We start from the raw sequence: 70,226 nt of genomic DNA on the forward strand, positions 1-70,226 counted from the left end.
ACTGTTTTCACGACCCAATCACATGTAAATTAACATATTGATCACTTTCATCCGAGTAAATATATAAATCAATCCTTCAAATCATCAATTAACATTAACGGCTTGCAATTATGGCTTCACAAAATTAATCGAGTCAAGGAACAGACAAAGCGTCACGCGCGCCCTATTCAAAAGAGACTCTGCCTGCGCTTTGTTCTGGCCGAGTTCGTCTCGAACTCCGTTTCTGCCTTGACATAGTTTAATTAGTTTACATATTAACCAACTATTATCCGTATTATCACCTTCTGTTTTATTCGTTAATTCCTTCTTTTATTCTTTTTCTCAAATTATCCGTTTTAAAGGTATTTTCGACATAAATCGCCTAATCCAATGTAATTATTGTAATTTTCATTATTGTAATTTATGATTATTGTATTTCTTTTATCACTTGTATGTTTTCACATGTAAATCAATATTAACTCCAACTTTGACATTAATTGTATGCTAAATTAGTTGTCAACCGACTTAGTCTAATTCTCACATGCTAGGATTAAAACTTGGATGTTGCATTGCATGCATATAGCCGACGATATATCGAGTACGAATAACTTCCCTAATCATTAGTAGAGGCCGCTATCGAGGCGGGCGGGATTAGGTGTTCGATCAAAAGAGCTTCCTAATACGTACCCTCACCCCTTACTCCAGATCTCCGTGAGCAACCGTGTTCATTGGCATCCACGAGAGTCATTCTAGACATAGAATGCTAAGGGTAACGATTGCTTAGTGTTCATGTCACTACTTTGTGTCTTGACATGACACGAGGTATTCGAACGGTTCCAATTTCCCATAAAAATTGGTGGCGACTCCTTACAAAATGCAAACGCTTGTCTCGTTTCCCACCAAGCGCCCCCGTGGGCGGCCCGCTATCCACACTCTAAATTAGATTTTAGTTAAACTAAATTATTCTAATAATCCTACATTTAATTAAACTAAACATCCTAAAATATTCTAAGCATCCTAAACTAACCAGAATTAATCAAAATAATAACCATAAAACAACACTAATTAATCAAAATAAGAAAATTAAGCAAACAAACCTTGAATTAATTGAGACAAGGAAGTGGGGTGGTGGTCGGCAGCGGCAGCGACACCGACAGAAAAAAAGGAAAGGAGAAAGGGGAAGGGGAAGGGGAAGGGGAAAAGGAAAGGGGAAGAAGAAAAGAGAGGGGAGAGAGGAAAGGGTGGTCGGAGTGGGTTGTGGTCGGAGTGGGGTGGTGGTCAGAGTGTGGTGTCTCAGATTTTTGGGGATTTTGAAAGTTTTTGGGTAAAAATAATTGAAGAGAGATAGGGGGAGATGGGTGAAAACCCGTCTATAAAAAAAGGCTGCGACGGAAATTCCGTCGCAAGGTTCAAAAATATTTTTTTTTGATGAGCTGTAAAGTCTGGCATTAAAAAAAGGCTGCGACGGAATTTCCGTCGCAAGGAAAATAATATTTTAATGTAGCGACGGAAATTCCGTCGCAAAATTTATTATTATTTTAATATTGCGACGGAAATTCCGTCGCAGGCCTTCCCGCCATGTCAGAAAATTTGGCGGTCTGGGAAATTTGGCTGCGACGAAATTTACGTCGCAAGACCGTCGCAGGCTTAGTGTTCCGTCGCGAGGTCCGTCGCAGGTTTAAATTTGCTACGGGTTAAGTGTCCGTCGCAATGTCTCCGTCGCATCGAAACCTTTTATTTGTAGTGGGTAATTGTATGTATGTTTGTTATAGGAGGAGGTTTCGTAGAGGAAAGATTCTGATTAGCTGCTAAGACCGTCTGTGGTGTTTGCATTTCAGGTAGGGTTTCCCTACTCAGTATTAATTACATGGCATTGTTGGTATTGATGTTGTTGTCGTTGTTTTTTTTTTTTTTTTTTTGAAGGAAACCTCAAAAGGGGAATCAAATCATTGCATTAGAATCGCGTTCCGCCATACAAATAATGTCCGGCGGGAACAAAGACGACCAACTACGTCTACCCTCAGTCCAAGGACCGAAATGAGCTAGTTTGCGAGCTACCTTGTTATTGTTTCTACGCGTAAACTTAAAACAAAAACTACGAAACGAATTACAAAGAACAAAAATATCCGCATAAACTAAGTGCAAGTCACTTTGTCCCTTCAAATTCTTCTTCAGGTCTTCAACCACCGTCGCGCAATCGCTTTCCACTTCGACATCAAGCTGTCCGTGGTTCAGAGCTTCCCTCAACCCATGACAAACTCCCAGAGCTCTCGCCATTGCCACACTCATATCGTCACGTTGCTGCGTCACTGCACACCAGAGGACCGTACCATTGTCATCTCTTCCAACACTTCCTCATCCCACTCCAACTCCCTCCAATACCGCAGCATCCACATTTATTTTCACTCTCCCCTAACTCGGTTTCACCCACCCACTCTCCTCCTCTGCCTCCCTCATCTTTCCTTCTCCCTGAACGATCCTTGTTTGCATCTCCCACACTATCTCCCTCACTTTTCTTGCCACGGCGCCTGCTCGTCCGCCCTCACCTTCAAAGACAAGTTTGTTTCTATCCTCTCAAATTGCCCAACAAATTGTCATGAACTCCGTACACTCCCTCTCCCCCATGCCCTTCAACATCTCCTCAATCCAATCCCTAGCCTTGGTATAACTCCCTCCCTCCATACATTCCACTCCCATCTCATCCCAAATTTCCCCCACCCCACCACAATCTCGCATCGCATGAAGACAAGTCTCCATACAAATGTGACATCGTGGGCAAGTTGCATCCGTCAATTCCATCCGGGCAGCTATGTTGCTTTGAGTGGCAAGGGCATCGTTACATAATTGCCAAAAGAAGACTTTTATGCGCGGAAGTATAGGGACACTCCATAGCTTGTTCCATAACCAACGCGCTTTACTTGTCTCCGACTGACCCACATCATCAGCTCCTTCTCCCATGAGTCGCCTGTAAGCCGACCTTACGACATAATCCCCGTCCTTTTCAAGTTCCCAGCACCAATCATCATTAGGTTTCGATTCGCTAATTCGAATTTTCCTTATACGATCGCATTCAAAAGCCAGGAACAAAGAATTAAGTTTCGCATTACACCAGTCCGTACCTTCATCGTTTAGCAGCTCGCTCACCATCATATCACTGGGTCGATCTCCTCTTGGCGATATTACTCGTCTTGTTTGGCTCCCTGGGATCCATGGGTCCTGCCAAACCCGTGTAGAAGAGCCATCTCCAATTCGTTTCCTCGCCCCCATGAGCACCACCCTTCTAGCATTCTATAACCCCCTCCATGTATAGCTGGGTGTAGCACCCAAATCCGATTCCATAAAACTCGTCGTGGGAAAATACTTGCCCTTTAGAACTCTCGACAAAAGGCACTTGGGCTGGGTCATTATCCTCCATGCTTGTTTCCCCAGTAGAGCGTCGTTAAACTTCTCAAAATCTCGAAACCCGAGTCCCCCTTATCCTTTAGGACGGCACATCTTCTTCCATGCTATCCACGGTATTTTCCGCTTTCCCCTCTCCGAACCCCACCAGAAACCCGAGACAAGAGACCTCAAATCACTACAAAAATTAGTCGGAAGCTTGAACACACTCATGGTATAAGAAGGAATTGCTTGGTCTATTGCCTTTATCAATGTCTCCTTCCCCGCCTTACTAAGCATGAGACCCCTCCATCCTTGTAGTTTCTTGCTCAACCTGTCGCGAATAACACTGGTTAGATTCTTTTTCGACCGACCCACCGTGGTTGGGAGACCCAAATAGCGGTCCTGCTCTTCCACCATCCGCACTCTCAAAACCCCATTAACTCGCTGCTTTCTATCCCACTTCGTGCCCTTGCTAAATGAGATGGTTGTTTTGTTGAGATTAATCAATTACCCCGACCCCTGCTCGTACCTGTTAAGAATTTCCCGAACCTAGGCTGCTTCCCTCTCATTCGCTCTAGCAAAGATGAGACTATCATTGGCAAAAAATAAGTGTGAAATAGCCGGAGCTTGAGGAGCTATTCGAACCCCTTGTATCGCACCACGCTCAGGTGCTCTTCGAAAAAGACTTGAGAGGACTTCCGCACATAGTATGAATAAATAAGGTGATAGCGGGTCACCTTGACGCAGGCCTCTCTTGGGATAGATGACCCTCGAATTTTCTGCATTTACACCAATGGTATACGAAACCGTTTGGACACAAGCCATCACCCGGTTCACCCATCTCCTATCAAACCCCATCCGCAAGAGCACCTCCTCCAGGAAAGCCCACTCTATTCTATCATAAGCTTTAGACATATCCAATTTAAGCGCCATGTGCCCTCTGCCACTCCTGCTATTCTTCATATGGTGAAAATTTTCAAAAGCGACAAGAACATTATCCGTTATTAATCTTCCAGGCGTAAAGGCACTTTGGTTCTCTGACACCACTCTATCAAGGATTACTTTCAACCTATTACCTAACACTTTGGAGACGATTTTGTATAAAACATTGCATAAGCTAATAGGACGAAAATCCGACAACTTGTCTGGGCTTTCTTCTTTGGTATTAGAACGATCTTGGTATGATTTAATCCCTCCGGAAAAGCGCCTCCATTTAGGATATTAAGAGCCAGTTTCACCACCGATCGACCCACAATGTGCCAATATGTTTGGTAGAATAGAGCATTCATCCCATCCAAACCGGGTGCCTTTAGAGGATGCATCTGTTTGAGAGCCTCAAGAACCTCCTCCTCTCTGTACTCCTCGGCTAAAATTAGGTTCATATCATCTGTGACCCTCCCTTCCACGCCTTCCATCAAGCCCGTGAAGTCCCTTGGATTCGAGGATTTAAACAGGCTCGAAAAATAGTTCGCCGCGCACTCAGCTATATCCTCAGTCTTCTCATATATACGGCCTTGCTCATCCACAATTTTAGAGATATGATTTTTCGTTTTACGTTGGGATGCTTTTTTGTGGAAGAAAGCCGTATTTTTATCTCCGTCCCTTAACCAGAGAGCCCTAGACCGTTGGCGCCAGAAAGTTTCCTCCTGTCGAATAAGCATGGCAATATCTTTTACAATTTTTTTCCTCTCCTGTACATCTCTCGCTCTCCTGCCGCCTTCATTCAACACCTTCAGCCTGTCACGTTTTTTCTTTAGGTCCCGGACAATCTTACCAATGCTCACCCCTTTCCAAGCTTGGAGTTCAGCATCACACCTACTAATCATCGTCATAACATCCTCCTCTCCCCCCCACCATGCTCTCTGTATTGCTTCCTCGCACCCCTCCTCCCCCACCCACACTTGTTCAAACCGGAATTGCTTCTTTCATTTTGAATTTTCTGCTCTCTGCCTTGCTATATGAACACATATCGGGGAATGGTCCGACCATTCTCGCTCAAGATGAATCAATTTAGAATACGGAAATAAGTCCATCCAAAGCCCCGTCACCATCGCTCTATCCAACCGGCACTGTCTATTATCCTCTCCGACTTGCCCATTATCAAACGTATAAGCATATCCCTCATAAGTTATGTCTCTCAACCCACACTCGTCGACCGCATCTCTAAAATTATTCATTTGCCATTGTTGTCCGCGCCCCCCCCCAATATCTCCGTAGCATACAAAATTTCGTTAAAATCTCCTACGCATAACCACTGGTCCGGTCCTTCCTCAGTTAAGAGTCGAAGTTGTTGCCATGACAACCATCTATCTTGAATTGCAGGCCACCCATAGAAACCCATTAGCCTCCAGCTAAGGCTATCTTGTCTTACCATGCCATCAATGTAATGATTTGTTGCTGACCTCAGCTCCCAAGTGACCTTCTCCTTCCATAGTAAAGCTAGTCCATCTGATCTTCCTACGCTATCAACCTCTATACCCTCGTAACCATCCAGACGACTTCTTACCTTCCTCATCTCCTCTCCACTAATCTTTGTCTCACAAAGGAAATAATAGTCGGGGCCTCCCTCCGGACAAGGTTTCTTAGACCACCGACTGCATCGGGGTTGCCCAGCCCCCTGCAGTTAAGGCTCAAGAGTTTCATTGGGCCGGGCGGGGTTGAGTCATCTCAACCTCCGCTTCAGGTGAACTTACACCCATGATACAAAGCCGTTTTTTCAAAACACTCCCATCATTCCCATCCAATCCAGTCCCCTTCTCCTCCCTGCCCCGTTTTATGTGCACCTCCATATTGCTGCTACTGTGAGTAGTACCTATCTCTCTCGCTAGTCTCTGCCAGTGCTTCCCTCCCTTCGTCTTGCCCAAATTTTCCTTTTCAACAACCCCTTCAGTCAGAGCATTCACTTCCTCCCCAGACACAGCCATCGCGACACCTTCCTCCATCGAAACTGCTTCCCCCCCATGCCCTCCATTTCCATCCTCTCCCCCCTTCTCCAGTATTGGTAAGCCACTTCTTTCAGAGCTGGCATTTGGGATACCTGCAATATCCACCCCTGCCTTCGGTTTCGAATGAATCACCACCCGCTGTAGTCTCGCAATCATTTTCTCGATGTCTTCATCCGCCTGCTTTCTACTCTCCTTATCAAATAAATTATTCAATGATCTAGCCGCAGTTGTCGGGTGAGCAGCTGCAGTTTTTGTGACTTTCCACGGCGAAGCTCGCATCCATTCTCCGTACAGCAAGTCTGCTTCTTCATAAGGTCCCTCATCGCAGTCTTTTTCACCGTGCCCTAGCACCCCACACCCATAACAAAACGTCGGAATACGTTCATATTTGACCTTGAACTGGGTAGCCACTCCATTAGGCAGACGGATAGTAATATCTCTTTTCAATGGGATTCTCACATCATGAAGGAACCGAATTCTCACTGCCCTTTCGATCTCGGGCATCACAACCTCATCCACACTTATGAAACTGCCCAGCTGATCACCCATCCTCCGTAAATTCTGCATATTTGTTCTCCCCTTAATAGGTAGGTCATAAATCCTTGCCCATATTGGTACCAGGTGCAATGGAGTATCAGTAAGTTTGCTATTCTCCCTTGGTTCGTTGAAACCCCACATAAACTTATCGAAGTGCCATGGCTGACCCGATAACACCCGCTCTTTATCCTTGACATTAGTAAATTTAAATATGAAATTTTTCTCCTTCGCATCGATGACGTTTCCTATAATCGAACCTTTAGGGTTCCAAAGTTTCGTCATCGATTCAATGTCCGCCTTTGTATAGATTGCTTTTGATTCCCAAAGTTTTCCAATTAACATGTATTCAATTATCTCACCCCCAGATGACTCACCCCCCACATCCCACACAAAACCATCGCCCCCGTCATCATCTTCTTCAGCCCTACTAACAACTTTTCCTTTATCTTTATTCATATCGATGAGGCACAAACAGAATAGAAAGTGCAAAGGAAGAAAGATCTAAAACCACGAAGAAAAACCAAACAGGAAAAAACACTTACGTGGAAAAGGTAAGAGATTAGAGATTAGAAAAAGAAAGAGAGGAAGAAAAACGGGTCCTTGACTCGAAAAGGACGAGTTGACAGGGAAACCCTAGAGAATCTCCACTAGAAACCCTAGGGAGCACCTTTTTCGTGTCATTTTGTTTTTAGTTGAGGGATATTTTAATCATTGTTGTTGTCGTTGTTGTTGATTGAGTACTATCGTATTGGATTCTGATTTGGTGATTTTTGGTAGAAGTAGATGTAACATCCCGTTTGATGTCTATGAGTGTCTTGATTTTGGATTTGATAGTGGATGATATTATGGAGCTAGCAGCGTTAGAGGATGGTAGTTGGTTATGTATGGAGTTGGTGTCATGAGAGATATATATATGTGGAGTTGATACGATATCGTGAGCCATGTTGTGGAGGTAGGAATAGTTAGTGGAGTTGGTGTTACGAGTTCATGTTTGGGTTGGAGTTTTGTTTCGAGTTCTTAGTTACGTTGTTGTGTCTTGATCGAGTTAGCATGTTTGTTTTTATGTATGGGTTGAACTTCGGGGACGAAGTTCTTTTTAAGGAGGGAAGACTGTAATACTCCGTATTTATATGTCTTGGGGGTACTCTATCGAGTAGCCCTTACTCTGTCGAGTAAGGGCAAGTTGCGAAGATAAATAGTTTCGACTGTTGGGCACTCGATCGATCGAGTAGTGGGGCACTCGATCGAGTAGGGTACTCGATCGAGTACCTTGGGTACTCGATCGAGTGTCCGGTTTTAGGGGAGTTTTCTCGGGTTTTGTTAATTATGCGATTAAGGTATTTAAACCAATTCGTCTTTGTTCTAAATCACTTTTTACAAAACCTAAAACCTGTTTAAGAGAGAAAGCAACTTGTCTTCTTCCTAATCGCGTTCTTGACAATTCCCGGAGTTCGGACGGTCGGTTTGCATCGTAGTTTGTGTCGTTGGATTCCTTGCGTCGAGGGTAAGCTTTTAATGTAATTTATATAATGTTTTGTTAAGATTAGTGAAACCCTAATTTAGGAATTGGGGGTTTTTATGAATAGTAATTGAATAGTAGTATCTATGTGTTGTATGGTAGGAGGAGAGTTCATAGAAGAGGCGTTTTGAGACAAGTTTGTAGATACCGTCTGCGTGTTGTGCTTTCCGGTAGGATTTCCTACTCGTATTAGTCCCATAATGGGATATTGGTGATGTCTTTGTAGTTAGTTGATTGATATGATGATTGTAATTGTGTTTGTGATTGTGGTTGTGTTTGTTGATGGTTCTCGAGATGCGTTTCTACCGAGTGGGGTCACTTGCGGGAGTGATCTCACGCCCTAGTTTCGCCCTTCGTGGAACCCGCCACGAAAGGGGATGTGCACATTAATGGACAGGGTTATCGCTCGTACGATGAGCGGGGCTTAGGTGGGAACGGCCAGTTGCGGTCCCCATCGCGGTGGCTGGTCCAGTGGGATCGGTGATTGAGACGGTTGGTTGGATGTGCGTGTGTGTGTGTGGCGATTCAAATTGTCTGTTTGTCTTATTGTTGTTAACTATTTTGATTGTGTGGTTAGTAATCGACCCGGTGTTGTTTTGTAAAACTGCGGTGATCCATTCGGGGATGGTGAGCAGATATTGAACAGGTATAGAGATGAGTACTTTGGGATACGGGATGGCCACGACATGACGATAGAGTCTTCGTAGTTTAGTATTTATTTATATTTCAGTTGAGAATGCATTTGGAATAATGTATTGTACCTTCAGTTTGGTTTCGAGGATTGTACTTATTCATTAAATTACTTATAATAAATGTTGTTTCTGTTTTGTCTATTTGATTATCATACCTCGGGCAACCGAGATGGTGATGTCTTCATACCTGAGTGGTCCTGGTAAGGCACTCGGAGTATGGGGGTGTTACAGTAGAAGTATTGTGATTATCGTATAGCTGTCTGTGATCTTCGGGGTGCGTCCCTAGCTGAGTTGAGTCACTTGCGGGAGTGGCTTCACGCCCTTGATTCGCCTTCTGTGGAACCCGCCATAGAAGAGATGTGCACATTAATGGACTTGGGTTTATCGCTTGGATAAGGTAAGCGGGGCTTAGGTGGGAACGGCTGCGTTCCCCCACTGGCGGTGAGGAGTACTTGTTGCGGCGGTACTCTGGCAGGACTTCACACTTCAGTGTGTAGTCAGATATGTGGAGATAGGGTGGAGTTGTGGTGATTGAGATGTTGGAATTGAGTTGTATGTATTATCGTTTTATTGCAGCTGTTGATTTTGTGTAATTAGTACTAACCCTGTTTAAATGTTTTAAAAATTGTGGTGATCCATTCGGGGGCAGTGAGCAGTTATTGAGCAGGTATGAGACGATGCGTGTGGGATAGCTGGGATGAGTCACCACGTTGCAGTTTAAAAGTCATCCGCTGTGTCAGACATTTTATAGTTTTGGTAGTTTTGATAGTAGACAGTTTTGAGAACCTTGTATTTCAGTTTAACAGTTGTGGAGTTGGCATGTAATCATTTTAAACATTATTATACTTTTAAGTATGTTTCGCTATTGTCTTATGATTATCATTGCCTCGGGAAACCGAGATGGTAGCACTTCCATGCCTTGAATGGACCTGGTAAGGCATTTGGAGTATGGGGGTGTTACAATATGAAAGCAGGTACTGAGTAAGGATTTTAAACAGTCGATCTTAGCTGTGTTATTCCCGCAAATAAAAAGGTCAACAACGTAGACGAGTACGTGTACCTCAGTGTCGGAATCGGTAATAGAAAAGAGACTATGGTCATATGGACATTGTTTAAAACCATATGATTTAAAAGCGGAAGCAAGTTTTGCATACAAACATCGTGGTGCTTTTCGGAGGCTGTATAGGGATTTTCGTAGACGGCAAACTTTACCATTTGTGGCTTCTTGAAAACCGGGCGGAGGTTTTAACTTTCATGTATACTTCTTCGTTGAGATCCCCATGAAGGAACGCATTGTGTACGTCCATTTGACGAAGGTCCCAGTTTTTGGCTGCTGCAATGGCGAAGAGTGTGCGTACTGTGACTGTAACACCCCACGGTAATTGAGGTCCATTGATAGGCTTAAATGACTGGTGCTTAAAGGGATTGAAAGTACTACTCATATCAACAAAGTGCACTTTCTTTTCTGGTTATCCATGCAAGAGAACTCTAAAGTTAAGCGTGCTTGACTGGGAGTAGTCTTAGGATGGGTGACCTCCTGGAAGATTCTCGGGATACGCATGAGTGAAGACAAAATGCACTGGAAAAGACCCGTGTTGATCTGTGGGCCATGTACACAGCTTGGCGAACTATCATGAGTGACCGCTCTCGACTCTAGGTTTGGGTCGGGGTGTTACACGTGGTATTAGAGCAACTCTACGACCGTGTGGTGATGGGAGGCAGTTGTTATACGCTCCTGGAGGAGTTGTTATATGTTCCATTGTGATATTATGATCACCCACCTAGCGGGGGGAGTATTCTGGGTTAGCGGTTATGCTCCCAGGCGCAACGAGGACGTTGCGTTTTTCAAGTGTGGGTGATTTTAACACCCCACGGTAATTGAAGAGGTCCATTGATAGGCTTAAATGACTATTGCTTAAAGGGATTGAAAGTACTACTCATATCAACAAATTGCACTTTGTTTTCTGGTTATCAATGCAAAAGAACTACAAAGTTAAGTGTGCTTGACCGGGAGTAGTCTTAGGATGGGTGACCTCATGGGAAGATTGCCGGGATACGCATGAGTGAGGACAAAATGCGCTGGAAATGACCCGTGTTGATATGTGGGTCATGTACACAACCTGGCGAGCTATCATGAGTGACCGCTCCCGACCCTAGGTTTGGGTCGGGGTGTTACAGTGACCATTTTGATTGTCGGAGCAAAAGTTTTGTTGTAGTCAACTCCTTCAATTTGTCGATTTCCCATTACCACGAGGCGGGCCTTGTAGCGTTCGATCGTGCCATCGGCATTATACTGACAGAAATTGGGTAAACAAAACACCAAATAAACTGACAGAAATGTTAATGATGTTTTCAAATTGGGTAAACAAAACACCAAATAAACTGACAGAAATTTTGCTAATAGCCCATGGCCCATGGGCTATTATAGGACAAAGCAGAGAGGCATTCACACAATGTGGGACACTCAAAAACAAACAAGCCCATGAATCCGTGATTCTTAAATTTTAATATTACAAATTTTTTTTTGAATGCAACTGACCGAAGGCATTATTTAATTAATAAACGATCAAAACGTACCGCAGCGTTTGCGGACAATGGTAAACCATCATTCCATACAACTTTACCCGAAACACGTGGAATACAATGTGCTAAAGCATGAGTTACACAATTATTAGTACGAGAAACATGTAGCCAAATGACCGACTGAAGCTTAGAACTAGTTTTGTGTTTGTGTGATCAGAAATAGTTTTGTAAAACGGTTTTGCGCAAATTTATTACGTAAGTTTATTGTAAAATGTGATCTTTTAGTAAGCACTTTTAAGGTTTAACCACTAATATGATTGTGTTTAAATCCGTTTTATAACTATATTAGTGTAAAATAACCTTACACAAGATTAACTCTGGTGTAATATGGATAATTTGTAGCCGCTTTTATTTCTGTTTTTGCTTTTCTACAAACCAAAGTAGTTATGGTTTTCTGGTTTTGGATCCGCTCTACACATTGTTTGTGTAAAACGGTTTTACAATAGACTAATTCATACAATGTTAGCTCTACACATTGTTTGTGTAAAACGGTTTTACAATAGACTAATTCATACAATGTTAGCATACATATTTTAATACATAATAGTAGTAGAAGTTTAAGGAATTGCATGATTTACACATGAGAGGAGATCCTACGTAGTCCGTATAAGATTAAACGAGAAACATAACCTTATCTTAGCATATAAAGAAAAGGAAAAAAAATCCTAAAAGATACTACTCTGTTTTACCCAAATTAAGGTGCTGTTTGGCCTTGCTTATGGAAAATGATTTTTCCTTTTTAAAAGGAGTTTATTCACAAGTTAATTTTCGGAAAAATTTTAGTTGTTTGGCCATACTTTTATAAAAGTGGTTTTTCACAAAATTTATATGTTTGGCCTAACTATTTTAATACAACTTTTGTTTACTTATTTGGTTTTTTATGTAAAAAGTAGAAGTAGAAGTAGTAAATATCTACTTCTCAAAAGCACTTTTAAAACTCTCTAATTTACCATGTTTGGCCAAACAACTACTTTTTCAATTACAAAAGCACTTTTTAAGCTTGGCCAAACACCACCTAAATCTAAAAAATTACATGATACTATATTATGGTAAGATAATATATTTAGGAAAATATAATATTTTGATGATATTAAAAGCTACGAGTAATATATCACAGTGATTGCAGTCTATATCAACATGTATTCATGTAGACATGTTAAGAGAGAACCCGACACTAAAAACTAACCGAAACCTATTATTTCAAACTCGAACCCTCGTAACCCGTACCAAACCGAACAGATTGACATGTGTTTTTGTCCACACAATATATCCCAAATTCCTCAGTCAACCAACTTTCTCCTCGTAAATCCGTGACCCTTGCAAATGCGACACCCTCATACATTACCCACGCCCTGTTCACAGTTAACCCTTGATTCACAAAACCTATTAATCGCCATTAATCCTTCAAGATTTACAGTAATAAACCTTAATATCACCATAATCACCCCTTTCCTAATTTAATTATCTTACTTAATTGCCACCCTTATTTTATTTCTTTCCTAACTGTAACATTCCTATATATACACACACACCACTTTACCACCCCATTTACCCCATCAATTACAATTTAACCACCATGGCAATTTCCACCAATTTCCTTTTCCTTTTTACCCTTTTCGTATTTTCGCTCTCTGTATCCGCTCTCCGTCCCCAATTAACCTCCCCTGTAATCCAGCAGGCGTGCCGGGCAACTCGTTACCCAGACGCCTGCCAGTCCATGGTTTCCGCCACCGGCCTAGTTAGGCCGGGGGCGGAACCATCGGATGTGATCAAAGCAGCGTTCTTGGCCTCGGCCAAGAACCTGAAGGCTGCCCGGGGGATGGTTGAGGATATTTTACACTCGTCCGCCCAGAACTTTAACCGGTCCCGGGCGGCGAAGACGTGTCTTGAGGGGCTGTCGTATTCCAATTCCCGGACAATTGCGGTGCAGCAGGCTATAGACGATAAGAGACTCCGTGACGCGCGCGCGTGGGGTTCTGCCGCGCTGTCGTACCAGTACGGATGCTGGTCCGGGCTAAAGTACGTAAACGACTCCGCTTCAGTGAATTCCACCATGTCGTTTTTCGACACCACATTACTCGTGTCCACCAGCAACGCGCTTAGCATGTTGCAGGCCTTGGACGCACTTGGGCCTGACCCGGCTTCCTGGACCCCACCCCGCACTGAGCGGGATGGGTTCTGGGAACCCGTCATTGGGTCAGGCCCAGTCGTCCCAGGGTTTAACTTCGCAGGGCTTGCAGTGGACGCAACCGTGTGTAAGGACGGTTCAGGTGGGTGTTATAAAACCGTGCACGAAGCCGTGGACGCTGCACCGGAGAATTTGAATGGAGGGAAGCGGTTTGTGATTAAGATTAAGGAAGGAGTTTATAAGGAGACGGTTAGGGTGGCGTATAAGAAGACGAATTTGGTGTTTATTGGGGACGGTATGGGTAAAACTGTAATTACAGGGTCCCTTAATGCTGGCATACCCGGTGTCGGCACCTATGAATCTGCTACTGTTGGTATGTGAACACTTTTATTTCAGTTTCAATTTGATTTCCGTTTAGTTTTCCATCCATACATTCGTAACGGATTGTCACGGTTACTGTCTAGCTTTGATTGTTTTATTGATGTAGAAAGGTTCGGTTTCGTATACTCTTTCCATTAGTTTATTCACAAAAAAAGGTTTGTTTCAAGTACTCTTTCGTGTATTTTGAACAGACGTATAAAATTAAAATGGATAAAGATAATAGTACGGAGTATATACTAGTTAAATGGATGTCGGAGAAGGTGTAATTAATCAATGTTCAAAAAGTTTATGATTTGCAAAGTTTATTGATCATTTGTTGCATAATAACGCGTAGTCGCGTACGACATACCAATAAATGGTAATGTAGTTATTTTTTAGAGTTTTTTTGGGTAAAAAACTACCTAATATTTACCTCATTTTCATAAATATTATCGAATGTTACCAAATTGAAATTAATGAGCAAATTCGACAATTTCGACAAATAAGTCAAAATGCCAATCGAATTAATCATAATTTTGTGCTAATTAGCCACAATCACGGCTAAACTAGTCAAAATTGTAGTAAAAAAAATTGAAATAAATGTGCTAGTAGCTAATCAAAACAGTTGGGAGTGGTTAACTATAGTAAATAATGTAGGTTCAATGTCAAAAATAATGTTTTCGAGTTAGAGGTTTTTCTAATTTAATCGGATTATTCAATTTGGTAGTGTCCGACAAAAGTCAAGAAAATTTAGGTAGTTTCCCGCAAAATTTAAAACTTTAGTAATATTTATGAAAATGAGGTAAATATTAGGTAGTTTTTGACAAAAAAAAAAAACTATATTTTTTATATGAAAAAAAATTATGTCCATGAACTAATGTACCTTGTCATTATGCAACTTTTGCACCTAGAACGGGTTTAATTAACGTTTTTCTCTTTATTTTTACAGTCGGTATTTATAATTTCTCGAACATTTTGAGGTTAAAATGGACGGTTTTTCTTTTATCGAAGTTCCAAAGTGAAATGTAAAAATTTATACTTGTATGTTACATTTATGTGTACAAAAATAATAAGAATGTAAATAAATTGGCACAGGTGTTATCGGCGATGGATTCATGGCGAGCGGGATAACATTCGAGAACGCATCCCCCGGACCAGAAACGCACCAAGCAGTAGCCTTCCGATCATCCAGCGACTTCTCCTACATCGAAAATTGCGAGTTCCTAGGTAACCAAGACACTCTCTACGTACACTCACTTCGCCAACTCTACAAATCATGCCACATCGAAGGCAACGTCGACTTCATCTTTGGAAACGCAGCTGCCATTTTCCAAGACTGCACAATCTTAGTCCGCCCACGTCAAGCCAATCCAGACAAGGGCGAAAAGAACGCCATTGCCGCCCACGGGAGAACCGACCCGGCACAAACCACAGGGTTGGTCTTTATAGGCTGTCTCGTAAACGGAACCCGTGATTATATGGAATTGTTCCGTGCTAAGGCTAGTGTCCATCTGAACTACTTAGGCCGGCCGTGGAAGATGTATTCTAGGACTGTTTATATCAATTGTACAATGGAACCGCTAATTAGCGAAGAAGGGTGGATGCCCTGGGACGGGGATTTTGCGCTAAGTACGCTATATTATGGCGAATTTGGTAACAAAGGGGATGGTGCCGGTTTGTCGAAAAGGGTACCGTGGAGTAAACAGATACCGGAAGAACATATCTCGACATATTATGTACGCAACTTTTTACAAGGAGATGAGTGGATTACTATTGCTTAAGGTGTTTGAAACATTCTTTGTTATTGAAATGTAATACAGTAGTAGAGATATAAAGGTAGACACAAAACAATAATTCTCTTGTACGACGGTTTTTTCCGTGTTTTTTTGGCAAAAAGTGACCATTTTTTGGTATATAATGGCGATTATATAATGAATGGTTTAGTCATAAAAAATTGTCAATATTTATCAAAAAATTGGCTATATTTTTTTCGTCATAGTACGATGGTCGTATAATAAAATTTGCGGACACAAAATTCCTAGAATGACAGTCATATTTATGAGCATGGTCCTTTGGCCTTGGCATTCTAAAAGGAAATAGACAAATACTGTACCAATTTTGACAAATTAACTATGACTTCGACCGGTCATATAGACGTACTTGACTTTTGATGACTGATGATTAACCCGTTGGCTTATGAGTACTTAGATCAGCTGATAAAGATATAGTAATGTTAATACTCATTATGAGCAAGAGTTTTAATGTTCTAGTTGGTCCACTTATCCTAGCCGAGACGAATTGTTCTAAAACAGGTGGTCAACACAAGCTTGTATGTTATCTGGGGGGTCATCAGTGTGGGTCGCCGGGTATGGGTCGGGTCAGGGCGGGAGACCCGGAACCGGCCCGGGTCATGGGCCGGGCCGGGCCGAGTCAAAAGTGACCGGGTTTGAGCGGGCCGGGTTTGACATTTGAGGACCCGGAACCGGCCCAGATATAGGGCGGGTCGGGCCAGGCGCGTCAGGCGGGCCGATTTCAACCACGGGTCACATACGGGTCGTCCAGGTTAGCAAGGCCAACCCACACTAATGACCAACACTAATGTTATCCACTCAATTTGTAGTGTCATTGTGCCAATCAATATGCAAGCACTCTGTCAATGTACACCGACATCGTTGTATGCATCACCTTGTCACACATGGCAAGCAAATAATCCCACCCTACCGTTGGTGGCGGAGTTAGAAATTCATCCCAATAAAGAAAAAAAAATTGTCAGCGAAAGCTAAAGTGTTTTAAGGAAAACTCGAAAAAAAATTCAAAAATTCTAACTAAATTTTTTTGAAATTTTCGACCGCTAGTAAAGGCGAGCGCTCCTACTAGCCCTAGCTCCACCGCTATCCACCACGCCATTAATAAGACGAGTTTCAAGCTTTTGATTCGATAATCTCCTTATCTACTGCTATTTGACGTTTTTACTAAAAAAAACTTTTAAGTAAAATGAAGGAACTCGTTGATTTTATTATACTCCGTCGATAGATTAATTAGATTTTACAAATTATTATAAGAATAAGCTAAACGAACGAAAATAAAGAGGTAATACATGGAGAAGTTTCTCTTTAATTATCTTAAAATGCAATGTTTTTGTGTACATTAATTACCAATAAAACCATTATTAGAAGTAATTGATTCTCCTAAATTAGTAAACAATACATGATTTTTGACATATGGAAACACTTCCTTAGTTAAGGAAATAAATAAAATTGATTTTATTCCATTTAAACCATTATTCTTTTACGCTAAAATTTGGGAGAGACAGTCTTTCAACTTAATGTTGTAATGTACTAATATAATATTAGTAAGAGGTAGAAAAGAAAATAACTACCGTCAAAAGACATGTAAGTTAAGTTATGTTTGCAATACTAATATTATTGTACTTTACTATTAAGAATTTTTTTGACATTAATAATACACTAGTTTTAAACCCGTGCAAAATTACACGGGTATGTATTTGGCTGGTATTAATGTTTTTTAATGTATTTTTTTTTTTTTTGCATTTCTATTGTACTTATCTAATTGGTCTAAATCAGCGATCTACATAATTAATGTTTAAACTTGTTACAAATACTTGTTCACGTGCAATGGTTTAAGAGGAACTAACAAAGGATATTTTTTTTAAAAAAATATATCGTATTATCTAGTTTTTAAAAATTATACATGTAATTTATTCGCATTATATGTAATTCAATCCCGTAATTAAATGTAATTCCTTCTCCTAATTATGTAATTTTATTATTATTATTTTTTCAAATTATGCAATTCATTCATTTGTAATTAGTTACATTTATTCCGATTTGTAATTCATTCCGCTTATATGTCATTAATTTCATTTATTCGGAATGTATAAAATTATTTCATAGTATTTTTTCTAAGACGGAATTTGTCGCATGTTTGTATAGCCGAAATTATGAAGAAATAAATACATTGCACACTAACGGGTCCCACCATAACATGTATTTCCAAAAAAAAAAAGAAAAAAAAGCTGAATTAATGACGTGGCACCCCCTGGATTGAGTATTGTCTTCTGAATTAATAAAGATAAGATTTAAGTTAGATGTAAAATCTAATTAAACGCGTATTAGCCTCGTAAAGAAAACCGGTAAAAACAACAATGTCTATATATATATATATATATATGTATTTATGGTAGAGATTGAGAAAATGAGTTTGGAAATATTATATTATATTATATTATATTATTAAGAAGGTAGAGATTGATGAATATTGTGTAAATCATTTCAGTATATATTTATTTATAGTATATTTTTGCAAATTAGTGTAGCTAATTAGTGGAGTCAATTAAGAGTGAGTATATTTAGAAAAGATTTGGCTAGAGTATATTTAGAAAATCAGAATTAGTCAGAATATAACATTGAGCGCAATTTTTCAGTACTCTTTTTAACATACATGGGCGGGAATTTTGAGCGGGAATTTTCAAGATGTGTTAATCTTTTAGTATATAAGGGATTGAGAGACCCGTCTTACGTACCCTTTTATTTTTATTTCGTGATCCTTTTGTTGTTAATGGCGAGATTGGTGACATAGCAATTTCGTACCTATTTACATAATAGATACTCGTACAAAATTACTATAAAAGAAAAGATTACATAACACAGAAACAAGAGCGAATTCTCTAACATAATTCGTGTTCCATCTTGTATCTCATAAAATCTCAACTCCGAAACCTACATTAAGAAAATAATTTGTTATATATAATTGAGTAAATGAAAAAACACAAAAACTCCTTTTTAAAATCCAGTTTTTTAAAATCTCTCTTTTAAAATGCACCTTTTTTAAAAATTGTTTCAAAACACCAATTAAGTTACTTATTCCGTCATTTTATAAACTTCTTTCGTTTGTATCTTAGACAATTTATACTTTGAAACGTATAACAATGGAGAATAAATTCAAAAACAGAAATAAGTCGCTTAAATTTGAGTTTTAAAGCAATTTTTTATAAAAGTAAATATTAAGGAAGTAATTTTAGGAAAAAAATTATATAAGAAAATAATTTTAGAAAACAAGAATTTCAAAAGAGTAATTTTTAATGTACTCTAATTAATTATATGATCAACCTCATTCATTAATATGATTTATTTCCTAATTAGGGCGTACATAACTTAATCTAAAAGTAACTACAAATTTGACACGAACATTTTCCTATCTTCAAAGTTCCTTATTTCCCCCTTAACCATGGGAACCTCCTTCCTCCTTTGTTCCTTACTACTCATCCTTTACTTCTCATCCTCGTCCTCGGCCCGCCTCCCCCATTTATCATCAAAGGCGATAACGGTCGAGGAAATCTCTAAAACCGATTTCCTAATCCAGCAGGCGTGTAGCGCTACGAGATACCAGGAAGCCTGCCAATCCATGGTTTCGGCCAACTTTCACATCGGAGACGAAGCAAATGTAACGCACGTGATTTACGCTGCGATCATTGCTATGTCAAAAAACAGTAAAACAGGCCTTGAAAACATCCAACATATTTTAAACTCCCCCAACAATACCGTGACAACTTCCGCAACAGCGCTAATGTGTAGGGACTATATAACCATGTCCGCGGGCCGGGCCATTTCAATGGGCAACGCTATCCACAAAAGAGCGTGGCGACACGCGCGCGCGTACGGATCCTCATTACTTTCTTATCAGAACGACTGCGTATCGAAGCTCCAGTACGTTAATAATGAGAACACAACCGACGTACAATCGACAATTTCGTTCTTTTACACAACTCTCATTATCTCCACCAGCAATATTCTCAGCATGTTATGGGCCTTGGACGCATTTGGGCCTGATCCCGTCGGATGGGTTCAGCCCCAAACCGAGCGCGTTCATATGTGGGACCCCGTTGTGAAGCCGTTACATCTCCAACCTGTGTTTGACTTCGCTGACCATACCCCTGACGTCACGGTGTGTCAGGACGCTGCTGGGTGTTTTAAGACCGTACAGGAGGCGGTGGATGCGGCGGTGGCGAAATTAAAGGGACAAAATAGGTTTGTTATCAAAATTAAGGCTGGAGTGTATGAGGAGACTGTGAAAGTTCCGTTCGATAAGACCAATTTGATGTTTATTGGGGATGGTATTGGTAAAACTATTATTACGAGCAACTTTAATCTTGAGGGATTTACCGTATTTGAATCCGCTACTGTTTGTAAGTCCAATTCCAATTCCAATTCCAATTCCAATTTCAATTCCAATTTCAATTTCATTTTTATCCATTTTAATTTGGGAAAATGCACGCGGTATCCTTGAAGTTTCAAATTTTGCCTGAAATATCCAATTTTTTGTTCCGGAAAACTTTGAGGCTATAATTTGTGTCTACGGATTCAGAAAGTGATTTTTTTTTTTTCAAATTGATTATCTTTCCGAGAACTACGATTTGAAAAAAAAAATTGTCGTATTTGGATCCCGTGGCTAGAGTTTTTGTACGTCAATGTTTTTTACCGAACAAACTTTGAGTGACCATATCTCTTGGTCACGAATTGCAAACTCGACAATTTTCTTTTCAAGTCGTAGTTCTCGCAAAAATAATCTATTTGAAAAAAAAATCGTCACTTTCTGAGCTCATAAACACGCGTTATAGCCTCTTAAAGTTTTCCGGATAAAAAAATTGGGTATTTCAGGCAAAACATCACACTAACGTACATTTCCGGTAAGACGGTTTCATATATGTTAATTTTCGATAAATTTTTCGTTATTGTGGTGCAGCTGTGATCGGGGATGGATTCTTTGCGACGAACATAACATTCCAAAACACGGCAGGGCCGGATGATCGTCAAGCAGTGGCGTTCCATTCAAGCAGTGAATTCTCCTACATTGAAAATTGCGAGTTTTTAGGTAATCACGGCACGCTTTATGTTCACTCAAATCGGCAATTGTATAAATCATGTCACATTGAAGGGAACGTGGACTTTATTTTCGGAAATGGTGCAGCCATCTTCCAGGACTGCACCATCTTAGTCCGCCCACGCCCACTTCAACCAGAAGGGGGCGAGACAAATGTCATCGCTGCTCAAGGTAGAACTGACCCTGTACAATCTACAGGGTTCGTGTTTTTGGGTTGTGTCATCAGTGGGACCGATGAGTACATCAAGTTGTACAATGCTAACCCGAACTTGCATAACAATTACTTAGGAAGGCCGTTGGAGGTTTATTCTAGGACTGTTTACATTAACTGTACTATGGAAGTGATAATAAAACCGGATGGGTGGGCCCCAAAAGACGGAGATGTCGGACTGGATACTCTTTTCTTTGGGGAGTTCGGCAATTCGGGTCCTGGTGCGGATACATCTAAGAGGGTCAAATGGAGTAGCCAGATTCCGGAAGAACATATCGTTGTTTATTCAGTTGAGAACTTTTTACAAGGCGATGACTGGATTCTTACAGATTATTGAGTTTAAGGGCGTCCAAAACATATATACACGGTTATTTGAACAATCGGTTAATCTTGTGTAAGACTGTTGTATCATTGATACCACTAATGTCCACTATAAATTATCAACGTAATACTCCGTACCACTTCAAATGTCTCGCTGAGTCACGATTTGGGGTGTCTATTTGTTTTGTTTTTTTTTTAACGGATTTTTTCCATGTGGTAATGGGTTATACTCGTATATATACCATCTGGCAATCGGGTAGGACGTGGGTCGGTTTGAGTTCAGTCGGGTTAGGTTATATATTGGGCTAGGATTACACCCGGATCAGGTCGGGTTCAGTCGATTATGAATCGGGTCAGTCCATCTCTTCTTAGATTGGGTTCAAGTCTAGTAGGGTTCATGCTGATATAGTGTTATGGGATCTACTCAAGTCAGTTTTGGTCGGGTCATGTCATTATGGAGTTCATTATTGGTTGGGCAATTATTGGGCCAGGTCATTCTGATAATTTGTTGGGTTCTCTTCACTTGACTGTTCAATGTTTGGGTTACATTTCTAATTAATTTGCAGTTATTTTTTTGATCGGGTTAATTTCGAATTATTTTTCTAGTCGTAATAAAATTGCTTTATATTCTTAATTCAATACAATATAAGAGGATAAGCAACATAACAAATTTTCCGGTCAAAATGCACCCGCTCAAATATGAAAATAAATGTTTTTTTCATTAAACTAATGCTTTCATTAAAAAAATAATATTCTTATCATCAAATTATAATCTTTCAATAAACTCGAAATTATAATCTTTTAATTAAAAGGTTATTAAAAGAGAGATAAAATTATAAACTACAGATTGCTAAATCTTTCATTTGTGCTATTAACAAAGAATGAGTTGACGAATACTGGTTATGTATAAAACAAAATTATAAACTGTTATTACCGACTTTGTGACAAAATAAGAATTCATTATAGTAATTTTATAAAATTTATAAAATGAAATAATGAGCTTCGAACAAAATAAATGTCTCGCTTGAATATACTAGGTGTTGTGACCGCCACAAACACGCCTACACCAAGTCAACGAAACTCATTACGAAACCAAAACAACATTTTATGCGAGTACAAATCACCTCCATCAAAGAAGCAAATGGTTAGACTAAAAAAAGTTTAACCCAATGCTCCAATGAACAAACGCCTGCTAAAGTTCAGATGACCCCCAACGAGATCTCAACGGCTCTTTTTTAAGAATCCAAATAGCTCCTCGAGGCCAAATCGCCTCACTGAAACGCAAAAACCGATATAAGCTTGTCTGGAGGATCAATTAGCTTGACCTGCCGGGTACCAAACCATCCTAAAGCAAACTCACCAAACCCAAAAGCATGTCAACTTTCAAAATCTTTGCTCCCAAAATCTTTTCACCGATAATTGAACAAAGCCAAATTACGCCTAAAATACAACTAACGCTTTAACAGATCCTAAATCATAATTCTAGCCCTGTTTTCACCATTATACTGCCGAGATGAGACATGAATTTGTATCCAAACAATCATTAATAGAAGTAAATGATTTTCCCAATTTAGTAAAAAATACACTTGAGCATATGATTTTGGACATTTAAAGAAACATATAGCATATCAAAAACAGATTTGGCATAATCATATGGAAGTTCAGATTATCTGTCCCATATTTATGTCTCCGTGTCTCATCTTATGTCTCATTAATTCTCTATTTGACACATAAGCATTAACCATTAAAAATAATTGTGTAAATACAATAAGACGATTATGTGTCAGATGATAAAAATATTGGAACACAAGATCAACAGGACACGAAAATGGGACAGATGATCCATATTCAATTTAATGATCCTTCCTCGAAATCAATTCAATTTATTTCCTAATTAGATCACTTAAATAACTACAAATTTGGCACAAACATTTTCAATTTCAATCTTCAATTCCCTTGTGCTCCCCCTTGCCATGGAAACCTCATTGCTCCTTTGTACCTTACTGCTCTTCTTTTCTTTCTCATCCTCCTCCTCGGCCCGCCTCCCCGATTTATCATCAAAGGCAGTATCGGTCGAGATAATCTCTAAAACCGATTACCTAATCCAGCAGGCGTGTAAGGCTGGGAGATACCAGGAAGCCTGCCAGTCCATGGTTTCGGCCACTGGTACCATTAAAGACGAATCAAATGTAACAGACGTGATCAATGCCGCTTTCACTGTCATGACGAAGACCATGAAGACGGGACTTGAGAAACTCACACATATTCCCGACTCTCCAAACAACACCGCGAGGACTGAGACAGTAGCACTGTGTAAAGACTATATTTCCATGGCCATGAACCGGTCCATATTAATGAACAAACCTATATCCAAAGGAGCGTGGCGAGATGCACGCGCGCGTGCATCCTCAATACTTTCCAATGAGTATGACTGCGCGTCAAAGCTGACGCGCGTCAATGACGAGAACTCCACCGAGGTGCAATCCACACTGGCCTTCTTTTATACCACTCTCATTCCGTCTACCAGCAACGTTATGGGCCTGTTATGGGCCCGCGACACATATGGGACTGATCCCATGATGTGGGAAGAGGCCAAAACCGAACGCAACCAAAAGTGGGACCCCCTTGTGAAGCCGTTACATCTCCAACCTCTGTTCGACTTCGCAGACCATACACCAGACGTAACTGTGTGTAAGGAAGCTGGGACTGCTTGTTTTACGAGCGTGCAGGAAGCCGTGAATGTCGCGTTGTCGAATTTAAAGAAGGAAAATAGGTTTGTTATCAGAATTAAGGAAGGAGTGTATGAGGAGACTGTGAGAGTTCCGTTCGATAAGACTAATTTGATGTTGATAGGGGATGGTATTGGTAAAACTATTATTACCAACGCCGTTAATTTTCCGGGATCTACCGTCTATGAGTGCGCTACTTTTTGTAAGTCCAATTCCAATTTCGATTTCAGTTTCATTTTATCCAATTTCAGTTTTATTGAACTATAGTGTTGATTAAAGTTATCCTTCAATCTAACATTTCATGTAAGACGGTTTTATAATCGCAAAAGTGGTAATTAAACACCTTAACTTTGTTCAATTGTGAAATTAAGCAATCAAACCCCTTAAGTTTCACCAAAAGTGAAATTCAACCCCATTTTTTATTTTTCACAAGTAAATTAATTAAAAATATTTTAAATTAGTATTAAACAATTTATTAAATACTTGAAATAACAATTTGTAACTTTACAAATTTCTACACAATTTATTAATCATTAAAGAATCCTTTTACATATCACAAAAACTTCGGAGATACGGTTTCTCTCTCAATAACGTTATTGAGAGACCTCTCACATGATGGGGTGAGAAACCCACTGATTTTTTTCCTTATTATGTCTCCCATTAAATTAGTGGGAGACGGTCTCTCATGAGACCTATTGCATGCATATATATTTAGTAAATTATTAAAGAATGAAAAAGTAATAAAAGAGTTGTAAGTGGGTGAAAAGAATGATTAAAGAATGAAAAAGGTAGTCTAAATAAGCAAAGAAGAGAAATGAAGTCAAAATAGATAATTTGCCAAAAAGGGGAAATGAGATGAAAATAGGAAAATGGAGGGAGTATAAAATTAAAAAAAAAAAAATCACAATATTTAATATAACTATAAAAGTTCTAAAATTATAAAAAAAAATTATAATCGTATTAAAAGTGATTTTAATATAAGAATTTGGTGAAAATTAAGAAAATGGAGTTGAATTTCACTTTTAGTGATTGATTGTTCCAAATAAAACTTATGCGGTCTAATTTCACAGTTGAACAAAGTTAAAGGGGCTTAATTATCACTTTCGCGTTTCCTAATATTATTAGACGGTTTTTCATTGTGGTGCAGCTGTGCTCGGGGATGGATTCTTTGCAACAAACATAACGTTCCAAAACACAGCAGGGACGGCTGAAGAACTTCAATCAGTGGCCTTCCATTCAAGCAGTGAATTCTCCTACATTGAAAATTGCGAGTTCTTAGGTTATCACGGCACGCTCTATGTTCACTCAAGTCGACAATTGTACAAATCATGTCGTATTGAAGGGAACGTGGATTTCATATTCGGAAATGGTGCAGCCATCTTCCAGGACTGCACCATCTTAGTCCGTCCTCGCATGCTTAACCCAGAGACGGAAGAGACCAATGTCATCGCTGCTCATGGTAGAAACGACCCGGCCCAAACTACAGGGTTCGTGTTTTTAGGTTGCGTTATCAGTGGCACCGATGACTACTTGAAGTTGTACAATGCTAACCCGAACTTGCATACCAATTACTTAGGAAGGCCGTCGGAGATTTACTCTAGGACTGTTTACATTAACTGTACTATGGAAGTGCTTATAAACCCGGATGGGTGGGCTCCAAAAGACGGAGATTTCGGACTGATGACTCTTTACTATGGGGAGTTCGGTAATTCGGGTCCTGGTGCTGATACATCTAAGAGGGTTAAATGGAGTAGCCAGATTCCTGAAGAACATCTCTCTGTTTATTCAGTCGAAAACTTTTTACAAGGTAATGACTGGATTCTTACAGATTACTGAGTTCAGGGGCATAAGATGATGATGTTGAATACCGCAGTTATTCAATTACTCTGTATTTGCATTGACAAGCATAAAAAATACTAGATTTTTTTTTTTCTTTTTGAGATGTTCATTGATGAAAGGAAACCAATCAAATGTCTTGTTGAGTCATTATTAAATGAATAGAGTGGTCTAAATTAGATACCGGCAAACAGGTCAATCAGGTCAGGTACGGGGTTGGATCAATTCAGATTCGGCTTGTTCTGGTTTGCAAAATTTCGGATTGGGGTTCGGGTCATTTTCGGTGGGTTGTTTTCGCGTTATATGGGATAAGGGCCAGTTTGGTTGCGATAATAAACATTCAGGTAGGACTGAATAGAGTTGGGTTTCGATGTCAATTTGCGTCTTCTATTTAGGTGCAGGTAGAGTTATTCGGGCCTGGTTATTTGGGCCGTTTCGGTTTTGTCAGGTTTATTTTGACCAAAGAGCATATCAATAAGTGAAACGGTGTTGCTCTTTCACATACGCCTTTTACTCTTTCACATACTTTTTTTCATAAAATTTCCATAATCTACCCTTTTCCTAAATCTAAACCAATTAGGTTTTTTATATACCATTCTCCTAAAATTAAAACCTAATCTTCTAAAACTTGAACAATGGATTACAATTCTTCAATTAATGAAGTAATACTAATTTATTTAGCAATTATGTTGGTTATTTCTTATTAATTTTTTGATTTAAAATTGGGTTTATAATCAATTATGTTGGTGGTGGAAGGCATAGTGATTTGTGCGGTGGTGGACGACGGCGGTCGGAGCATGAGTATGGTGCAGGGGTGGTGGTCGGTGGTCGGAGCAGTGAAGGGCAGTGCGGGGGAGGTGGAGTGCGGGGGAGGGTCGGAGTAGTGAAGGGCAGTGCAGGGTGGTGGTCGGTGGTCAGAACGACCGGCCATGGTAGGGCGGTGGTCGGAGTTGCAGGGGAGGGGCGTTCGGGGAGGGTGAGGGGTGGCGGAGTTGCGGGGGGGGGGCGGGGAAAGGGAGTGCAGGGGAGGGAGTCTGTCGTCGTTTTTTTTTTTTTTTTTTTTTTTTTTTTTTTTTTTCGAAAAGCATTATTAGTTTTTTTTAGAAATTCATAATTTTGTTTTTTTTTTAATAATTATTTATTGATTATTTTTAATTTTAGTTTGATCTTTGTGTTAATTAAGTAGATTAATTTACTTATTTTTATTTAATCGAAATTGTAGGACGGTGATGATTTTGAACATTTTGCAGACGATACGGTACGGTTGAAACTTCGCATGTATAACTTATCTTGAATTTTATTTTCGTAAAATCATAATTAGTTTGCTCTTTTTTGAATAATAATATTTCTTTTTTTTACTGATTATTTTTAGTTTTCGTTTGATTTTTTTATTTTTAATTAGATTAATTTATTTATGTAATTTATTTGGAAAGCGTAGGGGCTGATGATTTTGAGCATTTTTCCGATGATATGGTTGACACTTCACATGTTTTCACTCTTGATCATACCTTCAAATCATGTGCCGAACTAGTAACAGAAACTAAAAGAATTGGTCTTTTACATAATGTTCATATCCGTTTACAAGTTTATCACGAAGAGCGAAGTGGTGGTTTTGGTGAACAACGACTTTTTTGTGACCGATCTAGACCATATCAGTACCGATCGAATATAAACGCTCCATCTAGCAAACGTTTAACTGGCACAAAAAGTTGTCTATGTCCATTTAGATTGAAAGGTATTGGGCAACCGGAGGCAGACGTGGAAGTTATCTGTTCTTAACGGGATGCATAATCACAAGCTTGTAGAAAAGGATGAAATTTTAAATCCTAAAGTCAAAGAAATTATTATGAGAATGACTGCAAGTCAAGTTCCCGTGGCGAATATATTGATTGAGTTACGTAACCAGAATTATAAAGTTACGCAAAAACAAGTATACAATGTACGGGCCAGAGAGAAGAAAAAGGTGAGAGGAAATCGCACATCATCGGAACAATTACGAACACTTGCCGATGCTCATGGTTATCTACACTTTCATCAAACGATTCCCGGGAAGAAAAAAGGTACATCTGAGCTAACTGATCTCTTATTCGCTCATCCAGATTCAATAAATCTGTTGAAACATTATCCATTTGTCCTTATTCTTTGATTGTACGTACAACACGAACAAGTATAAGATGCCGCTATTGGAAATTGTTGGTATTACACCAGTAAATAAAAATTTCTCTGTATTTTATGGGTTCCTGGAAAATGAAAGGGGGACGGCATATGATTGGGCGTTTAAGTGTATCAGGGAAGTATTAGATACAGATGAGGAGATAGTTTTTGTGACTGATAAAGAAAAAGCGTTAATGAATGCCATTCAGAAATATTTTCCAAATGCTAGACACTTGCTATGTAGACGTCACATAGAAAAAGACGTGGAGGCTTGGGTAAAGAGAGTAACAAAAAGTGGTTCAAGGGGTGAAGCATTCAAAAAGGGAGATGGAAAAATTTGGTAAATTCCCGTAACCGAATTTGAATATTTGGAAAATGAGAGGATATGTTTCGAAAAATACCGGCTTGTCCCGGGATTGAAAAAATATTTGAAAGAGACATGGCTTGATCTATATAAAGAGAGATTCGTGTCCGCTTGGATTAACAACATCCTACATTTTGGGAATGTTACCACAAACAGGTAATATGTAAATACATTATTATGTTAAAAAAAAGTATTATTATTATTTTTTGTTTCAATTTTTTAAACTTGCATTGTATTGTTTACAGAGTTGAGGGTGCGCATGCGTCGCTTAAGCGATTGTTAAAAACGTCCAATGGTGGTTTCGACACAGTTTTTGAAACAATTCATAATTCTGTAAAACTTCAGATTGGAGAAATAGTCAGAGAATTGGGTCGCTCAAGAATTATTCGTCTTCATATTGGCGTGGCTTTGAATGTTTATCAAAGATTGAATTTAAATGTTAGCCACCACGCGATTAATGCTATAGACCTTGCACTACAAAAGGCAGAATGTAATAATTGTGTTAAGAAGGTGACACATGGTCTACCTTGCGCATGCGAAGTTATTAAGCTACTCGACACAGGTATTTGCAAATAATATACAAAAAATTAGTTAATGATACTTGTTACTTGTTATTCGTGATGATAATTGTTGTTTTCTACTTGTAGATGGTTGTATTGAACTAGACTCTATTCACCAATTTTGGAAAACTTTAGATGTCAAGACAGTTGTTGGAGAAGGAGTTGCTGAAAAGGAGGTTGAGGAGGAAAATAGGTTACGCAAACTAGTTGATGAAGTGATAAAGGGTGGTGCACAATCGATGAAAAAAGTTTCTGAATACATTGAGAATATGTTGCATCCTCCTAACATTGTTGACCCTGAAGTTAAAAAGACAAGAGGGCGCCCAAAAAAAACCTCGGTTTCAAGAACACCATCACAATGGGAATACATTGAAAAGGAGTTTCCCACTGAGAGCTATGAAAGAGGGAGATCAACGAACACAGTCGGAAAGGACAAAGAGGTTCCTAAAAGGGTCGTAAAGAGGGAGAAGTAATGGTTCGGTCGCAAAGGAGAAAGAGATTCCTACAAAGAGTAGTACACCATTTCGGTGGCGGAAGATTTATGTGATATCATGGTAAGTTGGATAACGGATTTGGGTGAATGTCATAGGTGATGGAAATTGCGGGTACCATTGTATTGCTTTAGATATTTATGGCGATGAAAATGAATGGCTAAAGGTAAGACGTGATTTATTGGATGAGCTAGAGAGTAACAAGGAGTTCTATACTGATATTTATGCGGGTGTGAATAATTTTGTTGCCCTTTGCGATAGGGTTTCTTTTTCGGGGGGACAATGTTTGCGACAATATTGGTTTGACATCGAGTTATTGCTTGTTCTTTGCCAATCGTTATAATGCAATTTTTGTGGGTTTGTCACGCCGTCAGAGTATGACTTGTTTACCAACGAAAGCAACAAATGTAGATGAACATGGTCCAAGAAGAATTTTCTCAATGGTCTACCTTGAGCCGGAACATTTTGTATGGGTAAGTTTATGTAACTATTTTTGTATGCTTGATTGTTTTTATAATTGTGTTACACCGTCTTAAAATACTATATTAATGATTTTTGTAGGTACGACTTGGAAGTAGGAGTCCATTACCAACGCTTTACTCGCTTGGTAATGTTCGATATCTGAATCAGATTCAAGATAGATTAACACTTTATCAAAAACAAGTTCCAACCAAATCAAGAAATGGGACAACAACCATTGAATTAGATGACTTGTAATAGTTTAGTTTAGTACTATCACGTATTATTTTAGAAAAATATTTAGATAGTACTTATAATTAATTAGTCTGAAGGAATAATCAAGTCTTTTAATGCGACAAACATGCAAACATCGGAGTTTGGAGTTCCACATTTCGCAATGCAAGCGGCCTTACCATTTTTATTACAAAACCCACATGCATTGCTCTCATTTTATTGCATTTTCTTGTTTATGTTTACAATTGCAAGCAGCCTATGCTCCTGTCAAACAGACTTCTTCCCTTTCGTACTGGGAGACTACTGTAACTGGGAGACTACAATTGCAAGCAGCCTAGGCAGTCTAATGCATGCATCTGTGACAACTGAATTCATGCAGACATGGGTCTTATACTCCTGTCAATTCTTATCTCTCGGCTTTGCGCAGAGGCGATTATCTCTCGGCACCTTGATGCAGACTCCACAAGTACAAATCTAAACCCGTTTGGACAATGAACTGTACTGTAGAATTTGAGTAAATAATAATAATAATAATAATAATAATAATAATAATAATAATAATAATAATAATAATAATAATAATAATAATAATAATAATAATAATAATGGTGTCGGTGGTAGCCGGTGGTGGGCTGGGGAAGGAGGGTTGTGCGGTGGTAGCCGGACTCGGAATCGCAGGGGGATGGGAGGGGGGGTGCGGCAGTCGCAGGGGGAAGGGAAACCGGTGCAGGGGTGGCTGGCCGAGGTCGGAGCAGGGACTGGTGTCGACTGAGTGCCGGTGAGATGGTGGTTAATGGAGGTGTGTGGTGGTTAATGGAGATGGGTGAAGGGGATTAGGGAAGGGAGAGAAATAATTGATTTGTTGGGAAAAAGGATGAAGAAATGAGAAGGGTAACCTTGTAAATTACGTATGTGAAAGAGTAAAAGGCGTATGTGAAAAAGCAATACCCTAAGTGAAATAGTCACAAATGAGAAATTATTTACAGATTTGTTGTTTCTAGTTATTTTTTAGCGGATTATCTTACACTTGTAGTAGGATATTAGGGGTGATAATGAAACGAAACAGCTCTCGAGCTTGGATAGGTCAAAGCTCGACTCGAGCTCGAGCTAAACTCGATAACTGACGAGTCAAGCTGAATTAATGGTGGCTCGGCTCGAAAAGCTCGCGAGCGGCTCGAGCTTGTGTGATAAAATAACATCTTGCTTTTATTATATATATATATATATAAAAATAAGATTTATTATGATATTATTTCTTTGTATAACTATATATCAAATGGTTTCTTTGATTTGCCAATATTTTTATACATAACTATTGAATCCTATTATTAAAAATATCGGAAGAAAAAAAAAACTACTCTATAATTTAACAAAATTATATATACGCTTGAGTTGAACTCGAGATCCCGCTCATCGGCTCATGTCGTGATCATCCCTATATATACTCGCATACCATCCCTAAGACTAGAGGTGGCAAATGGCAATCGGGTAGATTGGGTCAGATTTGGTTTGGTCGGTCAAGCTTTAGCTTGGGTTCGGGTCTGGTTGAGTCCAGGTCGCTATCAAGTGAGATCAATCAAATAGATTTATTGAGTCGAGTAAGATTTTAGTTTGGTCATGTCATTATCAGGTTCATTATTGGGTTGGGTATACTATTGAGTCTTGTCATTCTAATAATTTGTCGGGTTATTATTGGGTTCATTAATGGAGACCGACTTATATTTTTATTTTTAGTCAATGTCAGGTTATCTTTCGAATAGAGTAATCTTTCAGATCAATTTTGAATTATCTATCTGGTCGGATCAGGCCGAGTTGAAGCAACGGACTAACTCGATTTGTAGGAGTTAGGACAAGTTCGATTTTGGGCCTGCCTTAATTGACTTGGCTCAAAGTTCGGTCAACAATAATATTGGGGTCCCAATGAGGCAATAATATTTCTATAATAAAATATTATAAAACCGTCTCATACAAAATAATTTGTATTCTAAGGGGGTGTTTGGTTGGCTCTCTTGGAATGGATTGGAATGGATTTGCTCCATTCCAATGTTTGGTTGGAGTATTTTGGAATGGAGTTAGATACCCAGTGGATTCTAACTCCATTCCAACCCCCTAAAATCTCATACCCAACTTCCCCCTTGGTATCTAACTCCATTCCTCCATTCTAAAATTTTAGGGGTCGTTTGGTTCAACAAGTCGGAATGGAATGGAATGGAGTTTGATAGTAGGGTGGTATGGGGTTCTAAATCCATACTTGTCTAATGTTGTTTGGTTCACCACAAATTATAAAGAGGAGGAATGGAGTTTGAATCCAAGGAGGAAGGGTGGGTATGGGATTCCAAGGGGTTGGGGTGGAGTTAGAATCCATTGGGTATCTAACTCCATTCCAAATCACCCCAACCAAACAATGGAATGGATCTAATCCATTCCATTCCATTCCAATATACCCAACCAAACACCCCCTTAGATGAATCAAACAAGTTTATAAAGGAATGAATTTAGAATCCCATAACATTATGGGTTCATATTTCAATCCATTCCATTCCATGCTATTGAAGCAAACCCCCCTAAATTTTTCTTGTACTTAATGACGTGCACGATTTAGGACCCGTTCTCTACTCCTCTAGAAACCCCATTTCCCAAACCCCTCGTCACTAAACCCTCCCCTCTTTTCCCCAATTCACATCTACATACATAATATCAATCACAAAAATGCAAAGAGCAATCAGCCTCGCCGCGCTCCGCCGTGCCGCGACGGCATTAACGGTGTCGCAGCCACAAGCCCAGTATTCCCTCCGCCAATCAGCTCCTCTTTCGTCGTCAGCGCATCGTCAATGGCCTCTCGCCTCGGCTCCATCAGCTAATTCTCTTGGATTTGGAGCCAAGACAACTATGTTTTTCTCCGTCGCAGCCGCTGCCGCTACGACACTTAGTCAAGAAGCTGTTGCTAAAGAACAACACTTTCATAAGTTTAATGATGTTGTTCTTTATCAGTATGAAGCTTGCCCTTTTTGTAACAAGGTTAAAGGTATTCTTTTTCTTTTCTTTTTTATGTTATTTGAATTATTGTTATTCCCTCCGCCCCGATCATTTGTTTACATTTGATTAAAATATGACACGATTAATATAAAAGGTCTGTGGTACTTCCTTCGTCCCAATTATCTGTTTACTTTGATTAAAATCCAAGGTAAATAAATGAATTTTACAGAAAGAGTATGTCTTTTTGTTCCAATCAGTTGTTTTTAATGTTTAGTTGAAACATGGTTGCCTATACGCTAGGTATGAATAGGTAATATGCTTACACAGCGATAATATATGGAGTTTGTACATTGCATTACAGACATATGTTAATATGGATTTGAAATAGGTAGGAATCAGTTTGCAGTTCGCTGAGATTGGAGGGAATCAGGTAACCATGTTTGGGAAGCATGGTTGGTGATCATAGTGATAGTATATGACCTTTTCATGTGGCATGCCATACAGAGTTTCGAGTGTGAAAATAACACGAAAAAGTGATTCTCAGCCTTATTTTGAGTGTTTTGAGTTTGTCCGTCTCTAGGGGAATTGGGGATTGAGAGCATGGTTACCGAATTCGCTATGAATACGTCCCTTCCAATTCGCAATTCGCTCTTATAGAATGTGTGTTATATGTATTTTCAGTAAGTAACATGAAAGAATTCACTTTTAACAATTCGCGACTCGTAGGGCACCGAGCGAATTCGGTAACCATGATTGAGAGTTTGCTTTGTGAAAAACTTGGGATCGAGAGACTTAGTAGTTTACAGTTGATTAAATGGGCATCCTGTCACTAGTAGAAATCGTCAGATAATGATTTCATCAACTATGAGGCTCTTAGATATATACAAATCTCAGTAACCATTTGGTGTATATTGTATACTTTGGAATTTTGGAGTAGTTCTCCTAGTAAATGTTGCGGTTTCCTCCTTTTGTCGATAAGTCTAGAGTTTGGAAAATGCGTGCTTCTCTACCCACCCTTTGTGTTTAAGTAGAGTAGTGAGTCTTATATGAGAGACCAACCAACTCAATTCCTTGTGTGTTCCTCAATTAATTATGGTGTTAATGGATTGGTCTTACATTTGAGATTGTCTCATAGAGTATAAGTTTTTGCATCCGTAGCTGAATATAACTTCAGATGTGGTTATTGGGAGTTTTTGGCCTAGAAAAAAAAGGATGTTAAAAATTAAGATGATTGTTATCTGCGTATCAAGATTTATTTTTCCACATCTTTTTTGAAGTTAGATTGTTTGAATTGTGCTGCTATATACCTATGTGGTGTGGATTGAAGTTTGTCGGCCTTGTGTGCTATGGTTTGCTGTAATTTGAAAGTTTAGAGAGTCTACCCCCTGTTTGTCTCTCCCTCCCTCATTGTTGCTCCTTGTGCCAGCATTCCTGGATTACTATAAGATACCGTACAAAGTTGTGGAAGTCCATCCCTTCAGTAAGAAGGAGATCAAGTGGTCTGAATACAAGAAGGTGCCTATACTGACTGTTGAGGGCGAAACGCTTGTAAATTCATCAGGTTTTTAATTCTTATATCCCACACCCACTTTTTGTAAAGTATCTCATTAACTAATCCAAGCATTTATATTTAATATTGTCTATGTGGTTGCAGATATCATCACTCCATTGTTTAAAAAAATGAATTCTGAGAAATCTTCTGGTGCTGTAAGATCTTCTGAAGAAGAGCAATGGCTGGGGTAATCACTATTTCTTCTATACTTCCATTTATTTATCTGTTGTGACTAGAATGGTCGCTCCACATGCTATTCACTTGAAAAAACTTTGTGCTACTTATCTGTGCTAGATCTGCTAATCAATAGTCAGTTCATTGCATTTTATGGATGATGTATGTCGATTCATTGGCAATGCTTCATAAAATCTTCGCTCCATAACTTAACTATCACGAACACTTCAGTCTTTGCTTTCTGCACCACACATTAACTGAATATTTATCCCGACTGGCTGTAGGTGGGTGGATGATCATCTGGTGCATGTCTTGTCACCAAACATTTATCGTACAACGAGTGAAGCCCTTGAGTCGTTTGACTATATCACAACCCATGGTAAGTCCTTTGTTGTTCTGTAAATTTAAACTGTAGTTAACATTTGTCATCTATCATTGAGAATTTGAGATAGAGTCAATGTTTCCTTCCTTTTTCACTTTACAAGCGTGTGCACCACTTTGTCCTTCCATAACTTTGTTACTTCTACAGTTATACCCCAAAAAAATCTCATTATAAACTTTTCATAGTTGCTGTCATTAGAACGATAACTATATCCCACAATAATTTCAAACAAATCTGACGCTCATTTGCAGCTTGGTGATCACCATATCCACCAATGCTTTGATATTTTGCAAAATTTCTTTTCCATGAAAAGGGAAACAAATGTCACGTTATTATTCACAAATGGTTGTTACTAGATGAGTACAAGGATGAACTGAGTTTCTCACTTGGTGAATATTTATTAGCAGCTACAATGTGTCTTTTTGGGCCCATAGTTTAATTGCATACGAAATTTGCAGGAAATTTTGGGTATATGGACAGACTAGTGGCAAAGTATGCTGGTGCGACTGCCATGTACTTTGTGTCCAAAAAACTGAAGAAGAAGTATAACATAACTGATGAACGTGGTGCATTGTATCAAGCTGCAGAAACATGGGTAGATGCTCTGAAGGACAGACCTTTCCTCGGTAAATACTCTACTATAATTATTTGTCCAAATGGAAGAGAGAGTGATATATAAGCATCGATAGTATTATTGTTGATGATTCCAATTCCCGTTTTAAACTGACAGGAGGCTCAGAACCTAATCTTGCTGATTTGGCTGTATTTGGTGTCCTGAGACCAATCCGATACCTACGATCAGGGAAAGATATGATAGAGAATACACGAATTGGTGATTGGTACTCTCGAATGGAGAAAATGGTGGGAGAGTCCTCCAGAATAACTGCGTAGATTTACTCAACTAAGGTGGAAGATTTCTTTCCTGACCTTTTGTTTTTGTCCTCCTCTTGCCAAAAGTCGGAAATTAATTCAAATTATTTAGTAATTAATAATAGGCACTATTTTGCCTTATATACTCAAATGAACATGTTTAGACGACAACATTCGTTTTACTTCCTTGGCATTTAAGGGGAGATGGAAGTACCCGGAATAGAACGCTAGAACTCAGTGAAGAGTCCTATTAGACGGACTAAATTCACTTTCATAGGATTACATATGTTCTCTGCAGAATTTTTAAGCATTGTCTATTTGTCTCTACTTTGTTTGCGTCCAATTTCCGTATGTGTGAATGTTCAAGGCTGTTTGATCTCTTGCTGTTTTGTTACGGTTACTCAACACTGTTATAGACCCTTGATGTTTCCTCATTTTCCGCCCTTAATATATCTGTAAACTAGGAAAAAAAATCATACAATTTGTGGCAGTGCCAACATGTTGGGTTATATTGAAGAACTATATTTGAAAATTTGTGGCTTGCTTTCGAGAGAACGTAAGATGATTGATATTGAAAGTGGTTGAAGCGAAGTTGATGCCTGATGTGGTCATGAGAAATGAGGGAAGTATGTCTCTATTGTCCGGCTAGCAATGAGCTCATATGCCGCTTCAGAAGGGTGGAAGCTATCCCAAAACAAATATTTTCTTTTACATGTTAAAGAAAACACATTACATAGCGGCCCTGCCTCTACTAATCCAGATCCGCAGCATCCTCTATCCACAACCTCGAATCCTGATCAAACATGTCGCAAACAATAGAGAAATATTAAAAAAAAAAAAAAAAAATGAGAATAATGTTGAAATTTGCGTCCGGTGACTCCTAGTTGAACAATTAGCGAGTCATTTTTCTTTTTCGGTTGTACATTAAACAAGTTAATTTAACAAAATTTGGATTTTTGTCCGACAATTCCCGTTCAAACTTAAAAACGGTTTATTGAGCTATTTTGCTTTACGTTCCATGTACTCAGTACTCACAAATAGAGCTTATAAACCTCGACCCGGCTGAGTCTACTTATTAGTTCAAGAATAGGTTACATGGAAGCACCACCAGATTTTGTGTATAAAGAAAAAACGGGAGAAAACGTACCATACTTTGTACTATTGACCACGAGATCAAGAAAAAAATTGTATGTATCGAGGTAGAGGAGAGAAGAGTCGTGGAGTTGGGCGCTGAGGTTCCGAAGACTAGACTCAAGCTTATTGTTGAATAACTGTACTGCTGCATTGGAGTACTGGGGACATTGTCGGGTTAGACCGCCTCTTAGTGTCCTTTGTATTGGCAGATATCCCAATGGTGGCACATTGCTAACAGCAATCTTCCGTGCCCCCATCTCGTATAAGAGCTGATAAATTCAGAGATTTATTACGCGTTTTATGGTATTAATTAAGGTAAGATTAGCAAGTCGAGTGAGGAGTGACCGCTTAAGGTACCTTTACGAAGGTATTAGCTCCATGGAGCATGGTATCTGTATAAGAATCAGCATCTTGAAACATTCTCCTAAACGGAAAGGTGAAGTAAGTGTTTGCTAAATCACAGCTTCCTGTTACGATGAAATAGACGCTATTGCTAATAATAAAGTCTGTTCTTTCAACTCCGACTATTTTGTTCATCTTCCTGCGGTACTCCTTGAACCATTCTAGCTGATGTTCTAATGACCTCGTCAGCTGGAAAACAAGCAACAACATTAGCACTTACTTCACTGATCTAACGCAGTGTTCCTTTAAGGGTGGAAGAAGCGTAAAAGGAAGAAAGATGAAACTCACAACAAGAGAAGCGGTCATATTATCGTACCCAGAACCTGCTGAAGCGAAGCTGACACCAGTGACGAGATCTTCTTCTTCTATACTGTTGTCAAGATATGCTGGCAAATACTTCTTAACACCTAGCTTCTCAGCTGCAAATTGGGAAATATTTGATCTGTAATTACGGAATGCAGCTCAAAAATTACGCCTTTTGCAATTAAATTTGTGTAGCACTAACTTAACCATTAGTTACCAAATGAGTCAAATGCCATCTGTGTAAGAATTTTTTTTTTACGGTTGCCAAAAAAAAATAAAGAATAGGTAAGAGTTACATTTTTGCCAACGCGCGTTTTTAAGAGGATGACAAACCTAGGAAATCAGTAGGAAGACGGCCATTGCAGAATCGACCAGTAGCCTTCCGTCCTTGAAAGTCCTTGCCATTAGGAGGGAAGTTGGCTTTGATGAATGTTAACGGAAGGTGATTATTGTTACCAGAATCGACAATCGAGTCTCCGAATGCAAACACAGCAGGTACACTGCTCATTTTTGCCGTAGCAATAGTATAACATGACACAAGTATGTACAGTTGGAACACCATCGACCAGTAGCCTTCTGTATAACTAACAGACGACATGGTTATGGCGTCTTTGTATTTAGCTTAAATTCTTGGACCATGCAAATGGACTGTATTTATTGTTTGCAAACCTAACCTTACGTTAAGGAATTTCTTTGCTATATCATATCTTCTGCACTTTTTAGATTTCTATTACGGCAAGTTATTCATTTGCTCACAATTAAGCATTAGTATGGCCGAGACCATCAAAACTCCGCAGTTAAGACTTAAGCATGTTTGACGAAAAAACTACTAGGATGAGTGATAATTGATGACTAACCTCCTAGAAACGCCTCGTGGTACACGCCTCTTAAAATAAGTACCCGAAATGTTCAAATATTGTTATGGAGTATGAATAGGACTAAATAAATTCATTCGAAACGACTGTATACATTTTACATAAAGAATTAACATTTAGTTCTGGCAAGCAATGTTACATCCAAAAGGCGAGATTACGAGTAGCATGAAAAAAAAAAATCGTAACTTCAGCTTTTGGATGTAACATTGCCAAAATTTTCTCCTTCAATTTTACACATTTACGGATTTACGCCTTTATTTTCGTACTTTGATAATGATTTGCGTAGATAGAATTGGCTACCTCAAAGTTTCAAGGAATATAGTTTTTTGATGCTACACCAAATGACTTATTTACATCTTTTACAGTATTATTTTAACGGTTTTCCACTTGAACACATAGCCTAGCATTGAAATAACAGAGGCAAAATTTCACTTATGTATTGCACTGAAACACTTAACAAGTTTGCATTATAACCTGAATTGAGAACGAATGAACGAACAAACAAAAGCAGTACTGAAGGATGAAATAACTTGTCTATAACAACCCGAAATAAAAAGAGCGAGGAAGACAAATTAAAGTAAAGGATTATTATTCGCTAAAAACAAATAAAAAAAAAAACACAAGAAAATCAGAGAACAAGGTGATACTAATCCAGGACAACAAGTTTCTGGTACTCTTTGCCCGAAATGGCAGCTTCCATGGTCTTCACGGGGTTTAGACACCCGTCTTCTTGAATAAACACCTTTATTAAGTTCTTGGAAAACCCACTGACCATGGCTACCCCTGGCTGATGGCTCGGAACAGGTGTAGCACTCGAGTTCCTCAGGTTCCAGAACACGATCTCAGGGACCCTCGTAAACCCTTTCTCATTGAACTTCCTCACAATTGCCTGGTAGTCCGTCTCCCAATTATTAGCCGATGCCTCATCAAACTCCATGTCACTGAACACAAAAAGCCGCTTAATCATCTCGTCTTCACTGAGTTTCCCTTCAATTGCAACTTCAAGGATTCTATCAAACACCCTTTGGAAATCCGTGTTCATATCCCAATTCATTTCTTCAATGCAGTTTATCTTAGAACGAAGTGTTTCACCCATGATGACTTGAAACTGCGGTGACTCGCTAAATGTGATTAATTTCCCCTTCCATGGCTCCTCACTTAGTTCAGAAATTAACAATCCAAGAGCAACGCTCACGTCCATGGGCTCTCCGATCATGCTCCCTGATACATCGCATATGGCCAGGCAGTTTTTGAGCTTTCCCAATGCAGAAAGGTCCTCGACAATTGTCTTCCATTGGAGCTCAGCAACTTCGTTGACTTCGTGCCTGACCTTGTTGACTATTTGGTGAGGGAGTAACGCTCCAGCTGCTATCTTTGCCTCCCCTTTCTTGACTTTCTTGAGGAATGATTGGAACCGTTCCTCATCGTGTTTATGAAATAGGTCAGTGTAGTTGCTCATGGCAATGGATGCGACCCGTGAGTAGTCGATGGAGCTCCAATCATGGGCACTGATGTATACCTCAGGGAGCTTTAGTGCTCTACGCAAAGGGACAAGAACCTCTTTCCTTAGCCGATCTCTAATTCGATATGCGTAATGAGACTCTTCAATTCCTTGGTATTCGGGGTATTTTTCACGGGGAAATAGGTTTCTCGCTATGCTCTCGCACATCAAAGTGGCCTTGTCGAAAGATGAGTCCAACGAAGGGCACCATTTCGCTGCCAGGCTTAACTTGTTGCACTTCCCGGACCTAAGTTGCTCCATGTCGGATTTCAGATAATAAGCAAAGAGTTGGGATACCTGATCATGCAAGAAACGGTAGTTAGGATCGTCGTTGTACTTACTCATCCCCTTTCGGCCTGCCTCAAGTCTGTTTTCTTCTCGGGAGTTGGATTTCAAAGTTGTGGGGTCAGCACCGTGGGGTAGTCGCTTTATCCGACGTCTATGACCTTCAGGGCCCATGACTAGCTGATACAGGATTTCTAGAAGGTCCTTGAAATATCCGAACTCAGCAATGGGTTCAACATTGCCAGCCAGGGTTTTGGGATGGTGCTGGTGAATCCACAGAGCAGAAGCATAGAAGCCTTTGCGGTCAGATTTACCGGTCCCTCTAACGCCCCTCAGGTTGCACACAAGCTTGAGTGCAGTTGATGCGTCCTGGTCCCATGCAGATTCCAACCGCTTGGTGACTTGATCAGCTGGTGTACTCGGGACCACATGGAAGAAATAATCGAGACAGGGATTCCCAGAGGTCAGGTAAGTTGGGGAGCGGTTTTCTGTATATCCCATTCCTAGAGGTACTTTATTGTAGGCGTTGTAGTTGTTCATCATTGCATCCATGAATGGGTTACCTGTACTGGATTTGGATTTTGGTGTCGCCTCCTCCTTAACATCGTTTATATCATTATTATTAGACGGCTGGGTGCGATACAACTCAGGAGGTCCAAGTATACGGAACTGGCCATCGTAGGCTGATCTCATACCACAAGCTAATGTGCAGTAAGTACGGAAGATCTTCGAACAGTTGGGCAAGCCTCCAAACAACCTTTGAATCATCGCCATGCCTACACAAGCACCCAACACTTGACTTTTAATTGAGACAGTATAATACAAGCAAGAATGGGACTCAAATCTACAACCTATTTAACTCCGTCTTAATCACTATCCTCGATGGCAGCAAAACAAGAGCGACCAGCAAAAAAAGTACGGAATTACTCTCTCACATACGGGTTTTACTCCTAAACTCTTATTTCTCCTTTCCCTTAATATTAGTCAAACTGCTCTAGTTATTAAAATTATTGATTTCAGGTTAATTAAATTTATGAAATTAGTGTTTGTGGAATTAAGCTTGTTAATTAAATTATGTAATTAGGGTTTATGGGTGTGAATGGTGGTGGCTGGAGGGAGTAGTCACCATCAAATTGCTTAAGATTCGACTGAAGTCAACGTATTAATTGCAGTACAATTGGTCAAATGTGCAATACTACAATTCAATTTCATCTAGAAAAGAAAAAAAATTGTAAATCAAAAGCAGCAAAACAAAATTGATTGATTTCTTCGAATAAAAAAACATTCCAAGAATTATTAGCCAAGTACTATGTTGCGTGACTGTATTAATCAATTTTTTATATATGTTATACAAATAATACAATTACTCGTAAAAAAGGACGTGATTAAAACATGTAAACGTGTGAATAATTAAATCGTCTCAACCAAACACATAACCAAACGCATAGACAATACGAGGAAGAAAGTGGGATTTTACCTTATTGATTGTTACGAAGTAGTCCGATTTTTGGCAAGGTAAATTACACTAGTGAAGCAGTGAAATGGCTGTGGAAATAGAGGAGGGTTTCACAATTAACACGCAGTGACGCAGTTAGGATTTGGTGTAAAAGTTGGAATTTAATTAAGTTACTAATATAATAGGATAGCACAGAATTTGTGCACAACACAACTTAGTCCTTCCTAGGGTTTTAAGGTTAAGGTTGACACATAAGGGATATTGTTGGAATTTAATTTGACAAAGATATGGAAAATAGAATATCGAAAAGATCATTCCCAAAATAAATAACAATAATTTACTTGCTGCCCAAGATACCGCCTAAATTATAATAAATTTATCCAATTCACTTAAAAAATATTCTTTTTGGTTCGTTTTTTCCTTTTTGGTGGGTATTTAATAGGGATAAACAAATACTCCATGACAAAATCTCAAGTTATAACTTGATATATGTAGTGAATAGTGATGATAAAATCTAAACATATGCAAAAAGGTATTGCTCTTTCACATACGCATTTTACTCTTTTACATACACAAATTATCTTTTTACTCCTTTTATTTTTAATAATATTAAAAAAAACAATTGCCCCTTCCCCACCACTATCACCCGTCCACCGCCACCAACCACCCTAGACCCCACCCACCCACCAAAGATCGACATCAGACGACACCGACTACTTTCGCCAACCAACGACTATAGTCGATGATCCCCAGTTAATCCCTGTTATCCTATATTTCTATGTATGAAATAATGCATTAATTAATTGAAAGAAAAATGTCAAGACAATCCAGTCTTGAATCTATAAAACTGATGATAAGGAATGCGAACAAAACAACTTTGTGTAATGATGCACTATCACTTCGACGAATTAGTTTTTGATTTTGTAAATCAATACCCAAAACAATCTACTTGAACAATCCAATTTCGTGTAATATGTAACAAATTGATGTATTTTTGTTTCAATTGGTCTCCCTTGTGACGGGTTACCATTTGTGGCGGATATTTTGTGAGTTAAAATGGTAACAAAATGGGTTAGTGGAGAAAGGGGAGCTCATGAATAGTGTTGCAGAGAGAGAAAAAATGGGTACTTAAGAGTGACGGATATGTGCCGTCACAAACAAGAATTTGTGTTTTTGTTTTTGTTTGATAAATCGGAGTAATTATTCGTTCGATACAAGAATTAAGATTTATAATTGAAGAATTTGAGTGAAATTTAATTAGGTTTTAGGAAGAAGAGAGAGATAAAATCAAGGTTTTGTACTTGGGTAGACTGTAGAGAGTAGGGTGTGGAAACATTATGAAAAAAATGTATGTGAAAGAGTAAACACGTATGTGAAAGAGTAATACCGTGCAAGAATTTGTCTAATTGCTACACAAGAACGTAGCATAGTACGGAATATTAACTAGTGCTAAAGATAAGTTTTTAAATACGTTTCGCACTTAAGACGGTCTTAAGCGAGATGTACAAATTAATTGATCATATCATACTTACAAATCTACAAACTAATTTCTCTAAGTTTTATTGTCAAACTAATAATAGCAAAACTAGTCTAAATCCATGTAATAAAGCGCGGTATATATAGAAGTTTTAATTTTTGATTTATTACTTTCAAAACTTAAATTAACACCCCATTAATTTTCATATTTCGCCTTAATGTATTTTAATAAAAATATTTTTTATACATCAAAGTCAATGATTTCATTTTATCGATTTTATCAAATTATTATAATGAATTCCTTTTTTGTCGCGAAGTTAGTAATAATCGTTTATAGTTTAGTTTTATAAAGTATGCGCAAAGCCGCAAATCATGCTTTGTTGATAAAAAAAAATGAAAGATTTAGCTATTTGTAGTTTATAATTTGATACCTATTTATTTTAATTTAATTAAAGGAGTATAATTTAGAGTTTATTGAAACTATTATAGTTTGATAAAAAAGACTACTAGTTTTAAACCCGTGCAAAATTGCACGGGTATGTATTTGGGCCGGTATTAATGTTTTTGGATGCATTTTTTTTTTTTTATATCTATTGTAATTATCTAGTTGTCTAAATCAGCGATTAAATTACACGGGTATGTATTTGGGCCGGTATTAATGTTTTTGGATGACATTTTTTTTTTTGCATTTCTATTGTAATTATCTAGTTGGTATAAAATAATTTCATTTATTCCGAATGTAAAATTATTTCATAATATTTTTGCTAAGACGGAAATTGTCGCGTGTTTGTATTGGCGGACGATTTGAAGAAATTAATTCTTTACACACCAACGGGTCCACCATAACTTGAATTTCCAAAAAAAAAAAAAAAATTGTACAAATGACGTGGCGCATCCTGCATTCAGCATTGTCTTCTAAATTAATAAAGATAAGATTATTTTAAGGAAATGATTATTTGTTTGATGAAAGAAACATTTATTTGCATATTTGTGTAGGTGCACTTTGGCGCGGAAATTTTTCAAAATACCTATTCTTTTAGTAAATAGGGGATTACGCCTTTAATCCACAATTAAGTACAAAACAAGCTAAATTAAACAAAAATACAGCAAACCCATAAATAATAAGTAATCAAATCACATAAAGTACCAAGACGTAAGTCTTTCATCTAGGGTTTGATGAACCAAACAGTAATCAAATCAACAAGCTAAATTACGCCTAGCTCGAAAAGTCTTCTCTAATTCGGGATCAAACGATAGGAACTCAGATCTGAAAGACCTGGGCATAAACAAAATTGTACATACCCGTATCTGTCGATATTGTAATTTACAGAAATCCCGTCAGCCATACGATGACGATAGGACGCATGTATTCTCAAATGACTTGCTCGTGATATGGATACGTCATATGGATGTCAAGCAAGGTACGTCGATGGTTTTAGTTAATTTAAATAGAAATAGTTATTTAAATTGACATTTTGAACTGTTTTGAAATAAATAGCTATTTGTTTCTTTACATTTTGGTTTTGAAAATTTATGAAAAAAAGTTTTTATTTCATTTATTTATGTTTTAATGATTTTTGAAATAAATGGAATTTATTTCATTCGATTTGAATTTAATTTAAATTTCGAGCTTTTATTTACAATTTATCGTTATAAATTGTTTTAAAAGTTTTAATTTGATTTTTAATTCAAAGTTTGTTTATTTTGATTGGAAAATCAAAAACTGTGTTTTTGTGATGGTTTTATTTCTCGTTTTATTTAACAGTTTCGAGTTTTTAAAGTTGTTTTTTGTGGGTGTGGGAATTCGTATCCACTGGAGTTTTGAAAAAGGAGTCGCCAACAAGTTTTAAGGAAAACTCAGAAATCGTGTGTGAATGCCAGGGCCGGCCCAGAGGGTGTTCAACCCGTGCGGCGGAACAGGCCCCCAGTTTTGAGGGGCCCCAACATTGACGGGGTTACTGTTCATTAACGATATACCCATGATCGACTCTCACTAGGAGAGTATTTGAACTTTAATTTGCTTTTGAAAATGAAATAAAATAAGCCTAAACCAAGGCTCGAACCTGCGTCGATTAGAGCTAGTGAAACATTACCAACATGATACCAACAACTTGATGTTATTTTAAGATACAAAAGTTTATTTATACTCCCTCTGTCCCGGTCATTTGTTGTCCTTTTCTATTTTTGGGTGTCTCAGTCATTTGTTGTCCTTTCTATTTTAAGAATGAACTTGATGAGTAATTTGATCATTCTCATTCAATTTGTTCCACTTGTCACTTAGTTATTGACCTTTTTCTCATTCTTTGGTCTTTGTGCCAAAACAAAAGGACAACAATTGACCGGGACGGAGGGAGTACCATATAAAGGTGTTTTATTTTCACCCAATTAGAATAAAATGCTTATATTTTTGTAAGAAAAATTCAAATGCTTATTTAAAAATTATTTTCTCTCTTTATAAAATATAAATTATCGCTAGTAAATAAGGGGCCTCTCGTATAAATTTCGCACGAGGCCCCCAAAATGTCAGGGACGGCCCTGGTGAATGCTATTACTCTATTAGTGCATAATTGGCTTAAATAGAGAGACACATACGAGAATATGAATGCTATTAGTGCGCAACCCACCATCATACTGCTGTCCCTACCCAAGAAAAATGGGGAAAGAGCCGAAAGAAAAAGGTCTTGACCTAGTCTTTGTCTTTGTTTAACATTTTTAGTGTCGGATTCGAACACTGTATTCAACTGGTGTTTAAAATGACTCTGTCCCTGATAAGCTAAGGAGAGTTGGGTGGGAGGGTTTTCGGAATGACCCATTATGAGTTTTAAGTGATTCATTTTCAAACATTTCTAAACAGAGACAACAAGAATACAAGATGATACATCCTCAATGCACGGATCATCAGGAAGAAAATGTACATACGTACCATATAGCAGCTTTCAGTGCATGTCGTAGAGCTGTAGAAGCTGTCCCGACACATACGTACCATGTGCTTGAGCAAAACCAACACATTCCATCAGTAAAGAATCGTTTTTCACAGTAAGACAATAAGTGACTAACTCTAAAGGAAAATAACAATAATATGAACTACGTAATTTTTTGAGAGAGTTATAACCTCAACTAAGTGAGAGAGCTGGTGAGAAACTGAAGCGAAGATGTACCAAGGATGTGATCAAATAGACCACGTTGAACGAACTGTAAGAACTGGCATTTGATTGTTACCATCCATAAGATAAATAAAACCTGGCTGTACGGATAGTCTCTTGCCTAGATTGAACTTGAGAAATGCCTCAATCTGAAAATGGTCCCAACTTTTCGGACCTAGGATTGACCCGCCCAAATTCAATCCCCACCCGATTTCTTCTTCTGGAAAATCAGACATACCGACTGACCACTGAAGATATGATGGATTACCATTTCTCTTTTGCACCCAGCCTCTCACTCTTGTGCTCTCATCAATCTCTGATTCAAGCATAACAGCAACCGAATCACCTAGCATAATTTCCAAGGGCCGAGAAAACGTTTCTGACGAAGTTTCAGGATATTGATGGCGTCGCCAAATGCTTGAAGGAATAGTTAAGGATCCAGGGATGACCGGTAGTCCTAGTTTAGGCACCTGGTGGAGTCCAAACAGGGAGAGCTTTGATGCTCGAGGAAGTTGATAAACAATCTGTCCAAAGGTACTGAAGCATTGCCCAACTGACCCAGGCAAATCAACAACAAACTGAGCTAAAGAACCGACAATGTTTGAACTCTTTACTGTTAGACCAATTGCGCTTCCATGGTTTTGATGCAAAAGTGGCGGTCCAAAAGAAGAATAATCGGTTAAGCCTTTTTCCTGACAAATGGAAAACCCTGTCAGTCAACCTAAAAGCACAATCTACACATATAAACTCACATCTACTCCCTCCTTCATTTGAATTCACCTATATCTTCCTTTTTGGATCATTCCAAAAATTCAATCCATTTTCACTTGGAATGAACTCTGACTGTGATAGACAAAATTAACTTTCCACTTGCCCATTCCTTAAAAACACGATCCATTTGAAATTTTGTGAATGAAAATGAATGGAGAGAGTACATCGGAATTCAAATAGTTGGAGGTATAGCTATACCGTTAATAAAGAACCTGTTGAAGTTGTCAAGTCTTTACATCGAGCCCCCATTGGAATTGCAATTACTGATAGCCAGTCTGTCATGTTTGCCGCATAACTTACTCTTGCAAGAGAAAGTGCGCCCTCTAGTACGTCACCTGAATCTACTTGGTTCCGCTGACCACAAATGAACTCTGCCTCAAGAACATCTGTCTGACGGACTTTGGTTTCAAAAGTGATTCTCGCGTCATATCCAGTTCTTAAGCCTGCTCTTTTAATTGTATCCACCTTCTCTTGATCAAAATTATCCACTAATAGCATATTTCCGGCCACACCAATCTCTGCCCTCACAACTGTACCATCTTCTTCAAATGGACTCCCTTTTGCTGTTTTGTAGAAAGTTAGGATTTTTTCGACTTTGTCCTGTCTGTCTCTTAGCTTCATTAAGTCTGAAAATGCTTCTCTCTGCAATCGCTTCAAAATTTCAATCTGAAAAATCATGTCATGGGACAAGTCGCAAAGCTCGATCAAATGTATTTTCAAACTATTATTCCAAACATTACAAATTAGTGTACATCATGAACAAACATTGGTCAAAGTTCACATTATGTAGAGGCAAATGGGCACAATAATAATGGGACAGAACGAGTAATTAAATATGTCATAGCCATCTAGTTGTCCATAGTCACACAGGAGTCTAGAAAGAACAGATCACCAATGTATGGTAGTCGATAAATCAATACTCAATTGCTTTATGATAGCAAAGAGTTTAGCCGAGAAAAGCCAGGGTACTCTCTCTATCAGACTATAGTCTTCTTACTTTCTAAAACTTCACTCATACTCCCCTACTTCTTACGGAGTACATGTAGAATTAAATCAACGGCCAAATACACCCCATCTAATCTAGTGGTGCTTGATCATTTCGTCACTACATAGTTAAACTAACTGAAACTTAAATATGTGCCAGAAAGTCAATAAATCTTTCCACTTCATAGTGTAGCATGATTAGCATCTGATCGAGGTCTTTGGACTGCCAGCCTTCCGTACTCTTGCACCATACCCATGGGCCATAATATCTCAAAACCCTATAATAATCCTCCTGAGAAAGCTAAACCCGGTAGGCATACTAGAATAAAACTTCAAGGACTTCATCTCAACATCATCTCTGATGATGCGTCCTCAGTCAGAAAAAATTTAAGTCTACTCATCATCTACATTTTGGAAATTCCTTGAACAATTGGTGCATAGAAACCTTTCCCAACATTTGCACAAATGTCAGCTAGCAGCCGTAACGCCTACAGGTCTATGCACATCAGCCCATCACTCGAGGTGACAGGATTAGAACCAATGGTGTTTCTCTTCAAACCCCCAATCCACTCTCACTCTTAAATAAATGGTTCTAGTTTATGCTCTTATAGCATAAAAAGGATTTATTATGATGGCCATGAGAAATCTACGAAAGTGCAGCTCCAACAACAACAACAACAACAACAACAACATTACCCTAGTGCCTCAATGGTTCCTGCAAATTGCGGTGTAAGGGGGTCTGATGTACGCACATTACCCTTATCGGCCTTATGTTAGCAATACAAAGAGACCGTTTTGAATGACCCAAGGTGAAATTTGCAGTTCTAGGGCTGATACATCACAATAATAGAAAGAAACGCAACCACTTTGACGTATGAAGAATTCATGGCACATTCCTAATTTTCGGAATTTTCCCACACATTACACAATACACAATATCCGTTTGCACTCGCCTTCAGAAATGCATCAAATTATCTTGCTTCAAAGCCAAAAACTTTATGCAACAATTAAAATACTCTATGTAACAACATTTCGAAGTGTAATTACGCATGACCAATGTAACAGAAATCAAAAACAATGAAAATAATTAAAACATACTTATTCACTTTAATTAAACACTATAAATAATAAATACATACAGAACAAATCAAAAGCAATGAAAATTAAAAAGTTGAACAATTACTAGAAAAAAAAAACATACAGGATTACGGGACGACTTGTTATGTCGATTGCCAGTAAGAAAATCTTGACCGGATTTGAGGATTGTGTTAAATTGATCGGAAATTGAGGCGAATTGTTCCATACTCCGAATTATATAAAATTCAATTTGTAAACAATGAATAAAAGAATAAGAGTAACTAGCAATACATGAAAAAAATTTAGGATAAATTAGGGTTTAAATGGTATGTTATGTATGGGAATTGGGGATTGGGAAACTCGAAAGGCGAGGGTAGAGAGGAATGGCTATGGAAGTGGAAAGAGAGTGGGGAAGATGAACTCTGAATTGAGATTGTGTCAATTATGAGGCCCATTTTAGTCGTCTCTGTTTGGCCCATTTTTGTAGTCTTCATTTACACCTGGTAAACGGGACAATCGATTCGGGTTGGGTTAATTTTAGATTTGTAAAAGGCGGAATCAGGTCGAGTTATTTTTGGGTCAATAATCTATAAAATATAATTAAAAAGTTACTCTAAAATGACAAATAAACGCCACCTAGACAAAGCCACATAGGATCCAAAAAGCCACCTAGATTAAAATTTAATGTGACATGGCATATTTAAATGTGATGTTGCATATTTTTAATATGACATGACGAATTAATCTATTATTACATTACATTAATTTAAATCATTTATCTATAAATTAATTTAATTCACTTATATATATAATATTAAAGGATATTATCATTATTCCTAAATTAATTTTGTATATAAAAGACATATCTTCCAAAATTTATATAACTCTTACAAATTTACATCAAATTTCATAATTTATAACTAATAATGACATTTTAATTGAAATTTTTGTAATAAAACGTGTTAATAAATTTCATAGTTTATAATTAAAATTGAAATTTTAATTGAAATTTTTGTAATAAAACATGTTAAGGAATTAATTAAACCTCTTCATATTACTAAACACTCACCATTATTGACATTTTCCTATTTAATTCATTGTTTTTAAAAATTTTGTAATAAAACCTGTTAATAAATTAATTAAACCTCTTCATATTACTGAACACCCACTATTATTAACATTTTCCTATTTAATTTTTTTTAATTAAACATGGTAATAAATTGATTAAAACTCTTCATAATACTTAACACACACCAAATTAATTAAAAGTTTTTCTTATTTAATTAATTTTTGTAATATAATATGTTAATAATATTATTAAAACTCTTTATATTACTCAACACCCATAATTTTCATTAACATTTTGTCCTATTTAATTCATCTCTTGAGGTCCTCGGCAATCAATTATCTAATTTAATAGTACCACAAAATAAATTAAAAATTAAATTAAAATATGGGAATTTATGGTTGTGTAATGACTATAAAACCTATAGTACCTATAATAGTTTTTATTCACTTTATTTATTTAAAATATGCCCATTTGTCATGAGTTTCTAAGTTGTGGATTATATTTTATGGTTTAATTTATTTATTTATTTGATTATATTGAGTATATTGAGTATTATTGTCGAGTATTGTTGTTGTTGTTGTTGTTGTTGTTGTTGTTGTTGTTGTTGTTGTTGTTGTTGTTGTTGTTGTTGTTGTTGTTGTTGTTGTTGTTGTTGTTGTTGTTGTTGTGTCCAATAAAGTATATTTTAATTTATTATGTTGTTGGTTTTATGAATCGTTTGCTTTATATTCATGTTTTCAAGTTGGTTTAATTTAATTGACTTACATGTGACAATGTTTTGATTCGTTTGTCAAGTTTTTGTCAGGTTGATGTTTTATCTTTTGGTCAATGTTTATTTATATAACTTTAAAGTACCATGAAACGTATGTGAATGCAGATAAGGCAAACCATCACGTGGGTAATATGAAGAGGGAATAAATACAAAAGGCACGAAACTGAGGTAAAATTAAAGGTAAAAAAACGTAAGGTAGAAACTGATAAGTAATGGATTATTGTTGATCTCAAAATAGAAGTCTTATAATATTTGTTTTAATTTGTTATTAAACGTATATTGTGGTTTAATTTTACTATTATTCTTTTCCGATCAACCTATTTGAATTTTTATTTTTGTATTCACGAGTATAATCGTCTCTAACATATATTTTTCCTTTTCATTTTATATGAACTATTATCAAGCCATGTAATAAAAGGAAGCGAAAGTAAACCTTCGGGTAAATATTAAATAGTATGATTTCTAAATTCTACTTCGTATGTTTTTAAGTTTATGTGTTTTTTTTTTGTCAAAACGGGAATTATACATAAAACTTACTCTCATAGTTTCCTAAAAAAAACCTACTCTCATAATTAATGGTATATAAATAAGTACAAATAATTGAATGAAATTTTTTTAAAATTTCACAATTACTTTTTGAACCATCATGACAATAATTAATCATTTTAATTATGTCATTTCCTCCTTCAATTTAAGTTTTCTCCAACTCACACCTTTTGATTGTTTTTCTATAAAATTTACTTTACTTTTTTAAGTGGTTTATGCTTTTTAACCATTATAAGATGATCGTTGATCTCAAAATGGAGATCTTATAATATTTCTTTAAATTTGTTATTAAGCGTATATTACTTTTTAAAGTGGTTTATGCTTTTTTAACCATTATAAGATGATCGTTGATCTCAAAATGGAGATCTTATAATATTTCTTTAAATTTGTTATTAAGCGTATATTGTTGTGTAATTTTACTATTATGCTTTCCCGATCAACCTATTTGAATTTGTATTTTTTTATTCATGAGTATAATCATCTCTAACATATATTTTTCTTTTTCATTTCATATGAACTATTATCAAGGCATGTACTAAAAGGAAGCGAAAGCGAACCTTCAGATAAATATTAAATAGCATGGTTTCTAAATTCTAATCCGTATATTTTTAAGTTTATGTGTTTTTTTTTCAAAACCGGAATAGATTATTTTATAATCTTTAATACTATTTTTATTTTTATGTAGGATCGTGGACATAAGTATAACAAGAGATGGATCAAATTCTTGAAATAGTAATAAGGAACTTAAAAAAAATTATGAACCTTTTCGAATTCGGATTTAGGAAATATATTTTTTTAGATTATTGAGCTATTGAAATGAAAATTTAATTCGCAATACATGGAGTAGATACCGACCATACCGTTGAATCATAGCTAATATTTTTCTATCGATATAATAAATGTTTTTCGGATGTAAATAATATTTGAAGCATGCACGTGGTGATAAGACTTCAAAGATATTTCTATGGGAGGGTTGATGGAGATGTCTGGAAATAATTTGGAGATGACTATACTGAGGTATTGAGTTTACAACCATATAAGGCGTCATTGAAGATTTTTTCATACGGAATTTATTATATACGGATGGCTTCAATTTTTAATATTTAAAAAACTCACTTTATTATATTACTAAAACACACGTATATATAATGAGTCGTCTTTGTGATTGCTCCGTTGTCAAGTTTCTCAAAATTAGTAGCTACCACATTGTCACCTTCAGGATTCGATTTACAAAAATAAATCAAAGTTGTCAAAGAAATAAGCTATTAACTAACTAATTTCTATGTATTTTAAGACTGTATATTTTTAAATGGATCAACCACTAATTTCTCGAACAAATATTAACAATACGATAAAAATATCAAAACTAAAACAGATAAACCCGTGAATTTCACGGGTCACAAAGCTAGTTATTAAGTTATTTATGGATATAATTAGTATGCAACAAGCCAACAATAAATATTCAGGTCGGGTCTTGCGTTCGGGTGTCGAGTCGGGTACAGGTTCGGTTATTCGAGCCGGATCATTTTACGAGGTAATCATCTCCAATCGGTGCGTATTTATGGTAATTGGTAACTAACTCTTTGCCCGTTTCATTTTTGTTGTCCCATTTTCTCCAATATTAATTCCAGATTGGAAAATGAGTTAGCGCCATCCGGTGGCGCCCAATCTCGGCGCCACCCTCCCACATGCAATAAATGGGGACCCACAAAATAAGGGATACATCCCATAGAATAAGTGGGGACTCCAATAATAAGGGGTGCATGTGAGAGGGTGGCTGTTAGAAATTATTAATCTCATTAATTTACATATACATATATGTGACATTTAATTTAATCATAAAATTAAATCTAGATCTTATACATGCAAACATAAATAGAAATAGAGAAGAAATCGTCTTTCTTACTATGGAATTTCGGATAAGGGGCACAAGTAAGATCTCCTTCTTACTTGTTCTTGAACTTTCCTTATATGGATGAACAAAGATTTAAGCTTAGAATCCCTCCCAAAGATGAATACTCAAGATAACCTCTTAAAAGACTAATATTATTTGAACTAGAACAATATCAATCTTACTAAAAATTGACCCAAAATATTTGTTTTGGTCTCTTGTAATTTCAGTCAAGAGAAATGATTTTTTTGGAGTTTTTATCTTTCTAAACTTCTCTAAGTTTTTGGTTGTGTAAAAATGAATAATACACTAGTTTATATCTTAGTGTATGTAACAATATAAATTGTAGAAACCCTTGGCCTTTTCTCTAGGGAAAACCGGGTATGGGGGGTGGCAAGGGCCAATGCATGACCAAGATACTCTTCACAAAAGCAACTAGGTGTGCATGGCTATATATTAGGTTTAATGATTATGCTTCTTATATAATATAAAACATAATACAAACCTCAACCCACCCCATATAATTTCGGTACATTAGTTGTAAAATGGAAAGTCCATTTTACAATTTATTTGTCAATTTGTCACATGTAACATGTTCCATGACATTATGTGTATAAAATGTATTTTTAACAATTAAAAATCAACATATTAATAAAATATGTCACTTATAAAATTAACCTAGTAATTCATAATTACTTGTACCGTAATGGGTTTTCGAATCATAAATTACAACATTCTGTATTTATAATAATTTATTCATTCCGTTTCAATTATTTCGTAAACAATAATTTTATCTAAGCAATAAAACAATTTGATTACTTAGACCGTATCTTATTCAATCGAATTACAATAAGATACGTCAATAATACTCACAAAATCGTCCGTCAATTTTAAGCAATTTAATTAACCTGTATCGACATACGATCAATTAAATAATCAATTATGAGTGTTACCCTTTAGGTATGACCTAAGGGGATCAACTGATCACCACCGTCGCACGACAGTAATGTCAAACTCTAGTCAGCCAATCATTACCGATATGTGTGGACCAGTTGACTTGTAAAATATTACATCCCACATGTATTCTTAAAATGAGATTTAAACATGTGATCATCATGATCAACAGTTGTGATCGCATTATTGTCGGAGGACATATATTCCAACAGTGGCGTCGAAATTGAGCGCCACCCGGTGGCGCCGTATCATTATCCTTCCATATTAGATGTGCCTTTTTTTATATTTGGTATGCTAAATGGGTGGACTACCGATATTACCCCTAATGTTTTAATTATCACTTCATCTATCAAAATGACATTAACTGACGCTCTTCTTAATTAAAGGAGTATAGTTGTAATTTCACTCATATTTCTTAAATTATACACAACATAGAAAGTAGAACAATAAGAGTGTGTTTAGATTCGGGATTTAGGGGAAAAGTAAGGGATGGAAAGTAGGAGATTTAGAACTCCTTATTTGATAGCAAATAAGGAGGGAGGAAAATGACGGGGGTCGGGGGAGATATTTGACGGATCCATTTTTCAAACTCTAAGGCAAATCAAAATCTCTTCACAATAAACAAAATTTGGAGGGAAATTGTATCCAAATACCCACACTCCATTTCCTCTCCTTCCCCCTCCTATCTCTTTCCCTCCACTTTTACTATCCAAACACACTGATGAACAGAACATATTTATTTACATATTTTTTTTTGAATAAATCTATACAATAACGTAAAATGTCATATGCCACAACTTTTAAATGTCTAACTAGTTTTTCTTACCCGTGAAAATCACGGGTGCATTTGAGGTTAATTGTGTAAACTCACGCATAAAAGTAACCTCATTAGTGTGGAACATATTGACATCTTTGTACCTTATATTGCATTTTATTATCCAATTTTACTATTATAAGAGTAACCGGGTAAGTATATGTAGTAATGTATTATTGTAACTAAGAACTTATTAAATGAATATTGCGAATCAGGTTATAATTAACCATGTCAATTGAATAGTCCATACGTCCGTAGGTTGTTTAATTTCAACATTGACCAATGTTTTCTTACATAAAAATAATATGTTACATGTGGTTGTATTAAGAATTCTAGTGTCACAATTTTAATATCTCCTATAATATAAAATTGAGAATATTACAAAATAATAGTCACATTAACTTACCTAATGTATTTCTATTGCCCACTAAAGCTAATCCTCTAAAATCCAGACATTACTTCTAATCTAATATTATCTATCAAATTTCTTTTTTTTTTCTTTTTCTTGAATTATGTATCCAAATTGAATTCTATAACATGTAGCGATTCGTTTATTAATTGGAAATTATTGATCAAATTAAATTTGTTCATTTTCATTTTTCATTATTTTCTTCATTTTATTCAGAGTTTGGAATTTTGAAGAGTTTGCTTTATTCGTCGGGAGGTGTGTCCGAGTCAAGCATAAAGGTCGTGTCGTTAGGAAGGGTGGTTAATGTATGGGCGAGAGGGTATATTATATTATTTCTATATAGGGAGGGTATGTACAAGTTGGATTATGGTGAGTTGTGGGCTGGTGTGTAGTTTGGGGGGGGGGGGGGGGGTAGTGGAGTGAGAAGGGGTGGGCATACAAGTTGGCGGTGGGTAGTAATTCTCCGTATATTTGTTAAAAAATCCTCTAATTTGATTATCTCTATTTTACCATTTTGTTTTTATCTCACGCAATAAGTTTTTTCAGCTGATTTACTTTTGGGATATTCTACATGGTACCCCTCAATTTTTCGACTTTTTACATGGTACCCCTACACTTTTTAAAACATACATGGTACCCCTAATTGTTGTCATTATCACTAAGTGTACCCTTAAACTTTATTTTCCGTCAATTAAACTTAGTTTTAGGCGTTAAGTGATTACTTAGACGCGTAACCAAGCTTGTCATTTATCATTACCATGACATAAGGACTCTATTAGGTTCAATATCCATCTTTGGACGTGATAATATGGCAGGGAATCAATAAATTTTTCGTCAAATTTTTTTAGCCCATTTAGCCCATATATATATCAATAAATATTAGGATCAAGATGGATATTGAGCCTAATAGAGTCCTTATGTCATTGGATAATAAATGACATGCTTGGTTACGCATACAAGTAGGGATGGCAATGGATCCAGGATCCGCTCCAGATCCGCAGGACCCGATCCGCATGGAACGGATATGGATCCTAATTTTTGGGACCCGTTGGATATGGATCGGATATGGATCCATTACTTATAAAGCGGATCTGGATCTAGATCTCATCACTCAGATCCGGATCCGATCAGCAGACATGTTTTCAATTAAAAAAAACAAATTATCAAATTACTCATTTACTGACTTCATAAGTGATACGTGCCTAATGTATAGCCTTTTTGGCCTATTTCAGCACGTATTTCTATGCATTTCTATACTGTTTTTATAGTATTTTGCCCCGAATTGGCTACTTTGGTGTATTTTGTCCTTTTTGTAGGAATGATCGCGGAAGTAGCGGAACCATACTCCTTTTCGTCCCTTTTGCATGCATTTAGAGGAGACGGGATTATCCCAGAGTGAGATGTTGCACTTAGAAGTGTCGTTGCACGCATTACGAGGCATTTGGGTGAAGACGTGAGCTGAATTGAAGACTCAAGTGGTCTATCGAGCTGATTGGTGGTCGATCGAGTGGTCCCTAAGCTCCCCAAGGCTCGATCGAGCTATTCCTTACTCGATCGAGTAAGCTGCATTTGACCAAGCTCTCGATCGAGTACCCTGATGGTCGATCGAGGAGTTTCTGTTGAGATCTTGGTCGATCGAGTGGTGTAATCCACTCGATCGAGAGGCTTCGACGCTATGGGCTTTAATTAGTCCATGTTTTAGTATTTTTCCGCAAAGACTCTTAGACTTTGGCTATTTAACCTATGTTTACTAGGTTAATTAGGCACACTTTTACTTATCTTTTTATCTATCTTTTTACCTTCCTTCACAGTAGAACTTTGTCACGTTGCTTAAACCTTCGATTTGCTACTCTCGTTTTCGGATTTCTTCATTGGATTTCGTGTCTTTACGCAGGAATTTGCTTGGATTGTAATCTTCTCTCCTCTTTAATAATAATTAACCTTCAGTTGCTTTTAATTCGCGTTATTGTTATCATTCTTCCGCCCTAGTTTGTTTATTATTGAATTTTATTATTATTCCGTTATGTTGTCTGCTGGGAAATTATCTGCTGTTAGATTAATTATGAGTATGAGTAGCTAAACCCCTTCATGTTGGGATTAGGGAATCTGTGGTAGGATAATGACGACGTAGTGAATGAATCAGATGAACCGATAAGAGACTCTGTCACTATAGCAATATAACTGTAATTCTCGACCTAGTTGAGTGCACGCTTCTATGTCACCCATTAATGGCACAATTAATCCTGGATCGAAAGATTGGACTAAATAGGCCTGCTATAAACAGTAGACTACCCTAATGAGGACGAAAGTTAAGGTAGTGGTATTTTAGGGTGGGAAGTGGACCGAAAGGACCTTCTAATATCCGTCTCACTTTAGTTCGTCCGAGTCATTTATCGCTAAGTTGTTGAACTACCGTAGTGAACCGAATTCCCGACATGTCCCCCTCTTCTTGATAGTTTTAATTCACTTCCGCTTTCTTTTGCTCTTTGTTTATTTCTCTTTCCTTTCAACTCGTAGTTTAGAACCAAAAATTTAATCAACACCAATTGTTACCATAGATTAGAAATAGACAACCGTAGTTGCAGTTGCATTACCTCCCGAGGATTCGATACTCATTGCCTCTACTACATTTTTAGTTGAGACCGTTAGGTTTTATTTTTGACAGTACGCGACAGACGTGTCAAATTTTGGCGCCGATTCTTACGGGGAGGCAATTGTTCAATTTATTAGTTGTTTTATTTTTAATTCTTCTTCTAGTTTAAGGAACATCGTTCCTTAGACTATTCTCATATCTTGTCTTTAGTTTCTTCTTATGCGCAGGTCGCAAGGTGGGCCACTACTACCTTTTGATCCCGAGATTGAGAGATCTCTGCACGTAAAAGGAGACTATTTCAAGAGCAACAGCGGAGGAAGAGCCTAGTTCTCGTGGTAACTTTTACGAGAACGAGCTTTTCGAAGACAATCCACCGTCTTCTCCAGTTTCCAATTCCTCGCTCGAATCTATAACTTTCCCCGATTTTCCGAAATGGCCGAGGAAGCAACCATCGCTAGTCACTCCGAGCCCACGGCTGACAATCTCTATAAAGGGTTCGAACTGCCGGGAGATGCTAGGAAGTTCGAGCCAAAGCCTGCATACATCAATATGGTCGAGAAAAATCAGTTCGGGGAGCTGTGAATCAAGACGCTTGACTCAAAGCATATGGAGACCTTCATTGATTATCGCCGCTCCATACCTCCTCCCATTTGGCGTGACGGTGATCGAGATCAAAGAAACTATGTTCATCTTCTCACTCCGCGATCGCAAGGGAGTGGTATAGGGATTTGGACCGAGTTGCTGCTCACGGCATAACAGATTGGAATACGCTAGCATTAGCGTTCTATAAGAAATACTTCTCTGCTTCGAGAACCATCGCCATCAGAGCCCAGATAACAAGTTTCAAACAAGGGCCTGACGAGAACTTCCACGAGGCATGGCTTCGATTTAAGAAACTGGTGCGGACCATACCGCATCACGGTTTCGAAAAGTGGAGCCTGTGTAACCATTTTTACAATGGTTTATATGATGATCAGAGGGCTATATTAGATCTTTGCGCCCAACGGTCGATTTTCGACAACTTGGGAGCGACCAAGGGATGGAAGATTATAGATGATTTAGCCACTCACAGTGGTGAATATGGGAATTCAAGAGGAAACCAAAGGAGAGCCGTTGAATCCTCTTGATGGCCGCATTAGAAGCCCTTACCGCGAGGTTCGACAAGTACGAACTAGGGGAGCTCTCAAGGAGGAATGTACCATGTTAATGCTATGACAGACGGTCCCTTCGTCGCATGAGGTGTGGGGTAGAGGGACATGTCTCCGATTATTGTCCTAGTCCTTATGAGCAATGTGCTGCCTTCCAACATTACGTAAAGCAAAACAACACTCATTACGAGCCGAATATCCACCCCAATTTGAGGTGGAGTAACGGTAACGTACTCAACCCCACCGCTCCTCCAAATCGGCAAAGCAGACCTATATTCCTCCACACCGGAAGCAACAAGGCTATCGAAGCCTCCGTCTTTCAACCCTCCTAACCAAGGTGCTTCGTCATCTAGTGGGGTGAGTGAGATAGGTGAGTTAAAGTCCATGATGCAGTCCATTGCAAAGCAATTACAACAAAAGGACACGGCATTCAAGGCACTTGAGACTCAAGTTGCCCAACTGGCCGAAAATCAATCCTCAAGGAAGCCCGGTCATTTGCCAACTCAAAATGACAAGAACCCAAATGAGACGGTGCATCGATAGAGTTGAAGCGGTCTCTCTTATGAAGGACCGAAATGTAAATCGGACCCGAGGGAAGTCAGAATCGATGATGAACGTGTTCGGTAAGAGAAAAGGACTCACGACACAAGAGTTACTCGATCGACTGAAGACTGGTGTTCGATCGAGTGGAATTGGTGAGGAAAGCCCTCGATCGAGTAGTATTTCTGCTCGATCGAGTGAACTGGAAGCTGAAGATGGTCGATCGAGTGGGAATGTTGCTCGATCGACTGAAGATGCTGAAGAAGGTGCTCGATCGAGTGACCACATTGCTCGATCGAGTGATATTGATGACGGGAAGCTTATTCGAGAGCCTGCTAGTGCTCGTCTAAGCAAGGAATTACCAGAAAGGCCTCGTTCGAGAGGTAAGAAGCGTCCAAAGGATACTGAACTTGCTCCGGAAGACACTTTGGAAGCGAGAAACAAGGGGCTCGAGATACCAATCATGGTTCCCTTCCCGAGGCGGCTGCAGAATACCAAGATTAATCAACAGTTTGGCAAATTTGTTGAGCTTTTGAAGAGTTTGGAAGTTTAGTGCCGTTCATGAATTCTTGTGAAGGTACCCTCTTATTTAAAATTTATGAAAGAAATTTTAGCACGTAAGAGGACTATAAATGATAATGAGACCGTAGCTTTGACTGAGGTGGGGTCAGCCCTATCTCAAAATAAGCTACCTCCTAAGCAATCAGACCCGGGTAGTTTTTCGATCCCTTGTCACATCGGTATGCGATTGATTGATAATGCGCTATGCGATTTAGGCGCTAGCGTAAGTGTTCTACCTTTATCTCTAGCTAAGAGACTTGGTGTGACAAAACTGAGTTGCACCAACATGACGTATCCGGATGGCCGACCGTAGTTTATCACGGCCACTAGGTGTAGCGGAAGACGTACTTGTTCGGATCGGGAAGTTCTTTATTCCCGTTGATTTTGTCGTCTTAGATATCCCCGAAGATGTGCACACCCCTATCATTTTAGGGAGACCATTTTTGTCCCCGCCCGCGTAGTAATAGACGTCGGGGAAAGACTTTGACCTTTCGGTGTAGGGGACGAGGAGCCGACTTTCCATCGGTCCAAGTTAGGAGGGCTCCCATGCAAGCTCATCCTTGCAATGCCCTCTCTCTCGTTGACCCTATTATTGACACTCCGGATGAAAATTTGGAGAATATTGCTATTATTGCTAACCCTCCGCCTCAGGTCGAGAGCAAAAAGGAGGAGAATTCGTCTGTTTCCCTTACTGCAGTGCAGGATGAAGGCAAGAAAGGAGTCGTCAAGGGACAGGGTGCAACCATTATCAATCAAACTGGAGCCAAGGATGCCAAAGAAGATGACAGAGGGGCGAGAACGAAGACAGTTCGAACCTACATAGATGGGAACTACATTCCTCCTACTGTCACAAACAGTAATTCAAGCTCATGGAAATCAAAGAGGACGGTCAGTGTCGTTGAAGTGACGTCCTCCAGTCAGAAGCCCACCAAGGGGCTACTGAAAGCTAATGGGAATTAAACGGGGAAATGCCCCGTGTAACAAATTGTAATAGATATTGGGTTGAATTTCTTTTGAATTTCTTTATTACGTTTTTAATTAGGACAATTAGTTTAGACATTTCTTTAGCTTAGACTGAGACTATAGACTGTGCTTTCTGCGTTTTTGGTATTTTGGGATGTGTTTGGATATGTTTTACGCAGGTTTGGGGAAGATGCACGCAATTCAAGGAAGAAAGGACGGAAATTCAAAGAAGTCTACACGAGGAAGTCCTCGATCGAGTACTTTTTGTACTTGATCGAGTGGAAGTTGGTTCGATCGAGCTTGCTGGCTACTCGATCGAGGAAGGCCACAGAGGAAATGGTCGATCGAGAGGGTTCTTACTCGATCGAGCAAGGGGAACAGCAAAAGCCCTCGATCGAGTGATTAAATTCACTCGATCGAGTGAAATGAACAGTGGACGGGAGTTTTCTATACTTAACTCCTTATTTCCGTTTCATTTCTAATTTTGTCCCTAATTTCTTCTAACACCCCCCCTAATTGCGATTTTCATTTCCCCCAAATCCCCATTTTTTTGCCCAAAATCATCAAATCCACCACCTACATTCTATCACTAGCACTTAATTCTTCAATAACCCCTTATTTTCCCCCTCTTTTAATCTCATTTTCGCGGTTTTCAAAGGGGATTAGGGTTTGCGATTTTTCAATCGAAAACCCGCCTTGGTTGATTGTTTCTTTTGAAGTTTAATTGCTTATTGTAGGTTAATCATCATCAAGTAAGTGTTTCTTTCACACTCTTTGCATATTTTCTTCATTTAATTCGAATTTCTTTGAGGTGATTGAATTAGGGTTCGAAAATGCCATGTCTAGTCGATTTGTTTCGATTTAATTGTGTTTATTTGCCCTTGATTAGCTTGTTGATGATATTTTCGCAATTCCTCACTGTTTTTGCATGTTAAATTCGAATTTTGCGCTAGATTCCGCGATTAGGGTTCCTGTGAGTCGAAATTTATCGACTGTCTGACGGTTTTTCTGTTTCATTGCTCGCTTAACTTCAGTTCTCGCTCACTTATCACTGTTGTTAACTACCGTTACCGTCCCCTATCGCCATTACTTGATGAGAATTATTGGGAATCTCGCGCTGTGAGTGGTTATGCTCGACTGCTAGGAGTCTTACGTGCTCCCCTATGTGGTTTGCATGCTGTGTTGTCTCCTTTAGCAGTCACTACTTTGTCATTTTACCATCACTCACATGCTACCTTTCGAACTTATTGAGGATTGTTGGATTTTGGATTTTATTTGGAAGTCGGTTTTCTCGACCAATAGGGCCATTCTTTTGTTTGTCACATGTTGGTTAGCGGTTGTTTTAACCACGGTTAGCAACATCTTCTCTTATTCGTGCCCTTTGATAATTTGCAGGATGGACGCGAGTTCTTTACCTTCTACTAGTACGTCCTCCCGGCTCGTCGAGCGAGTCGGTGGTCCCTGCTTTGTTGCCACTAGCTCCGCCTTGGTCACCACTGCAGCACCAGTTCTACTTGTCTCACTGCAGGACGGTGTACGCCGCAGCCAGCCGGCCGGGAGCTCGATTCGAGCTTCACCACCGTTACTCCTACGAGACCTTTCTCTCATTGGATGCGGATTCGAGCCCCGTTTCCAGCGGCTGGTATCTGCCACCGAGACCACACCAGCGGGCTATCCGATTAGCCATCACTTCCAGCCCTTTCGAGGTCATTTGTTACGGGGAGAGGGCGCTCTCGCACCTTTACCGAAGCGCCCACCAGACGTTTCACTTGAGGCTCACCGGAAACGGTTAGTTACTTTACTTCGTTGCCCTCTCTCCCCCACCCGTTTCCTTGCGCGGACTGACCTAGAGACCTTAGGCATTTATGAGGAGGTCTGTAGTTTGTTGAACGGGACGGGTATGTCGGGTCTGATTACCATGCAAGAGGCTACCATTCGTACCCTTACGTACGAGTTCTTTAGCTCCTATTCTTTTGACACCGACTCCTACACTGCTGACCACTCCAGTTCTTGCATTCACTTTCGACTCCGCAATGAGTCACACCACTGGACCTTGGCCAAGTTTGGCCAAGTTTTAGGCCTAGTTAGTGACGGTCCCACCGCCCCACCTCGAGACCTCCTTGACCCACTGGTCTGCTCTTTTCACACTCCCTTCCACTCACGGAAGGGAGCTCACATTCACTTACCTCGCGCCCGTTACTACTTGCGTCGTTAGGAGAGACTATTTTTGGGCGCCCGAGTCCAATAACATGACCAACACCGAGCTAGCCATTCTCGCGGGTACCTCAACATTGACTACGGTACCGTTTGTTCTAAACATTGCTTATCCGGTAGCTCGGCATTGGAATGGAATTGGGACTCGGGTAAAGACCGCTATTGTCTGCGGCGGGCTAGTTACTAGGATTGCCCGCCACCTTTACTCCCATCGACCCCGTGCTCACGCATCGATGAGATGGCTTACCTTGACTGGGAGCCATGATCGACTTCGCCTGGTTCCCAAAGGCGAAGGGGAGTGCGAGGACGTGGAAGATATGTGGTTCCACGTCTGTTACCTTGCCGTGCTCTACCCTTCCGCCATTCGCTCGCTCCTCTGCTGCCGAGGGAGCAAGGCCACCTCCACCTACCTACCACCTTACCTTCACCCCTCCTTCTTCTTCTAGGAAGAGGAAGCGGGAGGCCGGAGCATCTTCTAGCTCTCGGGGCTCGGACTCGGGGGCCGGGACCGACCCCCACGCCTCGGCCTACACTCACTCCACCTCCTTCCGATCCGGCCTTTCCGGCCAATTTTGTCTGCCCTCCTGTCTTAGAGGCGCCTGAGGTCATGGACCAAGGGCGTCGTGATGCCGTGCTTTCGGATATGTGCGGTACATTATCGAGATGAGACGGGATATGGCTTTGGCCGTATTCCCGCTCTACGAGTTCCATATCCGAGCCCGGCGACCGATTCCAGAGGGGTGGCCGCATCCTTCCTTCTACCGATACCCAGCGGACGGGTACCCTCCACTTCCTTCTGACTCGGAGGAGGAACCGGAGGAGACGGCCGTAGCACGAGCGGTGCGGTTACTGGGCAGAGCGAGGCGCACACACCGGCCGCGAGAGAGGAGGAGAGTGATCCTCCGTTCGTACCCGGTCCAGGAGGATCACCTGGAGATGACGACCGAGTCTCCCCCTTGTTTGTTCTTTGGTTTGGGAGACCGTTTTGTTGAGTCGGAGTACCTAGGAGACGGCGGTACCGACGACGAGTAGCTATCTTGGTCTACTCACTTCCCGATTTTTTTTGGTTTGGGGAAGTTCGTGTTTTGTATGTTCTCTTACTCTTTTTATTTCGTCTCCTTTATTTTCTTTTATTGGTTGTATACTCCCATCCCCATTTTTTCTGTTGGTGTATCTTTGGAGGACAACGAGGGCGTTGTCCGTTTTGGTTTGGGGGAGGGTATTGCATCCTTTTGAGTCTGCATCTGCATTTGTTTTGCATTCACGTTTAATTTTCAGTTTGCATTTGTTGTTTATTTTCAAAAAATTCAAAAATCCAAAAAATTAGAAAATGTTAAAATTCAAAAAAAAATTTCACGTTTATTTTTGCATTTAGGTTGAGTCGGAACGGTAGATTCCCGTGATGAAATTGCACTATAGCTTGTCATATTACTTGAGCCTTGCACTTGTATTGATAGTTTTTAGCCTTGTCATACGCATAATCTACGAATTTCTGTTCAAATAATAGTTGACTGTTTAGACTTGACCTAATAAACGGCAAACTACTTAAAAATTTCGAGTTTTAGAGCTATAATCGTGACATTCGACAGTTCATTAGGAATTTTGAGAGTAGTACTCCTTGCATAGCATGTTTGTCTTAATTGCACATTTATGACATTCAATTTCTCGTCAAATGCACATATTCGGGTTTGTGGTTGGTGTCACATGCAGGGAGGGTCTTGCAATTTCCCCTTTCTTACATCTTTCACCCATTTAGCTCCACTTTAGCCAAACTTGCCTTTTTGACCCATTAGCTACATTCCAAACTAAGCCTGCCTAGTCAAGCTAGTTAGTTTGTCCTCTTGTGGTATGTTTCCATTGCAGTTTGGTCTGTCATTCTTGTTGGAGTCGGTGTCTGTATCAAGGAAGGAGAAAGAAAAAAAAAAGAAAAAAAAAGTATTGAAAAAGAAAAAAGGAGAAACGTGAAAGAAGAAGAAAAAAAAAAAAAAAAGAAAATGAAAAGAAAAAAAGATGAGATTCACGTATACAATGAACAAAAAAAGAAAAAAAAGTTGTGAAAAAGTTGGACCCTCTTGTCAGAGTTGAGAAGATGTTCGAAGATGTACAATCGACAAGAGGGTTGGTTGTTTTGATTAGTTGTTTCGAGACGATGTGTTTTAAAAAGGGAACTTTGTGACCGTCGACTCCTCCACTCTTATTCTATAATTTTTGAGGAGATTGTGCTTTGAGTCTAGTGAGTTTTGTGCCAAGTGAAGGGCACCCGTGTTTAGTCTTTCATCGGTTTGAGATCCAGGATGGTTTATTATGGCCTGTTAGGAACTAGCTTGACGCTTTTACCTCCACATTTCCATAACTTGTTTTGCCTTTTCTCACCTGAACCTCACTATTCCCATATCATTTGCAAATCCTCTTTGTGACGGACATTATTGGTTGGAGTGTGTGCATTAGTACTTGAATTGTCTTTCATTTTTGTTGCATGCATGCTATGTAGGTCGCAGATAGGTGAGTGACTGTCTTTTCTTCTCTTTTACATATAACATTTGCCCTTTGCTTCATGAGAGAAGAGTGACCCGTGAGAGTCTGATTTTGTTGGTCTTGCAAGGTCGATAGGTGACTTTATTTATGAAAATGACTTATAATTCGTTTGCGTTTTTGACCGCTTGGCTTAATCGTTGATTTTTGTTGCATTAAATTGGTTCAAGTAGACAAGTTAAGCTAGCTCTGAGTTATCATTTCCGTTCCATTAGTTTAGTTTTGAGTTTACTCGAGGGCGAGTAAAGGTTTGGTTTGGGGAGATTTGATACGTGCCTAATGTATAGCCTTTTTGGCCTATTTCAGCACGTATTTCTATGCATTTCTATACTGTTTTTATAGTATTTTGCCCCAAATTGGCTACTTTGGTGTATTTTGTCCTTTTTGTAGGAATGATCGCGGAAGTAGCGGAGCCATACTCCTTTTCGTCCCTTTTGCATGCATTTAGAGGAGACGGGATTATCCCAGAGTGAGATGTTGCACTTAGAAGTGTCGTTGCACGCATTACGAGGCATTTGGGTGAAGACGTGAGCTGAATTGAAGACTCAAGTGGTCTATCGAGCTGATTGGTGGTCGATCGAGTGGTCCCTAAGCTCCCCAAGGCTCGATCGAGCTATTCCTTACTCGATCGAGTAAGTCGCATTTGACCAAGCTCTCGATCGAGTACCCGATGGTCGATCGAGGAGTTTCTATTTGAGATCTTGGTCGATCGAGTGGTGTAATCCACTCGATCGAGAGGCTTCGACGCTATGGGCTTTAACTAGTCCATGTTTTAGTATTTTACCGCAAAGACTCTTAGACTTTGGCTATTTAACCTATGTTTACTAGGTTAATTAGGCACACTTTTACTTATCTTTTTATCTATCTTTTTACCTTCCTTCACAGTAGAACTTTGTCACGTTGCTTAAACCTTCGACTGCTACTCTCGTTTTCGGATTTCTTCATTGGATTTCGTGTCTTTACGCCGGAATTTGCTTGGATTGTAATCTTCTCTCCTCTTTAATAATAATTAACCTTCTGTTGCTTTTAATTCGCGTTATTGTTATCATTCTTCCTGCCCTAGTTTGTTTATTATTGAATTTTATTATTATTCCGTTATGTTGTCTGCTGGGAAATTATCTGCTGTTAGATTAATTATGAGTATGAGTAGCTAAACCCCTTCATGTTGGGATTAGGGAATCTGCGGTAGGATAATGACGACGTAGTGAATGAATCAGATGAACCGATAAGAGACTCTGTCACTATAGCAATATAACTGTAATTCTCGACCTAGTTGAGTGCACGCTTCTATGTCACCCATTAATCTGGCTATAATTAATCCTGGATCGAAAGATTGGACTAAATAGGCCTGCTATAAACAGTAGACTACCCTAATGAGGACGAAAGTTAAGTTAGTGGTATTTTAGGGTGGGAAGTGGACCGAAAGGACCTTCTAATATCCGTCTCACTTTAGTTCGTCTGAGTCATTTACTGCTAAGTTGTTGAACTACCGTAGTGAACCGAATTCCCGACATGTCCCCCTCTTACTGATAGTTTTAATTCACTTCCTGCTTTACTGCTCTTTGTTTATTTCTCTTTCCTTTCAACTCCGTAGTTTAGAACCAAAAATTTAATCAACACCAATTGTTACCATAGATTAGAAATAGACAGCTGTAGTTGCATTACCTCCCTGAGGATTCGATACTCGACTGCCTCTACTACATTTTTAGTTGAGACCGTTAGGTTTTATTTTTGACAGGTACGCGACAGACGTGTCAATAAGTCATAAGTTTATAGTATAAAAAAAATAAAAGGTGGTAGTGCATGACTAACTTAGTGGTTGTTACTAGTTATGCCACTTAATTTGGCCACTGACATTGAATTTTGTAGACTCTATGCCACTTCATATTTCTAAAAGATGAAGTTGAAATGCTATTGTATGCGTGCGTACAATATGCCACTAACCTAGTTTGTTATTGGCACACTTAATATCGCATGGGTAGTTCGTGTTACTTAACTTATAATACTATTGTGTTTGTTGTTTATTTTGATATTGTCTTAGATCTGCATAAGATCCAGATCCGACCCGGACCCGTCGGATATGGATCTGGATCTGAGAAAATTGGACGCGTCGGATATGGATCGGATCTGGATCCAATGTGGAAAATGCGGACCTGGATCTGGATCTAGCTGCCGGTCCAGATCCGGCCCGTTGCCATCCCTACATACAAGTCATCACTTAACGTCTAAAACTGAGTTTAATTGACGAACAATAAAGTTTAGGGGTACACTTAGTGATAATGACAACAATTAGGGGTACAATGTATGTTTTAAAAAGTATAGGGTACCATGTAGAAAGTCGAAAAATTAAGGGATACCATGTAGAATATCCCTTTACTTTTTGTTGCTTTTCTTTGTTTTTACTTATCGTAGCATATATTTTTTTTTGCTTTATTTATTTTATTTTTTAATCGCAATACATTTTTTAGGATAACGTGATTTAGATGAGTTCCCTTAGGGTACATTATTATCCTTGCAGTAGGATTTATTATTTTTTTACTCTATAAAATATTTGAGGTACATTATATGAACAAATAAATTACGTTATTTTTATAGTCTCCTTATGTATCTAATTTACTAATTTTTTTTTGATTACGAGGGGGTTGAGTTCCCCCCGGGCCCATGCATTTCCGCACCACCACATGGAGCATGTGTAATACTACGGATTTTATAGGCTGGTACTCGACCGAGTATGGCCTACTCGGTCGAGTAGTGTGGGTTGTGTAGTCTGTTTGGCTACTGCCGAGGAATACTCGGCCGAGTATGATGAATACTCGACCGAGTATATTCTATACTCGACCGAGTATCCGGTCTGGCGAGTAATATTTCAGCGGTTTGATTCGAGAGTAATTAGAGGTTATATAATTCGATAATCAGTTTCTAAAACATCATTTACAAAACCTAAGCAAACTTACGACGCTCTAATCACTCCCAAATCTCTCCTCTGTGTGTGTGTGGACGTTATAACAATCGTATTCAATCCTTCACCCATTCGCCGGTAAGTCTTTATCCCTATATTGTTGATGGTTAATTCTAGGGTTTGCCTTTAATCATGAATTGGGGGAAATGGGGTTTTGCAATTAGTAATTGTGTTATGTGATTATTGTTTAGGCGAGGACTTCGTAGAGGAGCCGTTCTAGTGCCTGATTCTCTGCATTGCTGTTGTTGCTAAGGTAGGGTTTCCCTACTCAGTTTCTGTTGATTGAATTAAGATGTGATTGTTTTGTGTTTCTTGTGATCTCGCGATCATCGGAGTGTTGGTGTTGTGGTGGTGGTTGTGATGTTGTGGTGTTGTGATGATTGTGGTGGAGTCACTTGCGGGAGTGGCTCCACGCCCTAGTTCGCCCTCCGTGGAACCTGTCACGGGAGGGGATGTGCACATTAAGGGACAGGGTTATCGCTCGTTGATGAGCGGGATTTAGGTGGGGATTGGCTGC

General features: G+C 38.7%; 8 protein-coding genes across 14 annotated transcripts; 5 read left to right on the top strand and 3 right to left on the bottom strand.

The window, feature by feature from the left end:
• Positions 1–13,201: 13,201 nt before the first annotated feature.
• LOC141586435 (putative pectinesterase/pectinesterase inhibitor 51) lies at positions 13,202–16,056 on the top strand. The gene is made up of 2 exons (XM_074407643.1): positions 13,202–14,137; positions 15,220–16,056. The coding sequence occupies exons 1-2, from the start codon at positions 13,213–13,215 to the stop codon at positions 15,903–15,905; spliced, it is 1,611 nt and encodes a 536-aa protein (XP_074263744.1). The 5' UTR covers positions 13,202–13,212; the 3' UTR covers positions 15,906–16,056.
• Positions 16,057–19,755: 3,699 nt separating this feature from the next.
• Positions 19,756–21,572, top strand: LOC141587561 (putative pectinesterase/pectinesterase inhibitor 51). The gene is made up of 2 exons (XM_074409036.1): positions 19,756–20,329; positions 20,887–21,572. The coding sequence occupies exons 1-2, from the start codon at positions 19,756–19,758 to the stop codon at positions 21,570–21,572; spliced, it is 1,260 nt and encodes a 419-aa protein (XP_074265137.1).
• Positions 21,573–23,706: 2,134 nt separating this feature from the next.
• LOC141587562 (putative pectinesterase/pectinesterase inhibitor 51) lies at positions 23,707–26,121 on the top strand. The gene is made up of 2 exons (XM_074409037.1): positions 23,707–24,487; positions 25,433–26,121. Exons 1-2 carry the CDS (start codon positions 23,707–23,709, stop codon positions 26,119–26,121), a joined length of 1,470 nt encoding a protein of 489 aa, XP_074265138.1.
• A 2,174-nt stretch (positions 26,122–28,295) lies between these two features.
• LOC141587563 (PKS-NRPS hybrid synthetase cheA-like) lies at positions 28,296–29,672 on the top strand. Its single transcript, XM_074409038.1, has 4 exons — positions 28,296–28,615; positions 28,658–28,795; positions 28,885–29,201; positions 29,287–29,672. Exons 1-4 carry the CDS (start codon positions 28,296–28,298, stop codon positions 29,670–29,672), a joined length of 1,161 nt encoding a protein of 386 aa, XP_074265139.1.
• Positions 29,673–32,983: 3,311 nt separating this feature from the next.
• On the top strand, positions 32,984–36,692 carry LOC141586437 (uncharacterized). The gene is made up of 6 exons (XM_074407648.1): positions 32,984–33,408; positions 34,786–34,920; positions 35,014–35,098; positions 35,370–35,464; positions 35,926–36,093; positions 36,198–36,692. Exons 1-6 carry the CDS (start codon positions 33,093–33,095, stop codon positions 36,356–36,358), a joined length of 960 nt encoding a protein of 319 aa, XP_074263749.1. The 5' UTR covers positions 32,984–33,092; the 3' UTR covers positions 36,359–36,692.
• LOC141586436 (GDSL esterase/lipase At1g20120-like) lies at positions 36,497–38,809 on the bottom strand. Of its 5 annotated transcripts, none has more exons than XR_012519529.1 (6): positions 38,510–38,809; positions 38,162–38,292; positions 37,829–38,062; positions 37,485–37,740; positions 36,894–37,130; positions 36,764–36,790 (listed from the first exon to the last, which is right to left on the bottom strand). XR_012519529.1 is itself a non-coding variant. In XM_074407647.1 (6 exons), exons 1-5 carry the CDS (start codon positions 38,772–38,774, stop codon positions 36,946–36,948), a joined length of 1,071 nt encoding a protein of 356 aa, XP_074263748.1. In that variant the 5' UTR covers positions 38,775–38,809; the 3' UTR covers positions 36,764–36,790; positions 36,937–36,945. The 5 variants fall into 5 exon arrangements, 3 of the variants coding, with proteins under 3 accessions (XP_074263745.1, XP_074263748.1, XP_074263747.1); XR_012519530.1 differs by having other exon boundaries at positions 36,764–36,797; XM_074407647.1 differs by having other exon boundaries at positions 36,937–37,130.
• A 734-nt stretch (positions 38,810–39,543) lies between these two features.
• Positions 39,544–42,414, bottom strand: LOC141658619 (uncharacterized). The gene is made up of 2 exons (XM_074465533.1): positions 42,315–42,414; positions 39,544–41,613 (listed from the first exon to the last, which is right to left on the bottom strand). Exon 2 carries the CDS (start codon positions 41,609–41,611, stop codon positions 39,698–39,700), a length of 1,914 nt encoding a protein of 637 aa, XP_074321634.1. The 5' UTR covers positions 41,612–41,613; positions 42,315–42,414; the 3' UTR covers positions 39,544–39,697.
• Positions 42,415–46,602: 4,188 nt separating this feature from the next.
• Positions 46,603–50,197, bottom strand: LOC141586438 (uncharacterized). 3 transcript variants are annotated; one of them, XR_012519531.1, is made up of 4 exons: positions 49,869–50,197; positions 47,882–48,349; positions 46,882–47,604; positions 46,603–46,758 (listed from the first exon to the last, which is right to left on the bottom strand). XR_012519531.1 is itself a non-coding variant. In XM_074407650.1 (3 exons), the coding sequence occupies exons 1-3, from the start codon at positions 49,968–49,970 to the stop codon at positions 46,939–46,941; spliced, it is 1,212 nt and encodes a 403-aa protein (XP_074263751.1). In that variant the 5' UTR covers positions 49,971–50,182; the 3' UTR covers positions 46,815–46,938. The 3 variants fall into 3 exon arrangements, 2 of the variants coding, with proteins under 2 accessions (XP_074263751.1, XP_074263750.1); XM_074407650.1 differs by lacking the exon at positions 46,603–46,758 and having other exon boundaries at positions 46,815–47,604; positions 47,882–48,325; positions 49,869–50,182; XM_074407649.1 differs by lacking the exon at positions 46,603–46,758 and having other exon boundaries at positions 46,815–47,604; positions 49,869–50,182.
• Between the last annotated feature and the right edge of the window lie 20,029 nt (positions 50,198–70,226).

The sequence above is a fragment of the Silene latifolia genome, chromosome 6, assembly GCF_048544455.1.
Source record: "Silene latifolia isolate original U9 population chromosome 6, ASM4854445v1, whole genome shotgun sequence".
Lineage (NCBI taxonomy): Eukaryota > Viridiplantae > Streptophyta > Magnoliopsida > Caryophyllales > Caryophyllaceae > Silene > Silene latifolia.

Excerpts from the sequence above, each read along its gene's own strand:
- LOC141586435 (XM_074407643.1), top strand. The coding sequence starts at position 13,213 with ATGGCAATTTCCACCAATTTCCTTTTCCTTTTTACCCTTTTCGTATTT. Across the intron at positions 14,138-15,219 it reads CTATGAATCTGCTACTGTTG|GTGTTATCGGCGATGGATTC; the intron begins GTATGTGAACAC and ends AAATTGGCACAG.
- LOC141587561 (XM_074409036.1), top strand. The coding sequence starts at position 19,756 with ATGGGCAACGCTATCCACAAAAGAGCGTGGCGACACGCGCGCGCGTAC. Across the intron at positions 20,330-20,886 it reads ATTTGAATCCGCTACTGTTT|CTGTGATCGGGGATGGATTC; the intron begins GTAAGTCCAATT and ends ATTGTGGTGCAG.
- LOC141587562 (XM_074409037.1), top strand. The coding sequence starts at position 23,707 with ATGGTTTCGGCCACTGGTACCATTAAAGACGAATCAAATGTAACAGAC. Across the intron at positions 24,488-25,432 it reads CTATGAGTGCGCTACTTTTT|CTGTGCTCGGGGATGGATTC; the intron begins GTAAGTCCAATT and ends ATTGTGGTGCAG.
- LOC141587563 (XM_074409038.1), top strand. The coding sequence starts at position 28,296 with ATGCCGCTATTGGAAATTGTTGGTATTACACCAGTAAATAAAAATTTC. Across the intron at positions 28,796-28,884 it reads GGGAATGTTACCACAAACAG|AGTTGAGGGTGCGCATGCGT; the intron begins GTAATATGTAAA and ends TATTGTTTACAG. Across the intron at positions 29,202-29,286 it reads TATTAAGCTACTCGACACAG|ATGGTTGTATTGAACTAGAC; the intron begins GTATTTGCAAAT and ends TTCTACTTGTAG.
- LOC141586437 (XM_074407648.1), top strand. The coding sequence starts at position 33,093 with ATGCAAAGAGCAATCAGCCTCGCCGCGCTCCGCCGTGCCGCGACGGCA. Across the intron at positions 35,465-35,925 it reads TGACTATATCACAACCCATG|GAAATTTTGGGTATATGGAC; the intron begins GTAAGTCCTTTG and ends CGAAATTTGCAG. Across the intron at positions 36,094-36,197 it reads GAAGGACAGACCTTTCCTCG|GAGGCTCAGAACCTAATCTT; the intron begins GTAAATACTCTA and ends TTAAACTGACAG.
- LOC141586436 (XM_074407644.1), bottom strand. The coding sequence starts at position 38,774 with ATGTCGTCTGTTAGTTATACAGAAGGCTACTGGTCGATGGTGTTCCAA. Across the intron at positions 38,293-38,509 it reads TCTTCCTACTGATTTCCTAG|CTGAGAAGCTAGGTGTTAAG; the intron begins GTTTGTCATCCT and ends CCCAATTTGCAG. Across the intron at positions 38,063-38,161 it reads ATATGACCGCTTCTCTTGTT|CTGACGAGGTCATTAGAACA; the intron begins GTGAGTTTCATC and ends CTTGTTTTCCAG.
- LOC141658619 (XM_074465533.1), bottom strand. The coding sequence starts at position 41,611 with ATGGCGATGATTCAAAGGTTGTTTGGAGGCTTGCCCAACTGTTCGAAG.
- LOC141586438 (XM_074407649.1), bottom strand. The coding sequence starts at position 49,970 with ATGGAACAATTCGCCTCAATTTCCGATCAATTTAACACAATCCTCAAA. Across the intron at positions 48,350-49,868 it reads ACAAGTCGTCCCGTAATCCT|ATTGAAATTTTGAAGCGATT; the intron begins GTATGTTTTTTT and ends ATGATTTTTCAG. Across the intron at positions 47,605-47,881 it reads CAACAGGTTCTTTATTAACG|GAAAAAGGCTTAACCGATTA; the intron begins GTATAGCTATAC and ends TCCATTTGTCAG.